This window comes from Myxine glutinosa, chromosome 11 (genome assembly GCF_964187855.1).
Source record: "Myxine glutinosa chromosome 11, kmMyxGlut1.1, whole genome shotgun sequence".
In the NCBI taxonomy this organism is placed as follows: Eukaryota; Metazoa; Chordata; class Myxini; order Myxiniformes; family Myxinidae; genus Myxine; species Myxine glutinosa.
Window position 1 is genome coordinate 132,331,157 of NC_136271.1, and position 72,089 is coordinate 132,403,245.

The 72,089-nt window shown below is 48.2% G+C and overlaps 1 protein-coding gene across 1 annotated transcript; it reads left to right on the top strand.

The window, feature by feature from the left end:
- The first annotated feature begins 24,194 nt into the window (after nt 1–24,194).
- On the top strand, nt 24,195–42,269 carry LOC144894213 (uncharacterized). The gene is made up of 3 exons (XM_078786316.1): nt 24,195–24,206; nt 37,827–40,670; nt 41,297–42,269. Exons 1-3 carry the CDS (start codon nt 24,195–24,197, stop codon nt 42,152–42,154), a joined length of 3,714 nt encoding a protein of 1,237 aa, XP_078642442.1. The 3' UTR covers nt 42,155–42,269.
- Nucleotides 42,270–72,089: the final 29,820 nt, after the last annotated feature.

The window sequence follows — 72,089 nt, forward strand, 5'->3', positions numbered from 1 at the left end:
TGTATGGTTCATGAATCAATGATAAGCGGTGCATGGTTCATGAATCAATGATAAGCGATGTATGGTTCATGAATCAATGATAAGCGGTGTATGTTTCATGAATCAGTGATAAGCGGTGTATGGTTCATGAATCAATGATAAGCGGTGCATGGTTCATGAATCAATGATAAGCGGTGCCTGGTTCATGAATCAATGATAAGCGGTGTATGTTTCATGAATCAGTGATAAGCGGTGCATGGTTCATGAATCAATGATAAGCGGTGTATGGTTCATGAATCAGTGATAAGCAGTGTATGGTTCATGAATCAATGATAAGCGGTGTATGGTTCATGAATCAATGATAAGCGGTGTATGGTTCATGAATCAATGATAAGCGGTGCATGGTTCATGAATCAATGATAAGCGGTGTATGGTTCATGAATCAATGATAAGCGGTGTATGGTTCATGAATCAATGATAAGCGGTGTATGGTTCATGAATCAATGATAAGCGGTGTATGGTTCATGAATCAATGATAAGCGGTGTATGGTTCATGAATCAATGATAAGCGGTCTATGGTTCATGAATCAATGATAAGCGGTCTATGGTTCAGGAATCAATGATAAGCGGTGTATGGTTCATGAATCAATGATAAGCGGTGTACGGTACAAATCACGTGGAAGTAAGGAATTCGCCTCGGGTTTTTTTTAGTAATATCATTTTCGTAATAATGATAACGTAACGTTAATATTAAAGGAAATCTAATCGTAACACTAATCCCGTCGTAGTGACGGCAAAGTTACTCGAGGTTAAAATATATCATCTTCGATATATAATTATATATATACAGTCACGTGAAAAAGCAAGTACACCCCATGTAAAGTTTTGACTTTTTCAACATATTTCAACATGCAGCTATTTGATCTTCATTTCAACAATATTGATAGATAAAGGTGATATTGAAGGAGCTGTGCTCCTACGCGAGTCGAAAGGATTGACGCGACAAAAGACGGGAATTCTTCCGAGTTTCTTTATTGAACAACACCAAAACTCGGGTACTCTGAAAAGCCCGTTTATCGGGCAGCAATATATATATATGCACTCAAACACGTCATGCCGGAGCGTTTGCCCGGGAAAGGCGAGACTGGGCGTGCCCGGGCGGCCTGGGCGAGCCCGGGAAAGGCGAGTCTGGGCATGCCCGGGAAAGGCGAGACCTGGCGTCCCCGGGCGGCCTGGGTGAGCCCGGGAAAGGCGAGTCTGGACATGCCCGGGAAAGGCGAGACCGGGTGTGCCCGGGCGGCCTGGACGAGCCCGGGAAAGGCGAGTCCGGGCATGCCCGGGAAAGGCGCGTCTGGGCATGTCCGGGCGGCCTGGGCGAGCCCGGTACAGTGATCGCTCCCTGGTTGCGTCTTCGGCAGGTGTAAGGCGATTGTGTATGTTCAGCGGCAACCGCTACACGCACCCCCCCAGAATTGACTTGCACCGGCAGGGTCAATTTAAGGGGGGTCCTGATGACCCGGCCGAAGCGACCCCTGGAGGGTCGTGGGGGGTGGGGGGGTCCGGTGTGGTGGTGGGTGGTCGAGCGGGGGGCACCGTGTACGGGGGGGGGGGGGGTGGCCTCGCCACGGAGGAAGGGCCAACCGTGGTGGTTGGTCGACATCCACATGCGCCGGCTTGAGGCAGTCCACCAAAATCCGGTCCGACCTGCCGCCGACGTCGATGACGAAAGACTTGTCGTCCCGTCGCAGGACCCGGAAGGACCCGCCATACGGCGGCCGGAGAGGCCCCCGGTGTGCGTCATGACACACAAAAACGTACTCCGCTGTGTGAAGCGCTGGGGGGATGTAGGACTGGGGGCCACCGTGGTGGGACGTTGGCAAGGGGGAAAACCGTCAGGCGGCCTCCTGGAGGTCCGAGCGCTGGCGAGCTGCGGACCAGGGACTGGTAGCGTCGGGCACGAACTCGCCCGGGACGCGTAGCGGCTGGCCGTAGACGAGCTCGGCGGTGGACGCCTGTAGGTCCTCCTTGGGGGCCGTGCGGAGGCCCAAAAGGAACCACGGCAGCCGGTCGGCCCAACCGCCGTCCTGAAGGCCGGCCATGAGCGCGGCCTTCATGGAGCGGTGAAAACGCTCGCACAACCCATTGGCTTGGGGGTGGTAGGCCGTGGTATGGTGGAGCTTGACCCCCAGGTTGCGGGCGACCGCGCCCCACAGCTCGGAGGTGAACTGCGGACCGCAGTCCGAAGAGATGTCCGCCGGTGCGCCGAAACGGGCGACCCAGGTGGCGATGAAAGCCTGCGCCACGTCGGCGGTGGTGGTGGAAATGAGGGGAACGGCCTCCGGCCACCTGGTGGTCCTGTCCACCATGGTGAGCAGGTGTGTGAAACCTCGTGATGCGGGAAGGGGGCCCACCAGGTCCACGTTGACGTGGTCGAAACGCCGTTCGGGCACGGTGAAAGGTGCCAGCGGGACCTGGGTGTGGCGTTGGACCTTGGCCCGCTGGCAAGCCGTGCAGGCATTGGCCCAATCGCGGACGTCCCGTTGAAGTCCGTGCCAGACGAAACGCGCCGACACCAGCTTCTGGGAAGCTTTCCGGCCCGGGTGGGAAAGGCCATGGAGGGAGGCGAAAACGCGGCGCTGCCAGGTAACGGGCACGACGGGGCGAGGCTGGCCTTGGGAGACATCGCAGAGCAGGACAGTGTCCGCGAAGCGGATGTCGGCCAGGCGGAGGCCCGTGTCCGCCGCCCAGAGGGGCTGCACCGTGGTGTCGGTGGTCTGGTCGGCCGCCATAAGCGCGAAATCCACGCCGAGGTGGACCGCGTTCGCGCTAGCCCGAGAAAGACAGGCGGCAACGGCGTTGTATTTTCCGGCGACGTGCCGGATGTCCGTGGTAAACTCCGAAACGGCGGAGAGGTGGCACTGCTGGCGGGCCGACCACGCCTCCGTGACTTTGGCCATCGCGTAAACCAATGGCTTGTGGTCGACGAAAGCCGTGAACGGGCGGCCCTCCAGGAGGTGGCGGAAATGGCGAACGGCCAGGTATAGACCGAGGAGCTCGCGGTCAAACGTGCTATATTTTAGCTCGTTCGACCGGAGTTGCCGGCTAAAAAAAGCGAGTGGCTGCCAAACCCCGTTCACCCATTGTTCATGTACGGCGCCCACCGCGTAGTCGGAGGCGTCCGTAGTGAGGGCGATGGGAGCGTCGAGCACCGGGTGAGCAAGCAGCGTTGCGTTGACGAGGGCCAGCTTTGCGCCTGTGAATGCCGCGTCCATGGCTGCGGACCAGACGACGTCATGCTTGGCCGGCTTGCCCCGGAGGGCTTCGTAAAGGGGCCGCATGAACTGAGCAGCGCGGGGCACGAAACGGTGGTAGAAATTCACCATGCCGAGGAACTCCTGCAGGGCCTTGATGGAGCGGGGACGCGGGAACCCTGTGATGGCCTCGACCTTGGTTGGCAGCGGCACGACCCCATTCCTGGTGATATGGTGGCCCAAAAAGTCAACGGCCGTCGTGCCGAAGTGGCATTTGGCCGGGTTGACGATTAAGCCATGCTCGCTGAGGCGCCCGAACAGTGTTCGGAGGTGGAGGAGGTGTTCGGCCCGGGGCGCGCTGGCGACGAGGATGTCGTCCAGGTAGACGAAGAGGAACGGCAGGTCGCGCAACACGCCATCCATCAAGCGCTGGAACGCCTGGGCCGCGTTCTTAAGGCCAAACGGCATTCTTAGGAATTCGAACAGCCCGAACGGCATGATGACGGCCGTTTTCGGGACGTCGGCCGGCCTGACAGGTACCTGGTGGTATCCCCGTATTAGGTCAATTTTCGAGAAAATGACCCGCCCCGCCAAACGGGCGGAAAAGTCCTGGATGTGCGGGACCGGATACCTGTCGGGGGTGGTAACGTCGTTGAGGCAGCGGTAGTCGCCACATCGGCGCCAGCCGCCCCCCGGCTTCGGTACGATGTGCAGTGGCGAGGCCCCATCGCTATCGGAGCGCCGCACGATGCCGAGGTGCTCCAACGCGTCGAACTCGGCCTTCGCCATGGCGAGCTTGGCCGGGTCGAGGCGGCGGGCTCTGGTGTAGACCGGCGGACCCGTAGTTGGTATGTGGTGCTCGATACCATGTCTCACTGCGACGGCCGAAAACGTCGGCCGCGTGAGGGCCGGGAACTCTGCGAGCAGGTGAGCGAACTCGTTCGCCGCCGGGAGGGCGCATGCTAGTTCGGTCGGCACGGAGCTGCTCATCGTGCATGCCAGGGAGCTGAAAGCTCGGCGTTGACAAGGCGCGCCGTTTGACGTCGACCAGCAGCCCGTGCGCGCAGAGGAAGTCGGCGCCTAGTAAAGCCATGGGCACGCTCGCCATCACAAAGGTCCAATTAAAGTGCTGGCTGCCGAAGCAGAGGGTGACTTTGCGCGGGCCGAAGGTGCGGATGGCCGATCCGTTGGTGGCGACCAAGGAGGGGCCGCAAACGGCGGTCTGCCTGTCCTGCTCGGAGGCGGGTATGACGCTCAGTTGGGCGCCGGTGTCACAAAGGAAACGCCGCCCGGACGCTTTGTCCTTGATGAAAAGCAAGTTGCCTGAGTGGCCGGCGCTCATGGCTGGTAATGAACGCCGGCCCGGCCGTTTCCCGACTTGCCGAAAGTGCACGGGGGTCGGCATGTCCGAGCCTTGTGTCCGAACCTGGCGTGGTAATAACACCACGCCTGGTCAGGTGGAGGCCCCGGCCGTCGTGTTGGAAGCGGTCGGCGTGGCGGCCGCCAGTTGCGCCGGCAGTTCGGCCTCCAACCGCACCGGGCGCTCGGGCACCATGGGCGTCGCCTCGGATGGCGGCGGGCTCCAGGTAGCCGCCCCGATGTGCTGGCCTGCCGAGGAGATCTTGTCGGCTTCCCTGGTGAGGGCGCTGGGATCCATGATCTGCGTGCCTGCCAGGGCGAAGCGTACCTGGCTAGGCAGCTGGCGGAGGAACAGCTCTCGGAAAAGAAAATCCGGGGCGTGCTCACCGAGCAGCGAGAGCATGTAGTCCATTCGCTCGGACGGGTGCGTGTCGCCGAGCTCGGGCAGGTCGAGCAGGCGTCGTGCGCGTTCTGCCGGTGAGAGGGTGAATGCGTCGAGGAGGAGCGTCTTGATCGCACCATACTTGTCAGCGGCTGGCGGGTGCTGGAGGAGGCCCAGGGCGCGGGCCGCGGTGGCGGAGCCGAGTGCCGCTACCACATGGTGGAAGCGGGTGTCGTCGGCGGTGATGCCTCGCAGGGCAAACTGGGAGTCCGCCTGTGCGAACCAAACTGCCGCGTGAGCCTCCCAGAAGGTAGGCAGTTTAAGGGCAACTGCCGTGTCCATGCCGGGGGTCACCAATGAAGGAGCTGCGCTCCTACGCGAGTCGAAAGGATTGACGCGACAAAAGATGGGAATTCGTCCGAGTTTCTTTGTTGAACAACACCAAAACTCGGGTACTCTGAAAAGCCCGTTTATCGGGCAGCAATAGAAAATGCACTCAAACACGTCATGCCAGAGCGTTTGCCCGGGAAAGGCGAGACTGGGCATGCCCGGGCGGCCTGGGCGAGCCCGGGAAAGGCAAGTCTGGACATGCCCGGGAAAGGCGAGACCGGGCGTGCCCGGGCGGCCTGGGCGAGTCCGGGAAAGGCGAGTCTGGGCATGCCCGGGAAAGGCGAGACGAGGCGAGAAAGGGCGTCCCCGGGCGGCCTGGGCGAGCCCGGGAAAGGCGAGTCTGGACATGCCCGGGAAAGGCGAGACCGGGCGTGCCCGGGCGGCCTGGGCGAGCCCGGGAAAGGCGAGTCTGGACATGCCCGGGAAAGGCGCGCCTGGGCATGTCCGGGCGGCCTGGGCGAGCCCGGTACAGTGATCGCTCCCTGGTTGCGTCTTCGGCAGGTGTAAGGCGATTGTGTATGTTCAGCGGCAACCGCTACAATATAATATAACAAATATCGTGAAACATTTACATTTTGTTGTCCACTGTATAATTTAAATAAAGATAAATGCAAATTTTGCATGTGGAAAAAGTAAGTACACACTTGGCTCAAAAAGGTGGTTTTGCCCCCTTTGACAGAAACAACCTCATGTAGGCATTTCTTATAACTATCTACCAGTCTCTGACATCGACTGGGAGAAATTTTTGCCCACTCCTCCATGCAGAATTATTTCAGCTGTGCGATGTTTGAGGGGTTTCTTGCATGCACAGCTCGTTTCAAATCCCCCCACAACATATCGATGGGATTTAGATCCGGGCTTTGACTTGGCCGTTCCAGAACCCTTCATTTCTTTCATTTCAGCCATTCCTTGGTGGATTTACTGGTATGTTTAGGGTCGTTGTCATGTTGCAAGGTCCACCTTCGGTTGAGCTACAACTTTCCGACAGATGACCTCACATTATCCTCAAGCACCCTCTGGTACAATGAAGAATTCATAGTGGATTCTATGATGGTGAGCTGCCCAGGCCCTGATGCAGCAAAGCTGCCCCAAACCATAATATTTCCACCACCATGCTTTACAGTTGGTATCAGGTTCTTGTGGTCAAATGCTGTCTTTTGTTTTCGCCAAACATGTCTTCTGGTACTGTGGCCAAATAGCTCTACCTTTGACTCATCTGTCCAGGGCACATTGTTCCAGAAGTGCTGGTCTTTGCCGAGGTGTTCATTGGCAAACTTTAGTCTTGCCCTGATGTTCTTTCTGGACAGCAAAGGTTTCCTCCTGGCACACCTCCCATGTAGATCAAATTTGTGCAGCCTCTTTCTAATGGTAGACTTGTGCACTTTGACATCAACAGTGGCAAGAGCTCCGGTGATGACATTCTGGGGTTCTTAGAGACTTCTTTCAGCATCTTGCGGTCTGCTCTCAGGCTGAACTTGCTGGGGCGGCCTGGCCTGAACAAGTTGGCAGTTGTTTGGAATCTTCTCCACTTGTAGATGATCTTCTGGACAGTCAAATGATTGATTTCAAATTGTTTGGAGATCTTTTTAAATCCCTTCCCAGACTCAGAGGCATCTATAACCTTCTTTCTGAAGGCCGCAGAGAGCTCTTTTGATCTAGGCATGGTGACGCCGCACACTTCAACAACAAAGAGTGAACCAAACTAAATGTCTGAGGTTTAAATAAGACAGGTTCCTCCAAGATCCTCTCTAACGATGTTCTAATCATTTGCACCTGAGCTGGTGCACCTGATTCTAATTTTAGGTATTTGAAGTAATGATAAATGTAGGGGTGTACTTACTTTTTCCACATGCGAAATTTGCATTTATGTTTATTTAAATTATACAATGGACTACAAAATGTAAATGTTTCATGATATTTGTTTCATGTCCCAACTGTACTGTCTTTCCCTCGCGGTCCCTTTGTGCTGTCTTTTCCTCGCTGTCCCTCTGTACTGTCTTTCCCTCGTGGTCCCCCTGTGCTGTCTTTCCCTCACGGTCCCCCTGTGCTGTCTTTTCCTCGCGGTCCCTCTGTGCTGTCTTTCCCTCGTGGTCCCCCTGTGCTGTCTTTCCCTCGTGGTCCCCCTGTGCTGTCTTTCCCTCACGGTCCCCCTGTGCTGTCTTTTCCTGGCGGTCCCTCTGTGCTGTCTTTCCCTCGTGGTCCCCCTGTGCTGTCTTTCCCTCGCGGTCCCTCTGTACTGTCTTTCCCTCGCGGTCCCACTGCACTGTCTTTCCCTCGCGGTCCCTCTGTGCTGTCTTTCCATCGCGGTCCCACTGTACTGTCTTTCCCTCATGGTCCCACTGTGCTGTCTTTCCCTCGCGGGCCCCCTGTGCTGTCTTTCCCTCGCGGTGCCCCTGTACTGTCTTTCCTTCGCGGTCCCTTTGCGCTGTCTTTCCCTCGCGGTGCCCCTGTGCTGTCTTTCCCTCGTGGTCCCCCTGTACTGTCTTTCCCTCGCGGTCCCCCTGTGCTGTCTTTCCCTCGTGGGCTCCCCTGTACTGTCTTTCCCTCACGGTCCCACTGTGCTGTCTTTCCCTCTTGGTGCCCCTGTGCTGTCTTTTCCTCGTGGTCCCTCTGTGCTGTCTTTCCCTCGTGGTCCCTCTGTGCTGTCTTTCCCTCGCGGTCCCACTGTGCTGTCTTTCCCTCGCGGTCCCACTGTACTGTCTTTCCCTCGCGGTCCCTCTGTGCTGTCTTTCCCTCGTGGTCCCTCTGTGCTGTCTTTCCCTCGTGGTCCCCCTGTGCTGTTTTTCCCTCGTGGTCCCCCGTGCTGTCTTTCCCTCGTGGTCCCTCTGTGCTGTCTTTCCCTCGCGGTCCCTCTGTGCTGTCTTTCCCTCGCGGTGCCCCTGTGCTGTCTTTCCCTCGTGGTCCCCCTGTACTGTCTTTCCCTCGCGGTCCCACTGTGCTGTCTTTCCCTCTTGGTGCCCCTGTGCTGTCTTTTCCTCGTGGTCCCTCTGTGCTGTCTTTCCCTCGTGGTCCCTCTGTGCTGTCTTTCCCTCGCGGTCCCACTGTGCTGTCTTTCCCTCGCGGTCCCACTGTACTGTCTTTCCCTCGCGGTCCCTCTGTGCTGTCTTTCCCTCGTGGTCCCTCTGTGCTGTCTTTCCCTCGTGGTCCCCCTGTGCTGTCTTTCCCTCGTGGGTCCCCTGTGCTGTCTTTCCCTCGTGGTCCCTCTGTGCTGTCTTTCCCTCGCGGTCCCTCTGTGCTGTCTTTCCCTCGCGGTCCCCCTGTGCTGTCTTTCCCTCGCGGTCCCTCTGTGCTGTCTTTCCCTCACGGTCCCTCTGTGCTGTCTTTCCCTCGCGGTCCCTCTGTGCTGTCTTTCCCTCGCGGTCCCACTGTGCTGTCTTTCCCTCGCGGTCCCCCTGTGCTGTCTTTCCCTCGTGGTCCCTCTGTGCTGTCTTTCCCTCGCGGCCCCTCTGTGCTGTCTTTCCCTCGCGGCCCCTCTGTGCTGTCTTTCCCTCGCGGTCCCTCTGTGCTGTCTTTCCCTCGCGGTCCCTCTGTGCTGTCTTTCCCTCGCGGTCCCTCTGTACTGTCTTTCCCTCGCGGTCCCAACTGTACTGTCTTTCCCTCGCTGTCCCTCTGTGCTGTCTTTCCCTTGCGGTCCCTCTGTGCTGTCTTTCCCTCATGGTCCCTCTGTACTGTCTTTCCCTCGCGGTCCCAACTGTACTGTCTTTCCCTCGCGGTCCCTTTGTGCTGTCTTTTCCTTGCGGTCCCTCTGTGCTGTCTTTCCCTCGTGGTCCCCCTGTGCTGTCTTTCCCTCACGGTCCCTCTGTGCTGTCTTTTCCTCGCGGTCCCTCTGTACTGTCTTTCCCTCGTGGTCCCTTTGTGCTGTCTTTCCCTCGCGGTCCCACTGTGCTGTCTTTCCCTCGCGGTCCCACTGTACTGTCTTTTCCTCGCGGTCCCTCTGTGCTGTCTTTCCCTCATGGTCCCTCTGTGCTGTCTTTCCCTCGTGGTCCCCCTGTGCTGTCTTTCCCTCGTGGGCCCCCGTGCTGTCTTTCCCTCGTGGTCCCACTGTGCTGTCTTTCCCTCGCGGTCCCTCTGTGCTGTCTTTCCCCCGCGGTCCCCCTGTGCTGTCTTTCCCTCACGGCCCCCCTGTGCTGTCTTTCCCTCGTGGTGCCTCTGTGCTGTCTTTCCCTCGCGGTCCCTCTGTGCTGTCTTTCCCTCGCGGTCCCTCTGTGCTGTCTTTCCCTCGCGGTCCCACTGTGCTGTCTTTCCCTCGCGGTCCCCCTGTGCTGTCTTTCCCTCGCGGTCCCTCTGTGCTGTCTTTCCCTCGCGGCCCCTCTGTGCTGTCTTTCCCTCGCGGCCCCTCTGTGCTGTCTTTCCCTCGCGGTCCCTCTGTGCTGTCTTTCCCTCGCGGTCCCTCTGTGCTGTCTTTCCCTCGTGGTCCCTCTGTACTGTCTTTCCTTCGCGGTCCCAACTGTACTGTCTTTCCCTCGCGGTCCCTCTGTGCTGTCTTTCCCTCACGGTCCCTCTGTACTGTCTTTCCCTTGCGGTCCCAACTGTACTGTCTTTCCCTCGCGGTCCCTTTGTGCTGTCTTTTCCTCACGGTCCCTCTGTGCTGTCTTTCCCTTGTGGTCCCCCTGTGCTGTCTTTCCCTCGCGGTCCCTCTGTACTGTCTTTCCCTTGTGGTCCCTCTGTGCTGTCTTTCCCTCGCGGTCCCCCTGTGCTGTCTTTCCCTCATGGTCCCCCTGTGCTGTCTTTCCCTCACGGTCCCTCTGTGCTGTCTTTCCCTCGTGGTCCCTCTGTGCTGTCTTTCCCTCGCGGTCCCACTGTGCTGTCTTTCCCTCGCGGTCCCCCTGTGCTGTCTTTCCCTCGCGGTCCCTCTGTGCTGTCTTTCCCTCGCGGTCCCTCTGTGCTGTCTTTCCCTCGCGGTCCCTCTGTGCTGTCTTTCCCTCGCAGTCCCTCTGTGCTGTCTTTCCCTCGCGGTCCCTCTGTGCTGTCTTTCCCCTCGCGGTCCCTCTGTACTGTCTTTCCCTCGCGGTCCCTCTGTGCTGTCTTTCCCTCGTGGTCCCTCTGTGCTGTCTTTCCCTCGTGGTCCCTCTGTGCTGTCTTTCCCTCGCGGTCCCACTGTGCTGTCTTTCCCTCGCGGTCCCCCTGTGCTGTCTTTCCCTCGCGGTCCCTCTGTGCTGTCTTTCCCTCGTGGTCCCTCTGTGCTGTCTTTCCCTCGCGGTCCCACTGTGCTGTCTTTCCCTCGTGGTCCCCCTGTGCTGTCTTTCCCTCGTGGTCCCTCTGTGCTGTCTTTCCCTCGCGGTCCCTCTGTGCTGTCTTTCCCTCGCGGTCCCCCTGTCTGTCCCCCTGTCTGTCCCCCTGTCTGCTGTCTCCCTCCCGGTCCCCCTGTGCTGTCTTTCTCTCGCGGTCCCCCTGTGCTGTCTTTCTCTTGCGGTCCCCCTGTGCTGTCTTTCCCTCGCGGTCCCTCTGTGCTGTCTTTCCCTCGCGGTCCCACTGTGCTGTCTTTCCCTCGTGGTCCCCCTGTGCTGTCTTTCCCTCGCGGTCCCTCTGTGCTGTCTTTCCCTCGCAGTCCCTCTGTGCTGTCTTTCCCTCGCGGTCCCTCTGTGCTGTCTTTCCCCTCGCGGTCCCTCTGTACTGTCTTTCCCTTGTGGTCCCTCTGTGCTGTCTTTCCCTCGCGGTCCCCCTGTGCTGTCTTTCCCTCATGGTCCCCCTGTGCTGTCTTTCCCTCACGGTCCCTCTGTGCTGTCTTTCCCTCGTGGTCCCTCTGTGCTGTCTTTCCCTCGCGGTCCCACTGTGCTGTCTTTCCCTCGCGGTCCCCCTGTGCTGTCTTTCCCTCGCGGTCCCTCTGTGCTGTCTTTCCCTCGCGGTCCCTCTGTGCTGTCTTTCCCTCGCGGTCCCTCTGTGCTGTCTTTCCCTCGTGGTCCCTCTGTGCTGTCTTTCCCTCGTGGTCCCCCTGTGCTGTCTTTCCCTCGTGGTCCCCCTGTGCTGTCTTTCCCTCGTGGGCCCCCTGTGCTGTCTTTCCCTCGCGGTCCCCCTGTACTGTCTTTCCCTCGCGGTCCCCCTGTGCTGTCTTTCCCTCGCGGTCCCCCTGTACTGTCTTTCACTCGCGGTTGTCAGCTCTTTCACGAGCCTCGATTCAGTATTAAAAAAAAACAAAAAAAAAACAATTGTTTTATTATATCACCTTTATCTTTCTAACTAACTAACTTTAGTTATCTAACTAACTAACTAACCGCTCTAGCGGGGAAAAAATGGCCTTAAAAACGATCATTCATTCATTCAATCATTCATTCATTCATTCTTTATCTATCAATATCTATCTATAATTCCAGCAATCTCTGTGTGTGTGTGTGTCTGTATGCGACCGCTGTTTCTCGACAACTACCGGTCCGATATACTTGAAACTTGCCAGGTATATTGCTGGGGACCCGAGGATGTGCCTTTTCAAGGTTTGAAATTAATCGGACAAGTGGTTCCCAAGGTATGGTCACCGTACTCGCAAGCCGTTCGCTTTGGCTTTGCGAATGGACCAAACCATTTCATGTAAATAGAGGGGGGGGGGGGGGGTTTGCGAATGGACCAAACCATTTCATGTAAATAGAGGGGGGGGGGGTTCTGTGGTCGTTACTGCCACGTGGTTTCAAAGTTGTTTTTTTGTTGTTGTTGTTTGCACGCATGTTTTTTTGCACGCACGTACGGGCAAGCACGTACGGCCAAGCACGTACGTGCGGGCACGCCCTAGTTGTTGAAATGAAGATCAAATAGCTGTATGTTGAAATATGTTGAAAAGGTCAAAACTTTACATGGGGTGTACTTACTTTTTCACCTGACTGTATATGCATCAAGAAATAGATAATTAATTTCGGATCATTTATGAATACAATTAGGTTACTCACAATCACTTGAGAGTGGCAATTCCACGTAACTTACACGGGATATACGTCTCGTGATATTGTGAATATTGACCTGAAGGTATGGCTAGAAGGGTAAAAGGGGAAGGTGAGGCGGTGATAAAGCAGGCTTTAAGAAGGTAGGAGTCAATGAAGTTGCTAATGGCACAATATTAAGGTGGTTGTAGGGGAGTGGAAAGAGTTAAATACTCTACCATTATATGGAGGTAATGAAGAAATAACATGTGATGATGTAAGAATGCTGTCTTGCTTTGAAGAATGAGTATAAAGGGGAGGGGAGTCCCTGGTTGCAGCAAATTTTCAAACCTATGTGAACACATCTTATTTCTCAACCTCAACCCCGGACCTTCACAAAGCCTCAACCACCATTTCACAACACTATCCCTTCTCTCACCCCCATCCCAACTCCAACCTTTCTGCCCTCCACTCCCCCATTCTTCTGTTAAAATTGCTAAGGTTTCTCGGTGAAGATAATTGATGAAAGGTAATTATACGCTCGACAGTATTATCTGATTAGTTTGTGGTTATATATATTTTTTACTTCCAGTAGGTTGTGAACCAGCGAATCTGAGCCTATACACTGCCCACATGCAACCTAGGAACAACAATGCACATAACTAAAAATTGCGTGTGTATCAATATTTGTAAACCTCCACATGTACTGTCCGGACCGAAGAGCTCTTATATGAGGTATCATTCAGCACTATATTTGCGGTGGTTATGACGTTTATCCTGTTCAGACACAATCACACAACTTGCATTTATGTAGGTACTTGACATTTTTCCACGTCTCTGGACTGACAGGTTTAATCAAAAGATGGCATGTTGTACCGTACTTCACAAACATTCCGCTCTATTCACACCATAATTTGTCTGAGGTCATCTTCCATCATGCTTGGAAGTCAGCTAATATCAACTATCCATGCTGTCAACTATCCATGCTGCTAAAATATGGCATGGGCAAAAATCAGTTTCATTTCACTGTGAAGCTCAGTGTTGGAAGCTTTGGTTTGAAGATGCGTAAAGTGAGTGAAATTAAACATTTTGAAAGTTTCTAATTATTCTCACTCAGATTTCAACATCACCGTAATGCATATTGTTAAGTTGGTTCAACTTTATTTATATAAGAAGATGATTTTTTAACACTGGATACCACCGGGTGGCGCTATATGATAAGCATTTACATGAAGAGACTTGTGTCTTTCCTGCACAAAGAACCCCCTCCTCCAGATAGGCTACACAGACAGAAACCATACTTGGGGTAATGGGGTACCCTTAGGCAACATGCGAAACATGGTTGGATTTTGTTCAGTAGTTTTTACCCCACGGATGTGAAGCAAAAAGCAGGGTCCAGCAATTGGTTCACATCTGTCTGTTTGTCCTTCCATCTATAAACGTTCGTTTATAATCGAGGAATAACTGAATTTCAACTGAATGTTATATTTTGATCACAAATCGGAACATGCATTGGAAAACAAACATGTAGTTTAGCAGTGCAGGGAGGCATCACTTAACGTCGTCCCAGTTAACGTTGCTTCATTATAATGTCTATAATAATTAGATGCTAAGGCTTCAAAGAACGCTGTCGTAATTATTGTCCCCCGTCGCACCGCGGAGCGAAAGGGGGACTATGGTTTTCCCCTCCGTCCGTGTGTCCGTCCGTCCGTCCGTCCGTCCGTGCATGCGTGCGGGCGTGCGTGCGGGCATGCGTGCGTAAGCGAAGGACCGCATTCAAATTTGGTATGTGGGTCCAACCCACGTCAAAATCCAAGATGGCCGTCGCCATGTATGTCTGATGCCATGTATGTCTGAACCTTGTGAGATGAATATCTTGAAAAATAAGCGAAGTACCAACTTCTAATTTGGCGTGTGGGTGTATCTCGGCATAAGGAAGAACGCTATTGAAAATTGGGTCGTCACGCCAAAATCCAAGATGGCCGCCACCATATATATGTCTGAACCTTGTGAGCGAAATATCTTGAAAAATAAGCGAAGTACCAACTTAGAATCTGGTGTGTGGGTGTATCTAAGCAAAAGGAAGAACCCTATTGAAAATTGGGTCGCCACGTCAAAATCCAAGATGGCCGCCGCCATGTATGTCTGAACCTTCTGAGCGGAATATCTTGTAAAATAAGCGAAGTACCAACTTCTAATCTGGTGTGTGGGTGTATCTATGCATAAGGGAGAACGCTATTGAAAATTGGGTCGCCACGTCAAAATCCAAGATGGCCGCCTTGCGTCTTCCACTTTGTCAACTCGCATCACTTCACCGACGGGGGACCTAGGCGTAATTTACCCATAACTTGCTATTATGTTGTCCACCACTCTCCATTCTCCAACATCCACCAGTAGATTTTTTTTTTTTAACTGTGGGGTGATTAAACATTTTTGGAGTTTATTGTCCCCCGTCGCACCGCGGAGCGAAAGGGGGACTATGGTTTTCCCCTCCGTCCGTGTGTCCGTCCGTGCGTGCGTGCATGCGTGCGGGCATGCGTGCGTGTGCAAGCGAAGGACCGCATTCGAATTTGGTGTGTGGGTGCAACCCACGTCATAATCCAAGATGGCCGCCGCCATGTATGTCTGATGCCATGTATGTCTGAACCTTGTGAGCTGAATATCTTGAAATATAAGCGAAGTACCAACTTCTAATCTGGTGTGTGGGTGTACCTCGGCAAAAGGAAGAACGCTGTTGAAAATTGGGTCGCCACGTCAAAATCCAAGATGGCCGCCGCCATGTATGTCTGAACCTTGTGAGATGAATATCTTGAAAAATAAGCGAAGTACCAACTTCTAATTTGGTGTGTGGGTGTATTTCGGCCTAAGGAAGAAGGATATTGAAAATTGGGTCGCCACGTCCAAATCCAAGATGGCCGCCACCATATATATGTCTGAACCTTGTGAGCGAAATATCTTGAAAAATAAGCGAAGTACCAACTTCTAATCTGGTGTGTGGGTGTATCTCGGCACAAGGAAGAAGGCTGTTGAAAATTGGGTCGCCCCGTCAAAATTCAAGATGGCCGCCGCCATGTATGTCTGAACCTTGTGAGCGAAATATCTTCAAAAATAAGCGAAGTACCAACTTCTAATCTGGTGTGTGGGTGTATCCAGGCACAAGGAAGAACGCTATTGAAAATTGGGTCGCCACGTCAAAATCCAAGATGGCCGCCGCCATGTATGTCTGAACCTTGTGAGATGAATATCTTGAAAAATAAGCGAAGTACCAACTTCTAATTTGGTGTGTGGGTGTATCTCGGCATAAGGAAGAACGCTATTGAAAAATGGGGCGCCACGTCAAAATCCAAGATGGCCGCCACCATATATAAGTCTGAACCTTGTGAGCGGAATATCTTGAAAAATAAGCGAAGTACCAACTTCTAATCTGGTGTGTGGGTGTATCTACGCATAAGGGAAAACGCTCTTGAAAATTGGGTCGCCATGTCAAAATCCAAGATGGCCGCCTTGCGTCTTCCACTTTGTCAACTCGCATCACTTCACCGAGGGGGACCTATAGTCCTGCAGCGTAGTCTGATATTTCAGATCAATTGTTCAAATTTGCATAAAAGCACCAAAATCGGCACACATGTAGAATAATGTATTCCGAACAATTCTAGATATGGAGCCACCCGAGATTCTGCCTTGGACAGCTACGGCGGCCATTTTCCAAAATGGCCGCCATTCTACTTTAGCGAAATGGGCTATATACTCTTATTTTCTTATTGTAATGGTGGTAGATATAAGGAACGTGTAAAATTCAGTAAACTGACCATGAAAAAGGCATATTCAAATATTATGAGCCAGTATTTTCGATAAAAAAAGCCATTATTTGATTTGTAAATGGCTGCTTTCCTGAAACTTTTCGCTGAAAAGTACCCATTATTGGAGAACATGAGTCAAATGATATTCATCACATTCAATGGGTTTGGAGTCAACAAAAATTGCATTATAGATTACATACTTTACTCTATTTTTAAAAGGGAACTGATAATCGTGATAATGACAAACTCAGAAAATGTAGTCAAATTATTGCACACTTACTTGACTTTGAAGCGGCTACGGTCTGTGTCTACTGGCATTCTCCTTCACCAGCACACAGTCCAGTGCATTGCAGATTAGCCTTCTTGCTTTTGCAGCGGTTTCTACAGCCTTTTTTGCAGCCGCACGACACCAGCTCGAAGCAGCTTTTTGAAGCCTCAGGGGGTGTGGTCCAGAGCGGTTCGTAGGACCCATCCTCTGTTTCCCGCCAGCCCCAGCTTGTTGGTGATGGAAGCACGGGTTGAGGGACCAAGACCTGCCCCCAGACATAGCCACCCTGGAAGACTGATCTCTTCACATGCTGTTCCAAAGCATCGTAGGTAGGTGGGATGCGCTGGAAGGAGTTCCTCTTGGCGAAGAGTTTCTTTCTGGCCTCGTTGACGTCCGTATATGGACTGGTGCGGTCATAGAGGAGCACCACAAACCTTTCAATGCAGTGCATTGTGTCATCCTGGATGTTGACTGGTGTGGTGGTCAGGGTGAGCAGGGAATCTGTCAGTTCTGGAAACGAGTTCCATGTGGCCCAGGCAGATTTCTTCCCATGCCCCACGAATGCTGATACCGTGTCACATCCGGTCATGGCGTGGAAGACAGGGAGGGCACGTGCCTTCTGTGGGCCGAGGGAGGCAGCTATTTCATGGGCAGGGATGTAGCGGTAGTTCTTGCCCGTCCCAAAGGCAATCCAGAGTTCATCCACGCATGTTAGTGCTTGGGCTACCATCACCGCCAAGACGACGACGTCGGTGTCTACAGTTCGAACTTGAATCCGACGGTGGTCATGTTCTGCAGCATGGGCCACATGCAGCATGATGCGAGTGTCCGCCTCTTCTTGACTGCATGGAGCCAGTGAGCTTTCATCTTCCTGCCTTGGAAGGCAGATCACTGCTTCACCATCAGTAACTACCAGCTCCTTTGCCTCGTCATGGAAGGACTGCACCAGCACATCGGACAGGAAGGTGAAGAGCTCCACCTTGTTTGCATCGACACGTAGGAAACTCTGCCAGTTTCCTGGTATGGCTGCGGTGCTCACCACGTGCCATCGCACCCCTTTTCCTCGTTTCTCCCTTGTCGCCGACTTCAAGGAGCCATCTTTGTAGCTATCCCAAATGAGGTCGAGACGTGAAGCACCACGCAGCTGCCCTTCGACGTATGGGATGAAGACTTGGTGGGCATATTCTTCAAATGTCTTGGCAGTGCCAGGCTTCAACATCTGCACGATGACGGCACCGTCAAGGACAACAGAAGTGACAGCAGGTGCATCAGACTGAGCTTCAGCAACGCCTTCAAGGCACACCAGCAAGTCGCTTTTGCTACCCAGGTGTAGCTTGCCTGCATCAGATAACGCGGGAGGACATGCTTGATGTTCATGACGGAAGAACTCGTCCAGGTTCCCATCGCGGTTCTGGCTGCCTATGTAGAGCCTTGCAAATAAGGCCATATCATTCTTCATAGATGCTTCCTTTCCTTTGGGTGCTTTTGGTCTTCTGTCTGTTCCGAAGAGGGGGAGCTTGTTCCTCTTTATAGGTTCGTCAATAGTCTTGGTTCTGTCTATGAGGCAATCATTTGAGTATGCCTGAAACTGTTCTTGTCCAATCTGCTTGGCAGTGTGAACTGTTTCAATCACTGCAGGATCGGCAATCTCCTTGGTGTCTAGGACCAGCAAATCTGGACTATCCTCCTCGAAGGGATTCCCCAGCTCTTCAATGACAGCCACAAGTGATTGTACATCTTTGGCAAATGCTTTCTGTGCACTTGGTGTTTCTTCATGGTGACGTGTCTCCTCCTTGGCGTTTGGATGCATGTTCGCCTCCTCAAACTCCATGATCACTCTGGCCACCTCGGGTCCGGCGACCATCCAGCGCCTCAGAGCACTAGGATTGTCCGTCAGGCCAACGGCACCTCCGTCAGACTTGACACGGGCATTGTTCTGTTCATGCGCTTGGTCAAGAGGAATTGCTGAGAATGCCCTCTTGGTCTTTTGCACTGTGAAGTGGCCTGCCTTGAACTCATTGTAGATCTCTGGGTGCTGTTGTGGAAATTCTGCCATGTCACGCAGATGGACCGGTATCCACCAGGCATAGTTTATATGGTCCAGCGCGAAGAACCATGGGACTATCTCAGTTAGAGCATCCAGGTACATGCTGAAATCTGCCTCTCTCAGAGATCGCACGCAGATTAGGATGGAGAGCTCCAGATCCAGGACTGTTGCCCAGTACAAAAACTGGGGAGAGCTGTTCTCTTTCTCATGGCACCAGTCTTCGAAGTCCTCGGGAGGCTGGTCATCTTCTGCACTGGCGCTGTGCTGATCGTATGCACATCGTTGGAGTATGTACAAGGCAGCCGCTGTGACCTGGTGTGCCATTCTTGTGCGTGTGACATGCGAGGCCCAAAGAAAGGAGTCAGCGGTTCCTGCAGTAGCAATATGTGCCTGTGCGAGTGCATGTGTCCACCCGCTTCCCTGCAACCAGTCACCTAGTGTCTTCAGTGCTGCCATCTCGACATGCAGGCCTCCGAACATCACCACCAGTTTGTCTTCCCCATGTGTTTTCGGCCACTTCCACTGTATCTGCTTCGCAAGAGCAAACAGTGGCTGGTCGAAAGCCAGAACAGGCGTTTGGCCCGGGTTGAGATGCTCAATGGCATTTCTGACCACATCCATGGAGTGTCTGATCATTGCGACAGTGTGTGCACTCTCATGGAACAGAGGAAGCAGTGAAGTTGGCGTGATGATAGCTTGGCCTGGCTCCTGGTGGCTGGTGTGGTATGCAGCCCATGATGTCTTCTGATAGACTCCGTCTGTGGTCACATCTTGAACTTCGAGCGCACTTCTCAGGTTCTCCAACCACCCATACTCTTTCTCCTTATGCTCTGCAAAGCTGTCCCGTTTCAGAGAAGTCATGGAGGTGACCGGTACTGTTGAGCCCTTGACAGTGGAAGCAACGGGTGTTACCTCAGTGTAGTACTTAGGTAGATGGTCAACAGTCCTTGATACAGCAGGCCCGCCAGTGATGACAATCCCACGCTCCACTCCTCCATCTGCACACATTGGGTGTTGCAAGATAGAGATCCCTGTTCCATGGAACGAATCCTTTGCTGTTGTGGAACTAGGATTGTGGTCGATGTTGTCCACAGCTGCGGTCGTGAACACACTACCATGCAGGGTTGGCGGGCAGACCACTTGTTCTGTTTGGAACATCTGACACGCCCGGTTTCCCATCTCTGCAGAAACGCGCAGGACACGGTCGTATGAGATGCTGAGACCCAGGCTGAAGAGCTTGTCCACTAGTCCCCTCTTGCGAGTCTCCGCGTGCAGCATCAGGCCAATGTACATTGGCAGAGGAGTTTCTTGAGATGTGGCATGTCTGACAGCTGGATGTTCTTGTGTCTTTGTACCAACAGGAGAGGTGCTTCTTTTCTGCTTCTGCTGATGCTTGACACCATTGAATTTCAGGAGCTGTGCAATGGACAAAGCTGCCTGTGTTGAAGGAGGACCAATTTGATTCTTGATGTTGGGTCCATGCAGCACCATATTTACCAGTGCAAGTAGCACAGGTGGCACAGCCTCCTGCTGGCAGCCTTCCTTCAATGATCCAGTGAATGAGTTGGCTTCCTCAAACATGTATCGACGAACTATCTGTGCAGCTCGAGCGAGGTGAACTACTTCACTGTCACAGCCCTGCTCGCAGGCTTTGCCAAGTGCCTCGCCAATGTCCTCATCAAAAGCCAACAGGACATCTCGTCCTTTGCTCTGTGCCCGTAGGCCTGGGAGCTGGGCTAGTAGGCGTTCTTTCAGCCTTGTCGTATTCACTCTCGTGTCCAAGGGAACTCCAAGATGCTCCATTCTGGTCGCGTACAGGTTTGCTAGGTCGGCAAGTCTGAATACAGGAGATGTGTCCTCTTCCAGGTGAGTATCTTCAATGTAAAGGGCAAGTTCTGCCAGCACAATTCCGGAGACCACACTTTCATGTCCAGTTTTGTCTTCAGCATTGACAGATGCCTTTGCGCGATTGTAGAGAGACATTAAACACTTGGAATGATACTTGGCATCAAGAGCCCGCATATCACCCATGCTGAGCCGTGCCAGCAGTTCGTGGTCTCCAATTTGTGTTGCACACTGCCGGACACGCTGATCAATCTTGAAGGTGGTGGCTTCATGTAAGTCCACACCAGACAGTCTGCAGAAGAAGCATGAGGGTTGACTAGAGGTACTTGATTCTGCACTGCGTGACCTGGCGCGCTTTCCTGGCACGGCATTGCCTTCACCAGATGAGCTGCCTCCTGCTGGCCTCTTCTGTGCTCTTTGCAACTTTGTAGTATTAAAACGAAGCATGCATCGTTTATGATAGACAGCTTTGTGGGCAACCAATGCGGCCTCGATGCCCTCTCCTTCATCAAGTCTAGCAAACTGCAGCGTTCTGGGTAGTAAGCCCAGCTCTCCAAACTGCATCAGATTCCCGGCCAGTGTCTTGTACCCACTCCCTGTGTTTGGGCGTTTTGAATTTGCTGGGCAAACAAGGGACTCTGCTGTATCGTCCTGGCATATAGCACACAGTTCCCAGTTTGTGTTGGACGGGCCAACAGACGCACGGTCCATGCAAGAATGCGCTAGCTGGATCTTCTTTGACATGGTCATGATTATCACTCAATATTCTGCAAAGACACAAAACACCTTGTTACCACACGAATACTACTACTACTACACCACTATTACCAATTACAACACCACTTCCACCACTACCACCACCACAACAAAATACTTCTGAACCTGTCACCGATGCTGTGTGCGAAAATGGATTTTCCCATAAAAATGACCATTTTTTCCCCCAATACAATGGTTGGAACTATATTAAATCAACACAAATGACATGTGTATTGTTTTTATTTGTAATTGCACATCACATGGAGTATTTATCACCTCTAAGAAACCTGCAAAGCGAATAACAATGACAGATATCCCATGTTCTTAAAGTAGAATGGCGGCCATTTTGAAAAATGGCCGCCAAAGCTGACCAAGGCACAATCTCGAGTGGCTCCATATCCAGAATTGTTCAGAATACCTTAGTCAACATGTGTACCAGTTTTGGTGCTTTTATGAAAAGTTGAACAATTGGTTCGCTATGCTGCAGTACTACTAGGCGTAACGCTTGTTTTACATTTATTTACAGCATTACAATGTACAATACACAATATAAAAACAATAAAAAGTGTGTGAATTTACTTAAATATGATGGATTTAATGGGGGAGAAGGAACCTAACATATCTATTTCTTCTATTCCTTATGGGATAAATTGATCCATTTAACCTCATTTCACTTAACATCGTGGTTTTCAAGAATTTAACCACAACATTAACCGAGGACTTAGTGTACTTTGGCTCTGAATTCATCCCGATCGCGCATGCTCAGAGAGGAGTGAGATCATTTTAAACAGTGAAGAGCTGCTTCAATATTTGGCGATGTCCATCCTTCCTTCCATCCATCCAGTGTTTAATTCTAAAGCGATTAAAGTGTAATTCTAAAGGATTCTAAAGGGTAATTCTAATGGTTTCTAAAGGGTAATTCTAATGGGTTCTAAAGGGTTCTAAAGGGTAATTCTACTGGTTTCTAAAGAGTAATTTTAATGGTTTCTAAAGGGTTCTAAAGGGTAATTCTACTGGTTTCTAAAGAGTAATTTTAATGGTTTCTAAAGAGTAATTTTAATGGTTTCTAAAGGGTAATTCTAATGGGTTCTAAATGGTAATTCTACTGGTTTCTAAAGAGTAATTCTAATGGGTTCTAAAGGGTAATTCTGATGTGTTCTAATGGGTAATTCTAATGGTTTCTAAAGGGTAATTCTTATGGGTTCTAAAGGGTAATTCTAATGGTTTCTAAAGGGTAATTCTTCTGGGTTCTAAAGGGTAATTCTAATGGTTTCTAAAGGGTAATTCTAATGGTTTCTAAAGGGTAATTCTAATGGTTTCTAAAGGGTAATTCTAATGGTTTCTAAAGGGTAATTCTAATGGTTTCTAAAGGGTAATTCTAATGGTTTCTAAAGGGTAATTCTAATGGGTTCTAAAGGGTAATTCTAATGGGTTCTAAAGGGTAATTCTGGTTTCTAAAGAGTAATTCTAATGGGTTCTAAAGGGTAATTCTGATGGGTTCTAAAGGGTAATTCTGATGGGTTCTAAAGGGTAATTCTAATGGTTTCTGAAGAGTAATTCTAATGGGTTCTAAAGGGTAATTCTGATGGGTTCTAAAGGGTAATTCTGATGGGTTCTAAAGGGTAATTCTAATGGTTTCTGAAGAGTAATTCTAATGGGTTCTAAAGGGTAATTCTGATGGGTTCTAAATGGTAATTTTAATGGTTTCTAAAGGGTAATTCTAATGTGTTCTAAAGGGTAATTCTAAAAGATTCCAAACGGTAATTCTAATGGTTTCTAAAGGGTAATTGTAATGAGTTCTAAATGGTAATTTTAATGGTTTCTAAAGGGTAATTCTAATGTGTTCTAAAGGGTAATTCTAAAAGATTCCAAACGGTAATTCTAATGGGTTCTAGAGGGTAAGTAATTCTAAAGTGTAATTCTAAAGGTAATTATAAGGGGCTCTAAAAGGTAATTCGAATGGGTTTCGTTCTTTTATAGGATTTGCCTATTTCATATTAAGAATCACACCAGCACTTTGACCTTTTGACCTCAAAATAGTTGGTTTCGTGGCTGCGAGTATCATCATTGGTTGAGAGGGGTGCAACTGCGCCATTGGTGCAGTGAGCCCTGTAGGCGAGGACAGGAATTTGTAATTTGTTCAGGGTGCCGGCGATAGCTCGACTCCTCTTCGTGAATGACACCGTGTGGTCTGTAACATTCACCAACTAATGCCAGCAGACGGAAGACAGGACACACGGTTTAACGTCCATAGAGGGACAGCACACACATTGACGCCTCACCCTGTCTGCCAGACACCAGGCTGGCAGTTTACAGCTTGGCCAACAATCGAACCCAGGCAGAGACAGCTCAGGGGTGAGTGTGCATACCTGTTGGCCATCTTGCCAGCCCCACCCTTCTTTGTAACTAGTTTATATGCCAGCCCCAATTCCGACCGACCGATTATCTGACCATGTACCTTTGTGTCTGCAATATTTAAAAAAACCTTGAACATTTTGTTTTCATATTGCAGATATCTATTCGTCCTGATATTATCTCAACCTCATTAAATCACGGCTTTGATTGGCTGAATTATGTGCCCTGACAACCATCATGGCAACTTGGCTTGTGCACACGATTTCGCTTTCATATTACACAGGTCTATTCCTCATACCATCCAGAAGGCGGAGGACCTGGAGTATCAGCTGCTTGTTGTTATTGTTGTTGTTATATGCAGGTATTGTCTCGGCTCGGCCACATTATACCTTTTGTATATATTCTGACGCAGGTTATTTTATAGCATGGGGTACAGTCTGGGGTAGCCAATACAATGCCCCCCTTCTCTGGTCTCCGACGGTCCAGATTGGGGATCAAGCTAACAGGATGAGTGTTGGAGTTAGTACAATATGCAAAATATACCCAAGGTATAATGTGGCCTAGTCTATATAAACTAGTTATGGAGAAGCTAGGATTTGATTGTTAGACCTGTGTGTGTATAAGTCAGTGTTCGACTTGGATATGCAAAGGATTTCAGTGTAAAAATGATTTAAGGTTATTAAATGAGAGAACATGGTTGGTTCTTGCTTCAATAACAAAGTTTAAAATTCCAGAGCAATATGACCAACCTTCTCAGTCTCCAGCGAATCATCTTTGGCTCGCTCTTCCAACTCGTTGAGCACAGCTGGGGAATCTGTAAATGGGGATCTTGTTTCCATCTCCCCTTTAAGTAATTGCTTTCAGTGAAAGAATGTGAAGAATTTAATGTTTCCTCCATTTTTCTGATATATGCAGTAATGGTGATCATCGTTTGCAAGAGGAGCTGAGAATGTGCTTTTGGTGCCCAGCTTGAAGCTCTTCCATCTTCCATAACTATGTATGTATACAGTCATGTGAAAAAGTAAGTACACCCCATGTAAAGTTTTGACTTTTTCAGCATATTTCAACATACAGCTATTTGATCTTCATTTCAACAATATTGATAGATAAAGGTGATATAATACAACAAATATCATGAAACATTTACATTTTGTAGTCCATTGTATAATTTAAATTAACATAAATGCAAATTTCGCATGTGGAAAAAGTAAGTACACGTCGACATTTATCATTACTTCAAATACCTAAAATTAGAATCAGGTGCACGAGCTCAGGTGAAAATGATTAGAACATCGTTAGAGAGGATCTTGGAGGAACCTGTCGTATTTAAACCTCAGACATTTAGTTTGGTTTGCTCTTTGTTGTTGAAGTGTGCGGCGTCACCATGCCTAGATCAAAAGAGCTCTCTGAGGCCTTCAGAAAGAAGGTTATAGATGCCTACGAGTCTGCGAAGGGATTTAAAAAGATCTCCAAACAAATTGAAAGCAATCATTCGACTGTCCAGAAGATCATCTACAAGTGGAGAAGATTCCAAACAACTGCCAACTTGTTCAGGCCAGGCCGCCCCAGCAAGTTCAGCCCGAGAGCAGACCGCAAGATGCTGAAAGAAGTCTCTAAGAACCCCAGAATGTCACCACGGGACCTACAGGTAGCTCTTGCCACTGTTGATGTCAAAGTGCACGAGTCTACCATTAGACAGAGGCTGCACAAATTTGATCTACATGGGAGGTGTGCCAGGAGGAAACCTTTGCTGTCCAGAAAGAACATCAGGGTTAGACTAAAGTTTGCCAATGAACACCTCGGCAAAGACCACAACTTCTGGAACAATGTGCTCTGGACAGATGAGTCAACGGTAGAGCTATTTGGCCACAGTACCAGAAGACATGTTTGGCGAAAACCAAAGACAGCATTTGACCACAAGAACCTGATACCAACTGTAAAGCATGGTGGTGGAAATATTATGGTTTGGGGCAGATTTGCTGCATCAGGGCCTGGGCAGCTCACCATCATAGAATCCACTATGAATTCTTCATTGTACCAGAGGGTGCTTGAGGATAATGTGAGGCCATCTGTCGGGAAGTTGACGCTCAACCGAAGGTGGACCTTGCAACATGACAATGACCCTAAACATACCAGTAAATCCACCAAGGAATGGCTGAAAAGAAAGAAATGGAGGTTTCTGGAATGGCCAAGTCAAAGCCCGGATCTAAATCCCATCGAGATGTTGTGGGGGGATTTGAAACGAGCTGTACATGCAAGAAACCCCTCAAACATCGCACAGCTGAAAGAATTCTGCTTGGAGGAGTGGGCAAAAATTTCTCCAAGTCAATGTCAGAGACTAGTAGACAGTTATATTATAAGAAACGCCTACTTGAGGTTGTTTCTGCCAAAGGGGGCAATACCATCTATTAGAGCCAAGGGTGTACTTACTTTTTCCACATGCGAAATTTGCATTTATGTTTATTTAAATTATACAATGGACTACAAAATGTAAATGTTTCATGATATTTGTTATATTATATCACCTTTATCTATCAATATTGTTGAAATGAAGATCAAATAGCTGTATGTTGAAATATGTTGAAAAAGTCAAAACTTTACATGGGGTGTACACCTCCCCATGGGGTGCTTCCATGGGGTGCTTCCTCCTGGCACACCTCCCATGTAGATAAAATTTGTGCAGCCTCTTTCTCATGGTAGACTCGTGCACTTTGACATCAACAGTGGCAAGAGCTACCTGTAGGTCCCGTGATGACATTCTGGGGTTCTTAGAGACTTCTTTCAGCATCTTGCGGTCTGCTCTCGGGCTGAACTTGCTGGGGCAGCCAGGCCTGAACAAGTTGGCAGTTGTTTGGAATCTTCTCCACTTGTAGATGATCTTCCGGACAGTCGAATGATTGATTTCAAATTGTTTGGAGATCTTTTAAAATCCTTTCCCAGACTCGTAGGCATCTATAACCTTCTTTCTGAAGGCCTCAGAGAGCTCTTTTGATCTAGGCATGGTGACGCCGTACACTTCAACAACAAAGAGCAAACCAAACTAAATGTCTGAGGTTTAAATAAGACAGGTTCCTCCAAGATCCTCTCTAACGATGTTCTAATCATTTGCACCTGAGCTGGTTTCACCTGTTTCTAATTTTAGGTATTTGAAGTGGTGATAAATGTAGGGGTGTACTTACTTTTTCCACATGCAAAATTTGCATTTATGTTTATTTAAATTATACAATGGACTACAAAATGTAAATGTTTCATGATATTTGTTATATTATATCACCTTTCGCTGTCAATATTGTTGAAATGAAGATCAAATAGCTGTATGTTGAAATACGTTGAAAAAGTCAAAACTTTACACGGGGTGTACTTACTTTTTCACGTGACTGTATGTCTACTTACGTACTATGAACCACTGAACCAGCCTCGCTGATCAGCGCAAGATTTACACCATATCCCCAACAATTTATTTACACCATATCCCCAACGTATCCCATAATGGCCAACAATTTATGGTAGCCATAGGCCTCACATAATGTATTATACTATGGTGGCTATGAGGCTGCATCTTGTATAATAATGTGATCAAACCTCATGTATTAATGGACAGCACCTGGCTATTGAGGTTGTGTCGTTACGATGAGTGTGCGCAGTATTCCCTGTATTTTAAGGGCAGGAACTTGGGAAGAACATGGTAATTTCTCCAATAATTTACCACAAATAAGTCCTAGCCGAGGTTGCTTGCATAAGATAATTCGAGTTTTGAGTCGTCTCAATTTTATTGAACTTACACATACAATAGGTTCGCATAAAGGTCGGATTTGAATCACATTTTCAACTTGGCATTCTTGGCAATATTGTGATGGTGGACAACTCACGTGCATTCGCAATAATTACTTGGAATTGTTCAAATCCTTACACGCATGATCAAGTCGTCAAGTCAAATGGTTTGTGTTGGATTTATGTTTTATTGGTTTAAGGTGTTAAACGCTTGGGTCAAAACATGCTTTTGGCACTGACCACTGCATGCCTGACAAATTCCCTGGTGAGGGATTAGTGAAGCATTGACCTCTCACCTACAATCCGAGGGATCCAAGGTATGCAAAGTCCTCATACCTTAGATATTGCACGAGTTTCTACCTCGGGGCCTCGGACCGTTTGGATGGAATGTCTCTTCGCCGGGAAATTGTTTGAAAGGCTGTTGTTGTCCTGATAAGAAGTGAATTGCTTCCTTAGCTTATCGTTACCATCCCGATTGTAAAAATAGCGGCAATACCTCTGGCGCTCACCTGGTAGAATAAACAGTATACTGCACTGAATGAAGGTATCTTAAACCAATTTCAATGGTTGCTAGAAGGCAGAGGAGCATGTCGAATCATACTAACATAATCAAAAGACTTTAAACAAAAATAGAAAAAATACCTATTTTGGGGGGCAACCCCCCTCCACCCCCAACCCCATTGACCACCTTAGACCCCAATTTTTCTAATGCCTTGAACAAACACTGGTACAACACGGGTTATGAAGGTTGTGGTGAATTTTCATTGAAATTGCGTGTGTAGTTTCTGAAAAGAAAGCGAATACCTATTTTTGGGGAGTCAAACCTGGATCCACTTTGACCCCGGTAAACCCCTTAATTCCGTGAACAAACTATCGTCAAAACAAAACAAATAATATTTGTGCCAAGTTTGGTCACAATCCCTTCAGCGGTTTCGGAGAAGAAGTTGCAAGTGTTTACGGACGGACGACGCGCCATCGCATAAGCTCACCTGAACTTCGTTCCAGGTGAGCTAAAAATTAAAAAAAAGAGTTGTAAAAATTAAAATAGAGAAATGGAAGACAAGGGATAATGAAGTGAGGTGAGCAAGATATTAGCTTTCTTCGCTGTATAATATCCTCGGTCCTGGTTCTGTTCCATATTCAGTATCTTGAACAACCAACCACACCATCGTGCTCTCGGCTGATGGTGTATTGTGGGTACTAAAACTAAAACGATCCAATGATAAAATAAAAACTAAATCGGCACTCGGTAGAGCGCACACCTCCACCAGGAGGAAGAAGTGTACGTTTTTGATCCTACTGATGGGCCGGAGCTGCCTCCGAATCTTCACCAAAATCAGATCGATTTGACCTTGTCACACATCAAACCTGTCCACCAGGTTTCGTCCGAATCTGATCAAAAGTTTTTTTTTTTTTTAGATATCCTGCTCACCGACAGACAAACAAACAGGGGTGAATACATAACCTACGTCCACGTGAATACATAACGATTTAACATTGAGAACCAGAGCCTGATTTGACATCGAGAGCCTGATTTGATAAGGAGTATATTTTGATAAGGAGTATATTTTATAAGATAATTTGATTTGACATCGAGAGCTTGATTTGACATCGAGAATCTGATTTGACATAGAGTCTGATTTGACATCGAGAGTCTGATTTGACATCGAGAGCCTGATTTGACATCGAGAGTCTGATTTGACATCGAGAGCCTGATTTGACATCGAGAGTCTGATTTGACATCGAGAGCCTGATTTGACATAGAGAGTCTGATTTGACATAGAGAGTCTGCTTTGACATAGAGAGTCTGATTTGACATCGAGAGCCTGATTTGACATAGAGTCGGATTTGACATAAAGAGTCTGATTTGACGTAAAGTCTGATTTGACATTGTGCATCTGATTCGACATCAAGAGTCTGATTTGACATTGAGAGCCTGATTTGACATAAAGAGTCTGATTTTACACAAAGAGTCTGATTTGACATCAAGAGTCTGATTTGACATCGAGAGCCTGATTTGACATAAAGAGTCTGATTTGACATAGTCTGATTTGATATCAAGAGTCTGATTTGACATTGAGAGCCTGATTTGACATTGAGAGTCTGAATTGGCAAGGAGCCTGATTTGACATAAAGTCTAATTTTTTTTATTTTTTTTTTGTATACAAGATCGAGGCTCGTGAAAGAGCTATCATTAATCACACAAAAAGTCAACCGACACATAAAACACAAAATAATGGGAGCGGAACACAAGATGGGGAGAGAGGGGGAAGGACACAAACACAACATTTGAGAGCAAGGACATCGAGAGAAATGTGGGACGGGGAGGGCTTGGGGGGGGGGGGGGGGGAGATTGGAGATGTATAAAACATATCAACACTGCAAGGACTTCCAGGAAAGAAGTTGGAATTTCAAAAAAGTGTATATGGGGTGAATTAGCGGGGGTCGAAAAGATCAAGGTTTTGGATGGGGGAAGACAGCTGTTTTAAAGACCTAGATTGAGGAGTGGGATTGAAGGGAGTGGGGGAGTTTGTTCCAGAGGCGGGAGAAAAGGGGAATGAAAGAGTGAAGGTGAGCAGAGAGACTAGATTTTGGCAGTTTAACCATGAGAGGGTTGCTGGCAGATCTTGTGCGACTTGTAGGAATATTAGGGGGACAGAGCACAGAGAGAGCTGGGGGAGGAAGGCCGGAGAGGAGTCGGTAAAAGACAGAAAGACCACCAACCTGCCTGCGGTGAGTGAGTGAAAGGCCCTCGGAGTTGACTACATCGCAGGAGATTCCAATGATTCTGAAAGCTTTGGTTTCAACAGCGTGAAGCTGAGCTAGGTGTGAGGCAGGAGCACCGGCCCAGAGGGGGGAACAGTATTCCATTGAGCTGCGGATGAAAGCCTTGTATGTGGTGAGGAGTTCAGGTGTGCCAAGGAAGGACTTCGCACGACGGAGGATGCCCAGTCGGCGACTGGCTTTGGAGGCCAGCTTGGAAATGTGGTTATCCCAAGAAAGACCATGGCAGATAGTGAGACCCAAAAGCTTTAGCGACAGAACTTCTTGGAGAGGGTTGTTGAGAAAGTAGATGGGAGGGTTTTCCAGTCGGTTTTTTCGGAGAGACATAGTAAGAGTGTGGGATTTGTCAGTATTGAAAGACATGTTCCACTTGTTTGACCAGTCTGTGATTTTGTCCAGGCCTGCAGAGAGTGAGGAGGCTGCAGACTGCCGATCTGAGGGATGAGGAATGGAGCGGAAGATAGTGGAGTCATCAGCAATGAGATGGAGAGGATTTTCCAGAGAGTCGGAGAGATCATTGATGAAGACCAGAAATAGCACAGGGCCCAGAACACTTCCTTGGGGAACTCCAGCCAGAACAGGAAGGGGAGATGAGAGAAATCCATTCAGGGCCACACGTTGCCTACAACCAGAGAGGAAGTCCGCAAGCCATGAGTGGAGATTTCCATGGATACCATAGGAGGAGAGTTTGGTGAGCAGAGCTGGGTGCCAGACCGTATCGAAGGCACGTGATATGTCAAGGGAGACAGCTCTGATTTCCTGTTTGGCATTGAGGACCTCCATCCATTGTTGAGACAGCAGAAGCAGCATGTCCAGAGTAGAATGGCCTGGTCTGAATCCAAATTGATGATCAGAGATCAAGCCATTGGAGAAGAGGAAGGATTTGAGATCCGAAGCAATGATGGATTCCATGACATTGCTGATAATTGGGAGCAGGCTGATTGGTCTGTAGTTGCAAGGATCTGTTTTTGCACATTTTTTGTGTAAAGCAGTAATGTTTGCTGATTTCCAAGATGCTGGCAGATGACCTTGAGCAAAAGAGAGGGTGAAAAGAACAGAGAGAGGGTGAGATAGAGCGGAAGAGCAGGACTTTAGGAGCCGTGGGCTAATGCCGTCTGGTCCAGTTGCAGAATCAGAGTCGATGTTTGACAAAAACTTATCGACCTTGTCAGGAGAGAAGGGCACAGAGTCCAGGAGCAGTTGGGTTCGGCTGGGAAAGGTGGGAACAGAGAGAGATGGGTTTGGGACACAATATTTTGAGGCAAACACAGAGTTGAGGCATTCGGCTTTGTCACGTGCGCTGTCAACTGTGTAGCCATTTGAGGTAAGGGAGGGGATGGAGTGGGAACAAACACCAGAAACGGATTTGACCAGACGCCAACAGGATTTGGAGGAAGGAGACAGGTTTGAGAGTTCTATCTTGTGTGTGGAGAGATAGTGCTTCCTGGCACTCCTGACGGTAGACACACACTTGTTCCGAGCTTGGTGGAAGGAACGGAGATTGCCTTCAGTTGGATTTGCCTTCCAAGAGGCAAAGGCAAGTGGTTTCAGCACAACTGCCTCACCACAAGATTCAGTGTACCATGGACGGGAGGAAGGGTAAGTCAACTGAAGACGAGATGGGATAAATCTGTGCATGAGAGAGAGAGAGCAGTTTGCTTTGGAAGAATTCCCAGGAAGAATTGATGTCAGAGGCAGTAGAGATTGGAGACCAGTCCAGATGATTGATGGCTGCTTGCAGACCATGCCAGTCAGCCTGAGTGAAATGCCAGACTCGTCGGCGCTGAGGAGGCTCTCTGAGAATGGCCAGAGAGATGTCCACATAAACAAGCACATGATCAGAAGAACCGATTGGAGCAGAAGAAGAGCAGCAGACATTTGCAGGGAAGTTCGTCATAACCAAGTCCAGAAGAGAAGATACTCCATTGACTGAGATCCGGGTCGGGAAATTGACAGATTGTGTCAGTCCCAATGAGTCGCAGAAGTCCTTTGCTGAGGTGCCAGGGCTGGTGAGAGAGGAACCCACACCCAGCCAGCTGGCATGATGACAGTTGAAGTCGCCACATATGAGGAAGAGAGCGTTTGGATGAGTTGATAGAAGTTGGTCTATGTTGTCAGACAGCGAAATGTAAATGGAGTCATCACTGTTTGGAGGATGGTACAGAACACATATGAACAAAAGGTGGGAGCGGAGAGGAAGTCGTAGCCAGAGGTACTCCTTGGGGTGGGGTGGAGAGAGGGCAGTGCAAGGAGAGTGAGGAAGAGAGTTTTTGATAAATATGGCAACCTCACCACCAGGACGAGGCTCAGGTCTATCATACCGGAGGAGGGAGTAACCAGAAAGAGATATTAAGGAATCAGAGACATCTTGAAGGAGGAAAGTTTCTGTTGAGCAGATCAAGTCTGTCAGATCAAGTCTGTCAGATCAAGTCTCTCAATCAGACTCTTTATTTGACATAAAGAGTCTGATTTGACATTGATAGCCTGAATTGACATTGAGAGCCTGAATTGATAAGGAGAATGATTTGACATCGAGAGTCTGATTGAACATATAGAGTCTGATTTGACATAAAGAGTCTGATTTGACACAGAGAGTCTGATTTGACATTAAGAGTCTGATTTGACATGAAGAGTCTTTAACCCTCTGGAGTCTACAAGCCGATTCTATCGGCTTCACGCCATGCGTCGAAATGGCTACAAGCCGATAGTAGACTCCAGAGGGTTAAAAAAGACCCCCTAGAGTAAAATAGGCTTTATTGTTTTTCCAATTTCACCTTTGGTCCCCAGCATTTTCAGGTTTGGACTCCCCCATAACGTTATTTTCTCGGGTACCGCACAAACGGCTGCACCGATCGCAACCTGACGAATGAAAACACACAGTTAAAAACAATGACCTCAGTCAAAGACCTTTTATAAGGACATGGGTTGAATCCCTGCTTGAGAGAATGCCAACCCTCTCCCCACCATCACGGTCATCTCTCCAACTCACAATCCCACGAGATATGCGGAAAGGACGACCCAAAACCAATTATCTTCTTTTTGATTCGTATGTAAACATCATTAAAAGTAAATAATAACCTCGGCCAAAGTTCAAACAACGTGGGTGTAATCTCTACATGAGAGAATTCCACATAGCTATTTGGGCGGTGTATAAGCTAACAGATCGCTGGCTCCATCGATCTTGCCAAGGCCGTAACACCTATCGGCTCAAAATCCTTTTAACTGTTGACTTGATAGTTTTTACAATGAAAGAAACATTAACATTGTTGTTAAAAGTTTATTTTTTTTAGATTAATGCTGTTTCATTTGTGATTGGAGTTATGCTGTTTGGAATGAAAAAAGAGATATCGAGTTCAAGTGAATGACGACATGCCGTGATGGTTTCTACTTTCTAAACGTGTAATGCGCGAATCGTCATATGCAGATTCGCCACGGTCCCACGATCGATGTTTCTATATGTGAACGTACCCGTTTGTTTGCGAAGGGGTACGTTTTTCATGGAAGTCCTTCACGAACTTGATGTCCATGTCTGACGTGCGACTGAAGGTGCTACATGAATGTGGAATTTATTGGTTTTATGCTTTAGCATTCGCAGTATCTGCATTGCCAGTTTGCCTCAGGCCTCCCACCCGTGTGTAGCACGGGTAACTCATTAGCACGTGCGTAGCACGGGTACCTCATTGGTAATCAAAATCCAATGATCGTGCTCTCAACTGCCTGGAGGTAAATGCGAAGACTTTATCAAGGCAGGTGTTAGTTAGTCTTTGTCTGTGAACGATAACCTTTATGAACTCGGGGTATACACAGGTGTGCTAATCACCGTCCGACGCGCAGCGCATTACAGTACAGGTAATATTTCTGGCATTAGCCCTTCGTGGAATCAAGAGAGAGTTAATACCTAAACGGGCAGGTTTATTTCCTTCCCAAGGCAGGTTGCACACCTTTGTCCATCTTTAGTCGTTAAACCTTACATTGGACTCCCATATACACCTTGACTACCTGGGATTTCCGTGTCAATTGTACGTTCTCATTATGGGGTGATTGTCATCCCCAAGGTAACATGAACAGCTCCGTCGGTCGTGCCTGAATGTTTCGTTCTCGACAAGATGAAATGAGATCAAAACAAAAAAAAACGCCATTCTGGTGCGGCGCCAGCAGGGGGCGCTGCATCATGGTGCATGCGATCCTCAAACGATAGGTTCGGTTGTTTTGCGCTTTACCTGGATGATAAAAGGCTTCGTGATATCTTTCATACAGTGAGAACTATGGCCGTTACCATCCAGGACATTATATCATGACAGGTCAACGAGACAAAACCATTTTATATTGTAATTGGTGAATGGAAGCAAATGTGCATACAACACATGTTTATGGGACAATTGTCCTTTCCCTTTGTGCAAGTTATCAGCCCCCGTTGGACTTATTCTGAAGAAGTGGCTTATGGATTGTATCTCGTTTGTCCGTGCCTTTGTCTGTAGCCACATCTCGGAGATGTATGAAGCGATTTTGTTCAAAATTGGCACAAAGACAATGCATAATGGTGTACAATATACATCTGCACACTATTTTGTTACCTGCGCCACCAAAGGTGGATGGAGGTTATGTTTTCACCCCCCCTGTCTGTCTGTTTGTTTGTCTGTCCATTTGTCCGTTTGTGAACAAGATGTCTCAAAATGTTGTGGACGGATTCGGACGAAATTTGGCAAACAGGTAGCATGTGTGATGAAGACGAAATGATTAGGTTTTGGTGAAGATCCGGAATCGGATCCGGCTAGTATAATTTTTAAAGTGATTCTTCACCATTGGGAGATATGGCCTTAAAACGATACATAGTAGGATATCTCAAAAAGTTATGGAAGGATTTGGACGAAACTTGGTGGACTGGTTGTGTGTGTGAAAAGGACTAATCGTTTCGATTTTGGTGAAGATCTGAATATGGATTCGGATATGAGAATAATTTAATATTTAAGTGATTCTTCACCATTGAGAGATCAGGTGAAAAGCAATATATAACATGATATTTAAAAAAGGTGTGGACGAATTATGAATAAACTTCAAAGCTGCCCATGCGCGCACGCTTTCGAAGTTAAGTAATTTTTCCACAATTGTGTTTTTGTCGAAACTGTATCTTTCTTTCGGTGTGTGTAACTATTGGTGTGTCTTTAATAGGATTCTCGGTGTTGGTTTTTCATACCTGTGTACAGAATCGTCGGTTAGTTCGTGTCGCGTATTCTGAGGCCTTGTGTAGTCGGCTACCGTGTCTGACCTTGGCTCGAGGCTTTGTTTTTGTCTCAGCGGTTCTTCGATTGCGCTGCAATTACTTTTGGTCTCTGTTTTTCACGGTCTTTTCACCCCATACTTCCTTGTTTTAAAATCTCAACTCAAAAAAAAAAAACCCCAAAAAATATTTCCTTTTCTGTTCTTATCCGTTTGTTCATTCTTATTTGTTCCTTCGTTCTTCGACCACGTTGTTCGTGATCACGTGATCACGTTGTTAAAAAATGTTTAAACTGTCACCTGAAGAACTGTATTCTGTCGTATACTATAACACCTTTTTCTTCTTCTTCTATAAAAGGATGCTTTCGACTTGCTCACCAAATCTATTCATTCCAAAAAAAAATTCCATCTCTTACAGTGCCTCTTTCATACATTCCCTAAACTCTCCAGCACTCCACCCATCCTTCAGCGTCCTCAAACGTATTTTTGACTCGAAGGTCTCAAGAAACTCATTTTGCAATAAATGTTCGTTTCCCATTAATCGTACTTTTCAAAATCCAATCTCACCCCTCCCCTCCAAATCTTCCCCATCACCCTTTCCCTCCAAAACTTCCCCATCACCCCTTCCCTCCAAAACTTCCCCATCACCGCTCCCCTTCAAAACTTCCCCATCACCCCTCCCCTCCAAATCTACCCCCTTGCCCCTCCCCTCCAAATCTTCCCCATCACCCATCTCTTTCAAATATTCCCCCTTGCCCCTCCCCTCCAAATCTTCCCCAACACCCATCCCTTTCAAATCTTCCCCCTTGCCCCTCCCCTCCAAATCTTCCCCATCACCCCTTCCCTCCAAAACTTCCCCATCACCCCTCCCCTCCAAAACTTCCCCATCACCCCTCCCCTCTAAATCTACCCCCTTGCCCCTCCCCTCCAAATCATCCCCATCACCCATCTCTTTCAAATCTTCCCCCTTGCCCCTCCCCTCCAAATCTACCCCATCACCCATCCCTTTCAAATCTCCCCCTTGCCCCTTCCCTCCTAAACTCCCCCCACACCCCTCCCCTCCGAGACTCTCCCTCACTCCTCCCCTCCTAGACTCCCCTCTCACCCCTCCTCCTCAAAGCGTCCTCCCCGCTTCTTCCCCCTTCCAACTTTCACCTTCATCTCCCTCAACCTTCTGCCTCACTCTTCCCCCTCCTCAAATAACACCTCACTGCACCTCACCCAATCACCATCAAACCTTTTGTCCGCCCCATTCTTCCCTTTCTCCAAGCTATTCTGAAATCTCTGACACACCTTCAACAGCTCTCCCTACCTCTTCCTCCTCTTCCACATCTTACCCCACCGCTCCCCCTCCCCCCCTGTTCTGTATCCGATGCTCCCCCTTCCGCTTCTTTAACAGTATGGACCTCAAACATCCAGTAGTGCAGCGGCATAGCAAAAATTTAAGAAGAATTGTGCATTTTGTGATGGAAGCACCAAATTTGGCACAATGATAGAATGTTATATTTAGAACATTTTCAGATATGGAACCACTTTGAAATTGACCCAAGGTCGCCGCCATATTGGATTTCAAAATGGCGGCTTTAAAAATCTGTAACCCTTAGGGGGGGTGGCGGAAACAAATCCTACAGGCACAATTATTGCCCCATTCACCCTATATCTTTTCTAACATCAGTAGACACATTACAGCGGCGATTCTGAGCTCAAGGGAACATCTAGGGGTCTGGGGAGTGAAAAATTTGAAAATTTCGGCCAAAAATACCCCTAAAAGAGGTCATTTGGTGTCAAATTTCAGGGGGGGTCGTGTATTGTCCTGTAGATAAAACATGCTGGTCCGTTGATTAACCCCTAATTAAACGACTTTTTTGTTTGTTTGCTCCATCCAGGTTTCAATCATGTCGAAGCAGTTCAAGTTAGTTCATGTTACCAAGCATGTAACTTCAACGCCAAAGACGCCACTGGACTGGGAACTCTGTGTTCTGTGTCAAGTTGATATAGGAGAGTCCCTACAGTGTCCTGCTGTCACGAAAAGAACTGATGCAGGTGCTGGATACAAGACACTTGAAGACAATCTATCAGCATTCAATAAACTAGGCAAGCTGCCACAAGACGTGGACTTGCAACGACTGGATGAAGGCCAAGGGATAGCTGCCACTCTAGCTGCCCACCAAGCCAAGTGGCACAAGTCATGCAGGGTGAAATATAACACTACCAAGCTACAGCGGGTACAGAAGAGAAGTCATTCAGAGGGAAGCCCTATCCCCAGTACAATCACAGATAAGTACAAGCTTACTAGGTCTCAGGCAGCTTGTGTTGATAGCATATGCGACAATTTGTGCTTCTTCTGCCAGCAAGAGCTTGGTTTGGAGTTTCATCAAGCAGCGACATTGGAACTAGATAAACACGTTCGCAAGGCTGCAGAGTTTCTTCAGGATACCACTTTGTTAGCCCAACTGAGTGCTGGGGACATGGTCGCAAGAGAGGCCAAGTACCATAAGAAATGTTTGACATCCCTATACAACCGCGTGAGCGCAGCAAAAAAGCTTGCTGAGCAAAGCCAGAGCACGGTAGATGTCATTTCAGCAATAGTCCTTGCTGAACTGGTAACGTACATAGAGGAAACTGCTAAAGAAGAAGACACTGCTCCTGTATTCAAGATGGCAGACCTCACCAAGCTCTACACAATGAGAATGGAACAGTTCGGAGTTGTGCTGGAAACACGAGTCCATACAACCAGACTCAAGGAGCGTATCCTGGCACACTTCCCTGATCTGCAGGAGCACAGGCAGGGAAGAGATGTCCTGCTGGTGTTTCAGGAAGACATTGGCAGTGCATTAGCCAAGGCATGTCAACATGATATTGACAGTGATGTTGTGCACCTGGCACGAGCTGCAGGGATTATAAGGAAGGATATGTTCCAGTCATCTCAGCCTTTCAATGGGTCCTTCTCAAACAAATGTCAAGAAGAGTCTGTGCCACAACTGCTGCTGACAATGGTCTCCATGATTTTAGAGGGCGCAGGCATCAAAGATCAGGCATGTCAGTCATCGGCATCGGCGTCTGTGACAATAGCTCAACTTCTCAAATACAACAGTGTGAAGCATGAGAGGAGAGGTGCAGGCACAGACGTACGACACAGCATTAGTCAAGAGACTCCTTTGCCAATATATCTTGGCTTGATGCTTCAAGCCCATACGAGAAAGAGGGAACTGGTTGACACATTATCTGGACTAGGGATCAGCATTGCCTATGATAGAGTGCTACGGATCTCTGCAGAGCTGGGGAACGGGGTCTGTCAGCGCTTTCGGGCGGAGAAGGTGGTCTGTCCCCCAAAGCTCCGCGGTGGAGTGTTCACCACATCAGCTGTGGATAATATAGACCACAATCCCAGTTCCACGACAGCACACGACTCCTTCCACGGAACTGGTATTTCATTGATACAACATCCAGACTATGACAATCAAGGCACAGACCGAGGTATTGTCATCATCGGGGGTGTCTCAAATGTCAAAACTGTGGAGGACCTTCCACGGTATTACACAGATGTACAACCAGTTAGTTCACTTGCCAAAAGCCACCCTGTACCAGCTGGAACCCAGGCGTCGCTGCAGAGGAATCCTGCACAAGCTGAACTGGATAAAGAGAAGAGGTGGCTCCAGACTGTGAAGGATGCATGTGACAGTGGTGACACACAGAATCCAGGAAACATTTCTTGGGCTGCACATCACGCAGAGAACCAATCGGCCAAGGATACTAGTATCACAGTCACACCCACTGCCTTGCTTCCCCTCTTCCATGACCAAGCCCACTCAGTGCCAATGATCCGCCATGCCATGGATGTCGTGAAAGCAGCGATCAATGAGCTAAACCCTGGACAGATACCCGTCGTCACACTGGACCAACCACTTTATGCGATCGCCAAGCAGGTGCAATGGAACTGGCCAGACACACATGGTGAAGATCTCTTTGTGGTCATGATGGGTGGTCTACACACAGAGATGGCAGCTTTGAAGACAGCAGGAGACTGGCTGCAAGACAGCGGTTGGACACAGGCATTGGTTCAGGCAGAGATAGCAACAGCTGGCACAGCAGACTCCTTCTTGCGTGCAGCTCACGTCAGCCGTACAAGACGCGCCCACCAAGTAACTGTTGCTGCCCTACACATACTGCAGCATCGTGCATATGACATATACAACGAAAGAGCAACTGCAAGAGATGAGGAACCATTGGAGTTCGAGGCATGGTGTGACCAGAGAGCAGCGGCATGTCCACAGTTTCAGTACTGGGCCACTGTACTTAACCTGGAGCTCTGTATACTCCTCTACATACGTTCACTGAGAGAGTCCAACTTCACGCTGTACATGGACACCCTACCAGAGCTAGCTACATGGTTCGCTGCATTGGACCATATCCACTATGCTCGCTGGTTACCAGTCCACATCAGGGACATGGTTGGCATTGCAGAGAAACACCCAGATGTTGCTGCCAAGTTCCATGCGGGGCACTTCACATCCAAGAAGACTAGGCATGCTTTCTCCGCCATCTCCCTAGACCAGGCTCATGAACAAAACAATGCCACGGTCAAAGGCGATGGCGGGGCAGTGGGCCTAACTGAAAATCCAAGTGCCCTTCGACGGTGGATGGTGGCTGGCCCCGAAGTTGCTCGGGTCATCACAGAATTTGAGACCTCACAGCAACTGCGCCAAAGGGGAGAGCACACCCACCACCATGAGCAAACCGACAGTGTGCAGAAGAAGTTCGTCCAAGATGTCCGTGCACTGACAACAGTCATCGAAGAGATGGGCAGCCCCTTTGAAGAAGAAAGCACAGATTTGCTGGTCCTGGGCACACTGGAGATCTTGGGCCCAGCTGTTGTAGATACTGTGCGTACAGCTGTACAGATTGGGAGAGATCAGTTCCATTCATTTGAGAAGGAACGTCTGGCAGACAGATCCAAGCCACTCAATGATGTCATCAAACGCAACAAACTCCCGTTGTTTTCATCCATCAAGGTCAAAGCTGCCCAGAAGAGCAAACAACAAGTAGCCTCTGCAAAGAGTGATTCAGAGCTCTTCTCCAGACTATACATCGCATGCCAAACCAGAGATGGGGGTCTCGAGCAGTTCTTCAAACATGAGAACAGCGCACATCCGCCAGCACTCTCGCAAAATGGACAGCGCCGCTTTGGTTCCAAAGCTGACTTGTTGCAGCCCTTAGAACAGCTTGTCGAAACAAAGTCGGACCCACCACAAGTATCTTCTGTGATCCTCGATGGAGCTGTAATAGTTCAAATGCTGAGCCCAGGCCAGACCAAAACATTTCTTGACTATGCCACAAAAGTATTCGTTCCATACATTATGTCACAGCTTCAACATCGATCTCGTCTCGATCTAGTGTGGGACCGCTATGCAAAGTCAGGCAGCCTGAAGGCAACTGCAAGGACCAACAGAGGCAAGGGAATACGCAGACGTGTCACTGGCTCTGCCCTCCTACCAGGCAACTGGCACAGTTTCCTCCGTGTCGACGAGAACAAGGAGGAACTCTTCAGCTTTCTGTCTAAGCAGGTCACGGAGTCCATCGATGTGCCAGACAAACAGCTGATTGCTACTGACGGTGAACAGGTAATGTGCATGATGTATGTTAGTGTGTGTTAGTGAAAGTGTGTGTATGTGTCTGGGTGGTGAGAGTGGGTGCGTGCCTGCTTGTGTGTTTGAGAGTGTGTGTACAATCTTCTGTGGTTTCAGTACATATTATACAATGTATTATTGATTTATGCTGTTGTAGAGTAAATTCTTACCCACATATGTGTATTCTTTTCATATAATTTAATTTTGATTATATAATCCCGATTTGTATTATCTATTCGGAATAATATTTTGTATTGTATATATAATCTTTAGCTGTCCACGGTACACTCCCTCAAATTGTTAAGAAAGGCCTATTGGCCATAGTGTTCTTGAATTGCTTTTTTCTTTCCTGGCATCTTGGGGGAGTGTACATGAACAGGCTACTGTTATATGTGCAATGTCATATTGTATGATTTCATGTGTTTGATGCCAAGTAAATAACAATAATAATAATAATAATAATAATAATAATTGCCCTGTATTTATGTACTTGAAATAATGTACTGAAATAAATTAATAAATGTTATGCAGATTCATGTCAGGTTTTATTCGTGACCACCTACACCAAAGGAATTCACATTTAATTTACATCACGGTATTGTTCATGCTTACACCAACAGGTCATTGCTGTACCACCATGTGCAGACACAGCCGCTTTGGCCCCGTGCAATCACGAGGAAGCAGACACGCGCATGATGCTCCACGCAGCAGCTGCTATGAAATCTGGACACCGCAGAGTACTCATCCGCACCGTGGACACAGATGTGGTGGTTCTCGCTGTGTGGATGGCCCAGGAGCTTAATGAGGTAGTGGACGAACTCTGGTTAGCGCTTGGAACCGGAAAGAACTTCCGCTACATAGCAGCACACGAGCTGTCTGCTACCCTGGGACCAGACAAAGCCAAGGCACTGCCAATCTTCCATGCAATCACAGGGTGTGATACCGTCTCGAGCTTTGCAGGTCGTGGCAAGAAAACAGCATGGGCAGTATGGGAAACTTTTCCAGAAGTGACCAATGCATTCCTGGACCTGGCATCTGCACCAAGTGAGATCCCTGAGGATACACTGGCAACCCTGGAGAGATACGTAGTGCTTCTGTACGACCGCACATGCACATGTTCTGAGGTGAATCTGGCAAGAAAGAAACTCTTTGCAAAGAAATCTCGATCCATTGAAGCAATACCTCCAACACAGGCCGCCCTTGTACAACACGTGAAGAGAGCAACTTACCAGGGTGGACATTGTTGGGGACAGTCTCTTGTCCCACACTGCTATCTCCCATCACCATGCGACTGGGGGTGGGTGGACAATGACGGACAGTTCGATCCTCTGTGGACAACACTACCAGAAGCTGCCAAATCCTGCTATGAACTCATCTGTTGTGGGTGCGAAAACGGTTGCAGTGGGAGATGCAAGTGCAAGAAAGCGGCTCTGAAATGCACAGCACTGTGTGCCTGTGATGGTGACTGCTCACATTGAGTTGGAACTGTGACACTTGGCATGACTTGATGCAATACGCTCGCTAGTTCTCTTGCTGAACGTGTGTATACAATGTACGTAATATGGGATTATCAGTTGCTTATGTGCATTAAAACATATTTCAATACAACCATTCAATTCATTGACCTCAGAAATGTACATCTAGACACCAGAATCAAGTATCTAGCTGGCATAGAACCAGAGATATCGGTCAGCAGATTTTCGGAAGCCACCATCTTGGAATCCAATATGGCGTCAGTAAATCAACTTCTAAGTAGAACCATTCAATTCCTTGACCTCAAGTTTGTACATCCAGACACTAAAATCAAGGCTGTAGCTGGTATAGAACCAGAAATATTTGTAATTAAAGATTTTTAAGCCGCCATTTTGAAATCCAATATGGCGGCCACATTGGGGTGAATTCCAAAGTGGTTCCATATCTGAAAATGTTCTCCATATAATATTCTATCATTCTGCCAAATTTGGTGCTTCCATCACAAAATGCACAATTGGTTTGCTATGCCGCTGCACTACAGGGCCTTCGCTCAAACTTGACTGATCTCTCCATACAGGTTGCTTCTGACAAACCAGACGTGATCTGCTTAACAGAAACTTTCCTCCTTCATGATGTCTCTGATTCCTTGGTATCTCTCCCAGGTTACTCCCTCATCCGGTATGATAGACCTGAGCCTCGTCCTGGAGGTGGGGTTGCTATCTTTATTTAAAAAATCTCTTCCTCACTGGCCCTGCACTGCCCTCTCTCCACCTCACCCCCAGGAATCCCTTTGGCTACGGCTTCCCCTTCGCTCCCACCTTTTGTTCACATGTGTGTTGTACCGTCCACCAAACAGTGATGACTCCATCTACATCTCGCTGTCTGATAATATGGACCAACTTCTATCTACCCATCCCAACTCTCTCTTCCTCATATGTGGTGATTTCAGTTGTCACCATGCCAGTTGGCTGGGTGTGGGTACCTCTCTCACCAGCCATGGTTCTTCAGCAAAGGACTTCTGTGACTCACTGGGACTGACACAATCTGTCAATTTCCCGACCCGGATCTCAGTCAACGGAGCATCTTCTCTTCTGGACTTGGTTATGACTATCTTCCCTGAAAATGTCTGCTGCTCTTCTTCTGCTCCAATCGGCTCATCTGATCATGTGCTTGTTAAAGTGGACATCTCTCTGACCATTCTCAGAGAGCCTCCTCAGCGTCGACGAGTCTGGCATTTCACTCAGGCCAACTTGCACGGTCTTCAAGCAGCCATCCATCATCTGGACTGGTCTCCCATCTCTACCGCCTCTGACATCAACTCATCCTGGGAATTCTTCCAAAGTAAATTGCTCTCTCTCATGCACAGATTTATCCCATCTCGTCTTCAGTTGTCATACCCTTCCTCCCGTCTATGGTACACGGAATCTTGTGGTGAGGCTATTGCCCAGAAACAACTTGCTTTCGTCTCCTGGAAAGCAAATCCAACGGAAGGAAATCTCATTTCCTTTCACAAAGCCCGAAACAAGTGTGTGTCCACCCTCAGGAGAGCCAGGAAACAATTTCTCTTCGTTCTCAGGACCGAACTTTCTTATCTGTCTCCCTCTTCATATCTGAAACCTTTCCTCTTCTCCAATGGCTTGATCTCTGATCATCAATTTGGTTTCAGACCTGGTCACTCTACTCTGGACATGCTGCTTCTACTTTCTCAAAAGTGGATGGAGGTCCTCAATACCAAACAGGAAATTAGACCTGTCTCCCTTGACATATCACGTGCCTTCGACACGGTCTGGCACCCCGCTCTGCTCACCAAACTGTCCTCTTTTGGTATCCATGGAAATCTCCATGCATGGCTGGCGGACTTCCTCTCTAGTCGTAGTCACCGTGTGGCCCTGAATGGGTTTCTCTCATCTCCTCTTCCTGTTCAGGCTGGAGTTCCCCAAGGCAGTGTTCTGGGCCCTGTGCTTTTTCTGGTCTTCATCAATGATCTCTCTGACTCTCTTGAAAATCCTCTCTATCTCTTTGCTGATGACTCTACTCTCTGTCACTCCATTCTTCATCCCTCAGATCGGCAGTCTGCAGCCTCCTCACTCTTTGCAGACCTGGACAAAATCACAGACTGGGCAAACAAGTGGAACATGTCTTTCAATCCTGACAAATCTCACACTCTTACGATGTCTCTCCGAAAAGACCGACTGGACAACCCTCCCATCCACTTTCTGAATAATCCTCTCCAAGAAGTTCTGTCACTCAAGCTTTTGGGGGCTCACTATCTGCCATGATCTTTCCTGGGAAAACCACATTTCAAATCTGGCCTCCAAAGCCAGTCGCCGACTGGGCATCCTCCATCGTGCGAAGGCCTTCCTTGTGTTACGTGGTCCCCTCGGTGAATACCTGGTCTCGGTGACCCCCGGACCGTGAGAGGAACTTCGCCAGAAAGTTGTATTATATATGCGCTTTCGCCACGCAATCCATAGGAATTCCACCCAAGAGAAAACTGATGTTCAAGGATATATTTCAATGGTAGTGATACCATACAATTTCAATGATACAACCACGGAGATTTTCCCCGAGCAATCAACAACAAACAACCATCAACAATTCCCAATCCACAATCAATTCCCTATATGATTAAGATGGCCATCTTATATATGTGTGTCCCCGTTGGTACTCACGACCCCCTTTTGGTCTCGGTCCCGCACAATGTCTCTGGGCCCCTCCTGACCAAGATGATGGTCGGCGTCGCCGCACTCGGGCGGTTGAACGAACCCCGGGTGGACGTGTTTCTACCGGGCAGGTATCGTACCAGGCACCACGGCTGCAGCCCCTCGTGGCCACGCGAAGCGGGTACGGGAAAGCAAGCCAAAAGCCCAACGCCGCTTGCAAGGCGTGTTAGGCCCCAACGTGCGACCCGTACGCGTCTTTTTAGACGGTGTCGCGAACGGTGCCAAACGCTGGGTCGGTGCACGGCCACACGACAGTTTGACGTCCACCGGGCAGGTATCCGTCCCGGTAACTCCTCTCGCCAGACGGGCTCGGGAACGCCGCTTTTCCACACGGCTCAATATCAAATTCCCCCTTTCGTCGGAGCGGGGCGAGGAAGAAGAATACTCGTCGCTTTTCTTCCTCGTGTCTTTCCTCTTCCGTTTCCGGTTTCTTTTTCAGAAGGGCTCCTGACCCTCCAACCACAACAACCCTTAATCTACTACACATGGATAAGCAAAGACCTGAATGGTAATTCACATACATTCACATAAATATGTAACACTCCCCCCCTTCAAGAAAGAAAGTTTGAACCCAGCGAAAACTTTCTTTGCCGGCCAATTTGGAGAAACAAACCAGATAACTCAACCCCCCCACCTTATCAGTTCCCCCCGGGCACAGTTATCACTTAAAAATAAAGCAACCAAAATTTCACCACAACCCCTCCAGATTACTCACTCTGGACTAAGCACCAGCAACAACATTGTCCCTGCCAAATCAAACTCCATCTCATGACCCTCTGACTTTGACCGTCAGTTTCTTGTGAATGAAGGTTAAGGGGTTGATCAAAGATCCAAAGTTAAGCAACTCGATAGCACTTTTTCCGGGAGGCCAAGCCGAGTATTCACTACATGGATGCCTTTAGGAACGTGGAGTTCACGGTTAGTCCGTGCAGGAAAGTTCTCTACATGGGCGCCTTGAGGAACGTGGAGTTCACGGTTAGTCCGTGCATGAAAGTTCACTACATGGACGCCTTTAGGAACGGCGTTCACGGTTAATCCGTGTAGGAATCTTGGCTCGGCGGCTCCGCCGCATTCAGTGCTTCAACTTCTCAGAACTTCCCGAATAATTATGGTGGGACCACTTGTCCCTGTAGTCCCATGAATAGCGGTCTCCTTCTCGGCCACTACTTTGCCAATCCTTCCTTCGGGAGCTGCCGTAACTCAGGGAGCCTCCATAATAATATTGATTGCGGCCACCACCAAAACTACCGCCCAGTTGTCCTCTCCTGTAGACCTCTCGACGCCTACGAAATGCCTTCCCTACTGTTATGGTCCGACCCTCCAAATCCTTGCCATTCCAATTCTTCTCTGCCTCTCTGGCGTCTTTTGTGCTGGCAAACGTGACAAAGCCGAACCCTCTTGACTGTTGCGTTTCCCAGTCTCTTACCAACCGCACTTCCACCAGCGGCCCATATCTGTTGAAGACAGAGGTCAGAACTTCTTCCTCTGTTTTGAAGTTCAGTCCCCCTACAAATAACTTGGCACTTTCGTCGCCATCCCGAGCTGGTGTGGTGTTATTTTCCCTGCTGGGCTCTTTACCAACCCTCAGGTTACCATAAACTTGACCCCCGGCCAAATCATTCCCGATAACCATAAAAACACCCTCTACAGGAAGCGTGGCTTGTAAACCGACGGTGACCGGTCCTGACACCAAATCGGACTCCCAATGGATGACATGAAGTGGAGCACTAACACCGCCCCCGATCCCCTGTAAACGAACACTATCCCCCGTTGCCGTCTCCTCGGACCATGGCAAAATGCCTTCAAGCATTAAAGATTGATGTGCCCCTGTGTCCCTCAATATCCTAACCGGTTTCCGGTTAGTCGAGGCTCCATCCCGTGACACAAACCCCTCTGAAATAAATGGTTGGTAACCCTTTTGATGGCGCTTTCTCACAATGGCCATTGCATTTGGAGTCGTAATAGTCGGACTCCGCTCTGGGTCTTCCCTTTTCATGCGGTAACAACTGGACATCAAGTGTCCAGGTTTCTTGCAAAAAGCGCAAGTAGGCCCGTAGGAAAAACTCGTGGTCTGCCTCGGGCCCCCCGAACTATAAGTTTGTCTTGGGCCCGCATCCCTCTGATTTCGAACAGGTGGGGTATCCGCGTTGTCCCCATAATCCTCTCGAGGCCGCCGCCATGTATGGTCGTTCTCCGCACCTGCTGTTCCCCACCTCCCCTGCGGAGATCTAGGCGAGGAGTTAGGTTCGTGGACCCCTATTCGGTGGGTTAAGGCATAATCATCTGCCATGGTGGCTGCGTCCCACAACTTTGGTACTTTCTTTTCCTGCAGGTACACTTTGATGTCCTCGTGGACACACTGCTGAAATTCCTCCACCAGGATCAAGTCACGCAATGTTTCGAAGTCTTTCCCGACTCCTTTTGACTCACACCACCGATCAAACATGTTTTCTTTCACTCTGGCAAATTCCACATGGGTCTCACTCTCCCTCTTCCTGGCATTCCTGAATTTTTGCCTGTAAGCTTCCGGAACCAACTCATAGGCTTTGAGGATGTGTTTCTTCAGTACCTCATAATCTGCACATTGGTCCATTGGTAGCGCCGAATAAATCTCTTGAGCTTTTCCCACCAGCACACTTTGCACTAGTATGGTCCAGGCCTCCTCCGGCCAGTTTAATTGTCGAGCCACTTTCTCAAAGTGTGGAAAAAATTTCGCGACTTCCTTTTCCCTGAACGGTGGAACCAGCCTCACATGTCTGCCCACATCCCAGATTTTCTGGTTAGGTGTCGACCCCGTCAGCAAGGGTGGTACCTCTCCCCGTTCTCTCATTAACTCCAGCTCCTTGAATTTAATTTCCTGCTGAAGCTCCATGTCACGTTCCTTTAATTCCCTTTCCGCTTTTCTCTCCTCTGCTTCGAGGTCCCTTGCAGCTCTCCTCTCCTCTGCTTTTCTCCCTTCTAACCTTTCCTGGAGTTCTCGTTCCACTCTCCTTTCCTCTGCTTGTTTCTCTTCTCTCCTCTCTTCTGCTTTCCTTTCTTCTTCTGCTCTTTCCTTTTCTGCTTTCCTTTCTTCTTCTGCTCTTTCCTTTTCTGCTTTCCTTTCTTCTTCTTTAATCCGTTCCTGGCTCCGTAATTGCAACTCCAGTTTCCGGAGCTCAACGTCTTCTGGTTCTTCGGGTAGCCACTCCCAGGCTAACTCGTCCCATGTTCCTAATCCCACCATAGACTGTATCACCGTGGTCTGCAACTCTGCCTTCCTCAAATTAGTTCGGACCTCCAAGTTAAAATGTTTGGCCAATTTCAAGAGGTCCGACTTTAGTAACGCTCGGAACTGTGCCTCACTCGGGGTTACCACAAAGTTCTGTGCCACAAACGCCATGGTGCCTATCGTTAACACCTGTTAACCTTCACCCAAGACTTTACCCCAATTTCTCAAAAAATTTACCAATTAATAATTAATTAATTAATTTTTATTAATAAAAAACTATTATTTTATTATGTTATACAATTTTAAATCCCGGACGTAGACCCAATTGCGTTACGTGGTCCCCTCGGTGAATACCTGGTCTCGGTGACCCCCGGACCGTGAGAGGAACTTCGCCAGAAAGTTGTATTATATATGCGCTTTCGCCACGCAATCCATAGGAATTCCACCCAAGAGAAAACTGATGTTCAAGGATATATTTCAATGGTAGTGATACCATACAATTTCAATGATACAACCACGGAGATTTTCCCCGAGCAATCAACAACAAACAACCATCAACAATTCCCAATCCACAATCAAATCCCTATATGATTAAGATGGCCATCTTATATATGTGTGTCCCCGTTGGTACTCACGACCCCCTTTTGGTCTCGGTCCCGCACAATGTCTCTGGGCCCCTCCTGACCAAGATGATGGTCGGCGTCGCCGCACTCGGGCGGTTGAACGAACCCCGGGTGGACGTGTTTCCACCGGGCAGGTATCGTACCAGGCACCACGGCTGCAGCCCCTCGTGGCCACGCGAAGCGGGTACGGGAAAGCAAGCCAAAAGCCCCACGCCGCTTGCAAGGCGTGTTAGGCCCCAACGTGCGACCCGTACGCGTCTTTTTAGACGGTGTCGCGAACGGTGCCAAACGCTGGGTCGGTGCATGGCCACACGACAGTTTGACGTCCACCGGGCAGGTATCCGTCCCGGTAACTCCTCTCGCCAGACGGGCTCGGGAACGCCGCTTTTCCACACGGCTCAATATCAAATTCCCCCTTTCGTCGGAGCGGGGCGAGGAAGAAGAATACTCGTCGCTTTTCTTCCTCGTGTCTTTCCTCTTCCGTTTCCGGTTTCTTTTTCAGAAGGGCTCCTGACCCTCCAACCACAACAACCCTTAATCTACTACACATGGATAAGCAAAGACCTGAATGGTAATTCACATACATTCACATAAATATGTAACACTTGGCACACCTGAGCTCCTCACCACATACAAGGCTTTCATCCGCAGCTCAATGGAATACTGCTCTCCCCTCTGGGCTGGTGCTCCTGCCTCACACCTAGCTCGTCTTCACGCTGTTGAAACCAAAGCATTCAGAATCATTGGAATCTCCCGCGATGAAGCTAACTCCAAGGGCCTCTCACTCACTCACCGCAGGCAGGTTGGTGGACTTTCTGTCTTCTACCGACTCCTCTCTGGCCTTGCCCCCCCCCCCCCCCAGCTCTCTCTGGGCTCTGTCCCGCAAATATTCCTACAGGTCGCACAAGATCTGCCTGCAACCCTCTTGTGGTTAAACTGACAAAATCAAGACTCTCTGCTCACCTTCACTCCTTCATTCCTCTTTTCTCCCGCCTCTGGAACAAACTCCCTCACTCTCTTCAATCCCACTCCACCCTCCAGGTCTTTAAAACAGCTGTTCACCACCATCTCTTATCTTCCCCCATCCAAAACCTTGATCTTTTCTACCCCCGCTAATTTCACCCCAATTCCACTTTTTTGAAATACCAACTTCTGTCCTGGAAGTCCTTGGTGTCCTTGTTGTTTTATACTTCTCCCACCCTCCCCCCCCCCCACCCCCCCATTCCCACGCCTCCTCCCCCCAAGCCCTCTCTCTCCCACACATCTCCCTGCTCTCAAATGTTGTGTTTGTGTGCTTATCCTTCTCTCCCCATCTTGTCCTCCGCTCCCTCTTTTTATATATTTTGTTTGTGTGGTTGATTTGTTTGTGAAGTAAATGTTAGCTCTTTCACGAGCCTCGATTCAGTATACAAAAAAAAACAAAAAAAAACTTGGTGAACGAGTTGGTTAGGTGACAAGAACAAGCCAATTAGATTTTGGTTTAGGTCCAAATCCAGATCCGGCCTGCCATTGGGATACAAAACTTCAACTGTTCACAAGGCGAAAGGTAATGCTCTCCACTGAGTGCCGTTCTAGTTTGACGATCTGATCAAAGATGGCCGACTGGTAGACTGGCGGCCATTTTAGTTGTGCAAACCCAATGTTGAACATGTCCTCAACCATTTATCGGACGGACATGCATTTACCGATCTTGTTCAAATGTGGCATACAGATAAAGAATGACGGCTAACATATGCATGTCATTTATTTTTCCGAAATGGTTGACTGGCGTCCATTTTGTTATTTTAAACATATCCACACTCACCATTTCTCAGACATGCAGGGACCAGTTTTGTTCAGATTTGGCACAAAGACCATACATGAGAGTATACATATGCAGAATATTTCGTTTTGTAATCTGACCAAAGATGGCCGACTGGCGGCCATTGCAGCTCATTTCTGTTCGCATTCTGATCAAAGATGGCTGACTGGTGGCCATTGTTCAATTTTTCTCGTGATCTGATCAAAGATGGCTGACTGGTGGCCATTGTTCACTTTTTTTTCTCGCGATCTGATCAAAGATGGCTGACTGGTGGCCATTGTTCATTTTTTCTCACGATCTGATCAAAGATGGCTGACTGGTGGCCATTGTTCATTTTTTCTCGCGATCTGATCAAAGATGGCTGACTGGTGGCCATTGTTTATTTTTTCTTGCAATCTGATCAAAGATGGCTGACTGGTGGTTATTCTGTTGATGTGTATAAATATTTATTGGACAACATAATGGTAGGTAAAATTCCATTTTAAAGCTATAAAGGTATTTTTAAAACCACGGAGGCTACAACATTTTCAGTCTTTTTCTCCTTTTTATTATCGCTATAATAAGTGTTATCTTATTATAATAGAGCAAACGTATATGGTTATGTCGCTTTGTATGTATGTTTATATGCGACGAAAACGTCTTCTTCTTCAAATAAAATTAACACCCTCTTAATTAACCGTCTTAATTGCGTTAAGACTGCTGAGACCCCTCAGACCTTTGATGACCCTTTAATTCCCCCAAGACCCTTCAGACCACCAATACCCCTGAAGACCCAAAATACCCCAAAGACCCCCAAAGACCCAAAATACCCTTCAAGGCCCTGAGGCTCAAAAAGACCCTGAATACCCAAAGACCCTGAATACCCGAAGACCCAAAACACCCCGAAGACCGAAAACATCCCGAAGACCCAAAACACCCCGAAGACCCAAAACACCCAAAAGACCCCGAATACCCAAAAGACCCCAAATACCCAAAAGACCCAAAAGACCCCGAACACCCAAAAGACCCCGAAGACCCAAAACACCCCGAAGACCCAAAACACCCCGAAGACCCAAAACACCCCGAAGACCCAAAACACCCCGAAGACCCAAAACACCTCGAAGACCCAAAACACCCCGAAGACCTAAAATACCCTTCAAGGCCCTTCAGAGGCTCAAAAAGACCCTGAATACCCAAAGACCCTGAATACCCAAAGACCCTGAATACCCGAAGACCCAAAACACCCCGAAGACCCCAAACACCCCGAATACCCAATAGACCCAAAAGACCCCGAACACCCAAAAGACCGCGAAGACCCAAAACACCCCAAAGACCCAAAACACCCCAAAGACCCAAAACACCCCGAAGACCCAAAACACCCCAAAGACCCAAAACACCCCGAAGACCCAAAACACCCCGAAGACCCAAAAACACCCCGAAGACCCAAAAACACCCCGAAGACCCAAAGCACCCTGAAGACCCAAATGGCCCTGAAGACCCAAAACACCATGAAACCCAAAAGACACCGAAATGGTCAAATATACCTACCTCTCTGAAACGACGTGTGGTGACGCGCGCGAAGCGCGCCGAGTCACGCTAGTATACACAATGGTTGAGTTTGTGATATCAAAGTGTTAATCCATGAAATGGGGTCCTATTATTGGATTGCTATAATAGAGATGTCCGAAGCACCCAAGCTCGTGCTGGAAGATTTTAGTATTCGTAACAGACTTTACCAATAAGATCCCACAGGTATTGTTTAATTTCAAGTGTATTCTGTGAGATTTGCTACCTGCAGCTCAATTCCCAAGGTCGTTGAGTATAATTTCTTCATATAAGAAAGTCTAGCTCACACAGGGTTGCTCATGGAATCCATTTGGATGTGCACTCTCGGAATAATGAGCCTCAGAGTCTGACTTTGTCAAACTTTCTTCATCGTTTTCATCACACATCTTAATTAGAATGGCACTCGGTAGACAGCATACCTCCACCTGAATGAAAAGTTTACGTTGTGTATCCACTGATAGGTCAGATCTGGATCTGCACCTGAACCGAAATCTAATCGCTGGTTCTCGTCTCCGAACCAACTCATTCACCAAGTTTTGTCATCTGTCCACAACGTTTTGAAATATTGAAGGAGCTGCGCTCCAACGCGAGTCGAAAGAATTGACGCGACCAAAGACGGAATTCGTCCGAGTTGCTTTATTGAAACAAAACAGCTCAGGTATTCTGAAAAGCCCGTTTATCGGGCAGCAATATATATTGTTACGGACACGACTTATTAAGATGTTATGCTGGGCCGAGCGGAATGGCCGCCATGTTCGCACAAGTTACCCGATTATACTCGAACGTTGGCCGAATCGCGCTACGCTAGATCAATGAAGGAAAGGACACAACGGCTGGGTTAAATGACACGACACTAGGGGTACAGTTCTCAAGACCTCCGGAGGAGGATATAATATGGGGTATGCAGAACGTTTAGATTACACGGCACAAGAGGTACAGCACAGAAAGGTGGGCACTTATACACGGTCTTATCTAAATCCCGACAGACCACAGACAAACGGGACAAGACTGACTCACACAGGGATTGATGGCAGGGGAGGGCAGGCAGTCGATGGCTCAAGGTGCACCTTGGCTCAGGGGCAGAATCGACCCGGTCCGGTCCAGAGATGCGGGGAGGTGTCGTCGCGCTGGAGGTGGCGTCCTTTTCTCTCCAAGCTGAGGCGCATCTGACGTCACCTCCGTCTTCACGCGCATGTCCAGCGGGGAGTGACACGCCCTCGGCTCGTTAGCTCCGCCCCAGATGGAATCGGTCCGCCGCTTCTTATTGGGTGCGGGGGGTTACCGGGCTCCGCCCTTGACGAGGAGCTGACAGTGAGCCCCTGCGTGGTAACCCCGTCGGAGCACATGGTCAATGGCGGCTAACCAAGCCGGAGTGAGGACGCGCACTCCCCGCGCCGCTGTTGTTGTTGTTGGTGTTGTTGTTTCATGAGGAAGAGATGCGGGGAGGTATTGGGAGGTCCTAAACTCACTACTGGTGCCATACAATCACATTCTGGTGCAACGAAGAGTCAGAATTAATGGAAACGAGTCCTTAACTGACATAGACTAAGAATAACTAGCAAGATGTCCTATAGTTGTCTACGTGAGATGCGGTGAACCTGGGCACGACATTTAATGGGGGAAAAAGGGGAAGGTCGGGGCTACAGAGTGTTGTTTACAGACAATGGGACTAGGGAATGGGGGATTGGGGATCGTTGGGGAGTATTGGGGAAATAGGGGAATATTTACAAGCGGATATGGATGGAGGCCAAATCCCATATCCGCAACATTGCACCCTTCTCTACCTCGGGGCATCCCGACCCGATAAATTTTTACCTACTTTACTACTGTGTTCAAAAAGTATCCGACCTTTATTTTTCGTGCGTAAAAAAAAAGAAGCTAGGGAGGCGTTGATTGGTGCACGTATGTAGGCGATCCTAATGCACACGCGTGAATTTTTTCCCACCTGCAGAAGCTGTCATTCGATGGCAGACCGCCGATGAGTGAGGACATGTAAGTGAGCGCCGTCGGATTTTCGTTTTTGACAAAATGACGGAAAAACTTGAACAACGCTACTGCATCAAATTTTGTGTAAAGCTTGGCGATTCCCAAGTGGAAACGATCCGCAAGATTCAACACCGTTCATTCCATTATGAAGGAGGATTTGGGCTTCAGGAGAATCTCAGCGAAGTTCGTACCAAAGCTGCTAACGATTGAGCAGAAGCAACTCCGTTTGGAGATCGCACAGGACATGCTGGAGACGGTGAACAGCGATCCCAGCTTCCTCAACACATTGATCACTGGCGATGAGTCCTGGGTTTATGGGTACGACCCAGAAACCAAGTTGCAGTCATCACAATGGAAGCATCCAACATCCCCGAGGCCAAAAAACACAAAATTTGATGCAGTAGCGTTCAAGTTTTTCCGTCATTTTGTCAAAAACGAAAATCCGACGGCGCTCACTTACATGTCCTCACTCATCGGCGGTCTGCCGTCGAATGACAGCTTCTGCAGGTGGGAAAAAATTCACGCGTGTGCATTAGGATCGCCTACATACGTGCACCAATCAACGCCTCCCTAGCTTCTTTTTTTTTACGCACGAAAAATAAAGGTCGGATACTTTTTGAACACACTACGTAGTGTGGCACTCAGATGTAGTTCCCGCTACTATTAACTCTACCCTGAGTGCGACAGTTTTACAGATGTTCACAAATGAGTAAATATGTCCCCCTGCGACGTTGCACCCTTCTCCTCACAGAAACACACCCACAGGATAACCGAATCGCGGAAAGAATCCTCAAACTAAACATACAGCCGGTAGGGAGCATTATTTACAAGACTACACTGATATTTACACTACGATCCAGGACCTGTTTTTGGAGGAACACATGCAGATGTTATGCATAGAGAGAGAGCACGCATGCCAGCATCGATACACCAACCCACGAGTGCTCTGTGGCCTTACGGCCTTTAATAATGTGCAGAGCACCCCATCCAAGCACCAAAAGCACCACCCCATAACACAGTCAGCACCATCCGGTGCACCAATAAAATGTTCATAGTCACCGGTGGTGTCGCAGCCGGCCGATGTTCTGCCGCTGGTCTTGCCTTCATGTGGTACTTGGCCTTCTAGCTTCCTTAAAAAATAAAGAAAGGCGCCAACTGCGTCCATTTCTAAATTGTGGCCGTCAGGGGCCAACTATTAGTGGTTCACCTGTATGGCATAGGTGCCACGTTGACCCATAGGTCCATCCACGGGTGGTGCTTGGCCGCAAAAGAACTGCGGTCCATGGTGGGTGGCCACAAACATTGCGGTCCATATGGTGTATCGATCCAGGCAGCAAGCAGCGAAAGTACAGGCCCACAACTGCGGAGCCAGCACCTCTCTCTCCTCTCTCTCTGCCCCAAAGCCAGATCCTCGGAGGTGGGAGACAAAAGAAGAAGACAAGTGAGTAAGGTGGTAAGGGCGCAAAAGTGCACGCAATACAAGGTGATGCACACTGGGGGCACATGGGAACCAGGTGAGACAGGTACGTTCCTACCGTACGCCCCCCCCCCCACCAGGTAACCTACATTGCCCCTCCCTTACCCCTTACTGTACCCACAAAACACAACACTACCTATAAACATCTACTTTACAAATCAACAAACGTCCCGACTGTCTTCCCCGTTCCTCCCATAAACCAAATTCGTCCTCTCTCCCTCCTAACCAATCAAATTTGCCATTTCCAACTCTCATCAAAATTTGCCATCTCCAATTCAACATCAAAATTTGCCATCACCAATTCATCATCAGTCCCTCCTAAGGAGGGAGAGATGGAATCACCCCAATGTCTCATCCACGTCGTGATGCGTCTCACTAATCCACACAGCAATTCTCATTTCCTGCACACAGAACAAAGAAAACACAGGTGTGGAGTCATCATCATCACCTCAGGTAAGTGGCTGCGTATGGTGCGACAGGTTCATCAATCCTAACTATTTCCTAAATGACTTTAACAACTTTACATTACCCGGGGTCTTTCTCCTGCCAAACCATTGGCCCTCTTACACTATGGGTTCTAAAAACCAATTCCCATTGACCAAACTGTGGTGCTTTTCAATTTGGGGTCTCACTCCCCCGATTCATCTCCCGGTGCCTTCGCACAATTTCTGGGCTGTGACGTGTAGCTCTCCCAGCAGGTCTACCCACCTGCACACCTCCACCACTGTAGTTGCCACCCGAGCTTACCTGCTCCTCACCCTAACCTATCTACCTGGGGAAGGCCCTCTGGCGCTCTCCCCACTCGGTGCCCTCTCTGGCACTGGGCTACCCGGGTCCGTCCTCCGGATCCTCGGGCCCCATCCACAACTCTACCGGCTCCCAGAGCCCACCTGCGGCCTCACCTGGCCGACATCCTCACAGTGGTGGAGTGCCCAAACCAACTACACACACTAACAGGCTACACGCCCAGCCATTTCCACAACACTAATGCACCCATCCAATTACCATTCTGCAACCGCACCACAAATGCCAATATCCAACCACAATTTACCTATACCCTCTACCTAACACTTACACTACCCGCCCCGGGTATCCGTGATGGGGGTCCACTCTTCCCCCATTCACACCTTCGCACCATGCACACCACTCCGTACCACTTACTCCATATATTCCACACACCTGTACTTGCACACCTGTGCTCTCACACCTGGTGCCACCTGCACCCTTCTCTCCCCAAGCGCATTCGCGCTGATCCACAACACTCACTGCTCCACACTGCTCCACACACCTGTCCAGTTCTCACACAGCATCATCTCATCTAACTACTCCCTTCTGAAACTTGCGCTTCCCAGTCGTCCCTTTAAACTATTGCGCTCCCTCGTCATTATAATCCACACTAATCTACCTGCGTCCCCACTACAGGTATCAGTCACTAACTAACCTTAACGTCACCTAATGTCATCTTCGCTAGATCCCTACACACAATATAACCTAACCCACCCGGGCTAGTTTTCACTGCCATCAACCCCATAAGCTATTGCGCATTTGCCCCCCCTATATGGGAAGGGTGGCAGGGATGCCACCCTTACCCACCGGGCCCATCGCTCACTACCAATTTTGCACATCAAATTTCAACAAATCAAAAATTTTGCCAATCACTACTCATCATCCGCCAATCATTACTGCCAATCCTTTGCCAATCATCAAATTTTGTTTTTTTTCTAATTTTGGGTCCAAAACACTAACCTCATCACACAGTCTACTCACTAATGCCTCTCGGTGCGCCAATTTACTTCTAAAGCTCGGCTTCGTACAGCCAAGCCATGAATGCCGGTTGTTTGGTGCCAGCGGCTGGATACGTCCCGCATTCGGTGCAGGGAAGGAGGTTTACCCGGGCCGAGATCCCACGCACCACCTCGGCGTGGAGCCATCCCATGGCCCGATCTCGACCTGCCGGAATGCCTCAACAAAAAGTGGTCGCCATGACGACCCTTCCTATCGGGCTGCCAGCTCCGCCTAGTGGAGCACGGACGCGGCCGTTCAAAGCGAGGCCCGGCACGCACCGAGGGCCCGCTTCGGCTATAAGTCGTTCTAAACTCTACCCCGGTTACCGTCGATGCTTCACCTGCATGGTTACAAGCATACGCTACCCCTTTCTTGCTCATACCTCCAGCTGTTCCCATGCTCCTCGTCGTACCTTTTCTTACACACCTCGGTACACTCATTCCGCTCACCGACTTGGTCACACACCTGACCACCGAACACCTTGGCACACATTCGTCGCTCGCACACCTCACCAACACACCTCTTCGCGCCCCTTCCTCGGTCACCTCCTCTGTGACAATCACAGGTGTGCTCTCACTCGCACACCCAACCACGTGCCTCACTACCAATTCCAGCGTGCATTCCCACTCACGCTCTACCATTCCAGGTGTGCATCCTTCCATTCCAGGTGTACATCCTTTCTCACCTGTCACAACCAACTCACGCTCCGTGTCACTCTTACTACTCTCACCTCCACTCTTGACAACGCACTCACCCTTACTCCCGACAGCACACTCTTTCCCCATGCACCTGTCCGTTACACACCTTTCTCGCGCATCCTCTCGCGCACACTCTTTCGTTACACCCTCTGTAACACTCACCACAGGCGTGCATTCTTCCTTGCCTTTGACAGCGCACTCTTTCCCCATGCACCTGTCCGTCACACACCTTTCTCGCGCACACTCTTGCGCACACTCTCCCGTCACACCCTCTGTAACACTTACCACACCGCGCTTCCATGTGCTTCCTCGCACACGCGCTACGACCGACTCACTCTCGCCAGCACCCTCACTCCTTGGCACGCACTTTTTCCTCACACACCCCAGAGTCGGACTTTCTCGCACACCTCCTTTTTCGCACACCAGACCTGTCGCACACTTCACCAACGGCCTCTCACGAACACCCGGGTCCATCTCGACCCCCAAGCCGACTGAAGCTTTCCTCACATCATGTACATTTCCGAACCCTCTCGCTCGCACCCTCGTTCCATACCCTCCGGACCAGCCATACACCTCACTCTTGGCCTCTCACGAACATCCGGGTCTATCTCGACCCCCAAGCTTATTAAATCACCTGGCGCATCATACGCACGACCATATTGGTCACCACTTACACCGGGTCCTCTTCCTCTTCGCTTCTCCTCCATCACCTGCGAATCCCTCATCCGGTTAATGAGCACATCATCACGATCCGAACACAGACTTCGGACCAATTCTTTTATCTCCTCTTTTATCTCTTTCTTATCCCCTCTCCGTCGCTTCTTAATTTCGCTCACCCCTTCTTCCACTTCTTCTAATTTCTGCTTCACCTCTTTTATTCCCCGGTACGTCTCCTCAAGCTCGTCCTCCAAGGCTACCTTGACCGTTTCCATTTGTGTCCTCACCTGCCGGTCCTTCGTCTCCATTACCTCTGTCACCTCGTCCAACCTCGTTGTCTGTCCCTCACGTACCATCTGACATTGCCTCTTCGTCGCTGTCAAGTCGTCTTTTAGTTCTTTCTGTGTCACTTTTAACCCTCCTAGTACCGCAGTGTTCCTTTGTACCTGCTCCACTAACTCCGTCTGTCCCACCGTCAGCTGCTCCACCTCCTGCGTCAGGTCCTCTATGCCCCCTTGTAACTTTACAGTCCCCTTTCTCACCTCCTTCTCCATGTGCTCCTGACAGTGCCTCACCTCCTCGCGCACTCCTCCGACCTCCTCACTCACACCTCTTCTGATCTCTTCTCCCATCACTTGCATCTCCTGCCCAGATGCCACCCTCATCTGCTCCATTTCCTCCCTGTGAGCATCCAGTTTGGTTTCTACCCCCATTCTGACCCCCTCTATCTGCTGCCCCATTTGTTTAACTTCCCTTTCCGCTTGGTCCCTCATGTCCCTCAATTTGCCTTCCATACTGTTTTCTAACCCCTCTAACCCATTTTTCACTCCCTCTATCTGATTCTCCTGGGCAGCCATTCTATTTTCTACCCCCGTTAACCCCTCCTGTATTTCCCCTAATCTATTGTCTAATTTCCCAAATTTCTTGTCTAATCCCTTAAAATTATTGTCTAACCCCTCACCGGTACCCCTCGCTTCGTCCCTCATTACCCCCATTTGGTTTCCCATTACCCCCAATTGCTCACTCTGAGCATCCATCCGGTTCCCCATTACCCCCATTTGGCCCTCCAATCGCTCACCCAATCGCTCACTATCAGCCCTCATTTCCTCCCTCATTTTCTCGCTATTCTGGGCCATAAGGGCTTTCATTTGTATGAAAAAAAGGTCCAACTACCAGCGGCGCTACTACTGTCGCGGGCGTGGTCGCCGTGGCCATGTGCGAGGCGCCATTTTGCGCGCCCGTAACCTCGTGCGCGACGACGCTATTTTGCGAACCTGCCACCCTCACTGCTTCGCTCTCCTCATGTCCCTCATTTTGGTCCTGGATCGACCCTGCCTCACTCTCCTCTACCGGAACCCAGCCGTCTTGGTCTGCCATAGCGCGACTTTCAAAATTCGGGTTTTTATTTTTTTTTGTAAAACACAATTAAATTTCGCTGTTATAATTTCGAGCGCGTGAAACGCGCTCCGGGACCGATCCCACTTCCCGACACCAATTGTTACTCTAATAGTACAATTGGTGTTCCAAAATTTGGGCCTAACAAATTTAGTCCCAGGTCCGAATCCAACTCCTGACAACCAATTGTTACGGACACGACTTATTAAGATGTTATGCTGGGCCGAGCAGAATGGCCGCCGTGTTCGCACAAGTTACCCGATTATACTCGAACGTTGGCCGAATCGCGCTACGCTAGATCAATGAAGGAAAGGACACAACGGCTGGGTTAAATGACACGACACCAGGGGTACAGTTCTCAAGACCTCCGGAGGAGGATATAATATGGGGTATGCAGAACGTTTAGATTACACGGCACAAGAGGTACAGCACAGAAAGGTGGGCACTTATACACGGTCTTATCTAAATCCCGACAGACCACAGACAAACGGGACAAGACTGACTCACACAGGGATTGATGGCAGGGGAGGGCAGGCAGTCGATGGCTCAAGGTGCACCTTGGCTCAGGGGCAGAATCGACCCGGTCCGGTCCAGAGATGCGGCGAGGTGTCGTCGCGCTGGAGGTGGCGTCCTTTTCTCTCCAAGCTGAGGCGCATCTGACGTCACTTCCGTCTTCATGCGCATGTCCAGCGGGGAGTGACACGCCCTCGGCTCGTTAGCTCCGCCCCAGATGGAATCGGTCCGCCGCTTCTTATTGGGTGCGGGGGGTTACCGGGCTCCGCCCTTGACGAGGAGCTGACAGTGAGCCCCTGCGTGGTAACCCCGTCGGAGCACATGGTCAATGGCGGCTAACCAAGCCGGAGTGAGGACGCGCACTCCCCGCGCCGCTGTTGTTGTTGTTGGTGTTGTTGTTTCATGAGGAAGAGATGCGGGGAGGTATTGGGAGGTCCTAAACTCACTACTGGTGCCATACAATCACATTCTGGTGCAACGAAGAGTCAGAATTAATGGAAACGAGTCCTTAACTGACATAGACTAAGAATAACTAGCAAGATGTCCTATAGTTGTCTACGTGAGATGCGGTGAACCTGGGCACGACATTTAATGGGGGAAAAAGGGGAAGGTCGGGGCTACAGAGTGTTGTTTACAGACAATGGGACTAGGGAATGGGGGATTGGGGATCGTTGGGGAGTATTGGGGGAAATAGGGGAATATTTACAAGTGGATATGGATGGAGGCCAAATCCCATATCCGCAACAATATACACATTTATGCCGGGCGTTTGCCCGGGAAAACCGAGACCGGGCATGCCCGGGTGTCAAGGGCGAGTCCTGGAAAGGCGAGTCTGGACATGCCCGGGCGTCCTGGACGCGGCCTGGCAAGTCGAGGCTGGGCGTGCCCGAGCGCTCTGGGCGAGCCCTGGAAAGGCGAGAGCGGGCATGCCCAGGAGAGGCGCGTCTGGGCCCGTCCGGACGAGCCCGGCATAGCGATCGCGCCCTGGCTGCGTCCTGGCAGGTGCAAGGCGATTGTGTACATTCAGCGGGAATCGCTACAATAGCAATATATCATGCTATATATCGTTTTTGACCCCAACGCTTGATGGTAAAGAAACACTTGACAATTTAAAAAATGTGTCGTAAAAAAATAAATGAGTAAATTCGTCCTCGTGACACACTCAACCTCCCCACCAAGTTTCGTTTGAATTCGTCTATATATTTTTGAGATGTCGTGCTATATATCGGTTTTAGCCCTATCAATGGTGAATAATCACTTCAAAAAAAAAAACCCCCCCGAATCCACATCCGGATCCAGATCTTCACCAAAATTAGTCATCTCAAATCCACTTTTTTGAAATTCCGACTTCTTTCCTGGAAGTCCTTGCAGTGTCCATGTGTTTTATACCTCTCCCATCCCCCTTCCCACACCTCTTCCCCAAGCCCTCTCCCTCCCACAGATCTCCCAATGTCCCTGCTCTCAAATGTTGTACTTGTGTGCTTCCCTCTCTCTCCCCATCTTGTCTACCACTCCCTTTATCTCATGTTTGATGTGTCAGTTTGTCTTTTTGTGATTCATGTTAGCTCTTACACGAGCCTCGATCTTGTATACAAAAAAAATCTCATCGGCATCACACACTGAACCTCTCCACCGAGTTTCGGCCAAATCTGTCCATAACTTTTGGAGATATCCCGTTCACAGATAGAGACAGACAGACAAACAGACAGGGGTGAAAATATAAGCTCCATCTACCTTTGGTGGCAGAGATAATTAGGAAGAGCGGTCAAATAGTTAAACAGAAGCGGTATTCACACAAGACAAAAGCTTGTGGGAATCAAGGTAGGAATATAGAGTTTGGCTCGAGTACCGGCACACAATGCCCCACTCTTTTAGACACATGCCGTGAGTTATTTAACGACCACAACCTATAGATAATACTTGCACATGGGACAACCAGTTTAAGATTCCCTCTGAATGACGGATTATTCATTCATGTGAAGCACTAAAACTATCTCCAGGGTTCGAGTCCCGACAACCATTCCACAGGTGGGGTGTTACGTCATTTTTATTCCTTAGGACTGTCCTGTCTGCTCGCATCGGCTTGTCGACAACGATTGCAGTGTCTTTCGAAAGGAGTAGACCCATGTGTGCCGGTACCCTTATAAAATTCCCAGTTCCTGCTCTTGAATTTACATGGAAAGGAAAATAATGGCAAAGTCCGATTAACAAAGTGTGCTCTCCCTCGGATGGACGTTAAACCCGGTGTCCTCCATGGGAGCATTTGCTGGTGGTCGTTGAAGACCCCAATTCTATCCTTCAAAGACTCGGTGAGGTATCGCCGGCACCCCCAACAAATTACAATTTCCTGCCATCATCACTTGAAATTCCTGCAGCTTCACTTGAACGGCAGGCCTGGACAGCCGGTTCGTGAAAAGCTTTGGCCAAATACTTTCTCCAGCCAATCCCACTAAAGGGGGGTATTAATTGAGACTGATAGGTAAGAGTAGTAGTCGCTGGCAGGTAAGAGAAGCAGAGACTTTTTGCTGGAGGGCTGCCCTTTGCTGAGAGAAGTAATGACTCAGAAGATGTTTTGATTATGTACTTGTAGGTTTCTGTGAGAGATCGCCATCAAGGTGAGGTTGTTTTGCAATATACCTGAGCTTTAACTATAAAAATGAAAACGGCACTGGTAAGTTGTTCGACAGTTCCTAGACCACGTTGCCTATTCTTACCGAGGTGGTCATGTTGTAACGGCCATTGCTTTGTGACGCTCGAGGTGGTCATCTCCACAACAGGAGTTGTGGCCATTTTGTTGCCCTGCTGGCACTCGATGCTTTTTTTGATAGAGATTGTTGGGATGGAGATCATGGTGTTTGATGAGCAAGCTTTCACTTAGTGGGTCCAGGGGACAATAATTGCATGGTAGTGGTGTTTGGACGAAGGAGGACTGACCTCCTTTTGAATGGATCCATTTAAGGTGTTTGGAGCATGACGGTGGTATTCCTGCTGTGCATCGGCATTGCTCCTGCTGTTTCATCTCCACGGCTGGTTTCGTTGAATCGAACTTACAGCAGCATCCATTTGCAGCAACCTGAGGCCGAAGGCTGTGGACAATTCATCACCAAGGCCTTGCCTGAAGAGGAGCAACATTATGCTGGGCTACCTACCATCGTGTGATTAAGTTCGAGAAGTACTTGCGCCTATTTTAACATATTTCCTTAGAGATAACTATAAGGGACAGATGTAGTCTCTTAGTGATAAACTGGTTCGAGTATTAATTGCTTCCATTGACTTTCTCTTGTGCTGATCCATGGTGGAATGTGCTCCATCCACATTCCTTGCTGGTACTGCACCAAACGGCCCACAGGATGTTCTGGTTCTATCGTTTGAAGACCACTTGTTCTGTTTCGATGATTGAGTAGTTGGAGTTGCAGGAGGGAGGAATTCCTCACGACACCATATTTGTATTTAAATGTTTGTAGAGATGTAATGTTGCACAATCTGTCATCCCGGCGAGTCTTTCCGGTAAGCGATTGCGAGCACAGGTCTGAGTGTGGTTCTTGCCTAGTGGTATGGACGGCACGTTTCAAATCCCAGTGCCGGGTGAGAAACGGGAATCTTTCAAACGGCACGCAACGTATCAGCGATCGCCATCTCGTGTAAGCTCCCTAGTTCATGGGGGCACGGTGCGGACTTGGAACAGGGTTCAGAGGTCCTTATAAAGAGGTGTCCGTTCTGCCTGGCCTAACTCCCATGTCAGGCCGAGAGCTTTTTGAGTGTGACTGATGGGGCCCCCGGCCGCAGTCGGCATCGGTGTTCGTGCGGGGGTCGATGCAGGGTGTACGTTGGGGGTCCACGAGACCGTGCACACCTGCACATTTTCCAGCAGGAAACCTTGCTCTCCAATGCCCTTTCTTGGCCATTTCCTTCAGTTTTGGCTCATGATGGTAAAACATGAAGCTAGCAACTGTTTCTTTTAAATTATGTAGTTTGGAAGAGAGTGTGAAGCGAAGTGGAGTGCTCATATTGTGTCTCACTCGGGGTGAAAAATATTGATAACAGAAAGCAAAAATCCTTGGGGTCTTCAACCAAACGAGGCACTCGCAATGTCCAAGAAATTCCAAGGATAGTTAAGTAATGTACATTTTTCAATATCCAAGTATCTCTGATTCGTCGAGCTTTCTGATCGCACCTTGTGCACACCTTTGCATCAATTTTCATAAGATCTGATGATTCAGATTTTGATCACAACTCATGAGTGCGCAGCCCATATTAAAAACCTATGAAATGAAAATTCTCGAATGTGCACCCAAGTCTAAGCTACAACTTTTAGCGAAATGTAATGAGGATGACCTCGACCTTTTTTTCTTAACCTACCCGCTCAATTGTTGTCAGTTGAAATCCTGACCCCCTCCTCCGTGATGTTCTTGCCCCTTCTGTTCACTGTACAATTAATATGATGAGCAAGTACTCCAAAGTCCAAATGTTGTTGAAGTTCAAGCAGCAGGCCCATCCTAAGGTCCATATTGTGGCAATTTGTGTGTTAGGCAACTGCTCTTTAAGGTCCAATGTTGTAGCTGCACACATGCCATTTGCTGTAATAAGTCACCAAAAAACTTCTTGGTGAACCACAAGGGCACAACCCATGCCAGCCAGGCAGGAAGGCACCATGTTGTTCCTGCTTGGTTTTACGAGCCACTTAAGGGTTGCTCGACCTTTCCGAGTGCAATTCCCCTAATCGTAACCATGATGCTTGCTGGCCCCAACACAAACGGCCCGGATGGCTTGCAGGCTCCCTGCTGCAGATTAAAGCATTTACCCAGGAGAGGGACCTTTCAGGAGCAATGAGATGCCGTTGCATGATAGATGCAAGCAATATCCAGGACCATGTTGGATTGTTTAAGCGAGCTGACGAGGTCGCTCTTGCCTGCCTCTGCACCTGTGGCAAAGCAGCATCCTGGCCTTTGAAAGCACACTTTTGGAGCAATGAGTTTTTCTCCTTTTTTTATAAAAAAAATTTCCTCTTGTCTTTGATACATTGGCCAATGTGCTGAAGCTACCGGCAGAGCTAGAATGTGCAACCCACTCGCCAGCAACTGTGATGGACTCCTGAACGCTACCCCATGGTCCGTACAACATGCGTATCGCTGTCAAAGCCAAATAATGTCCCTATACAGGGGAAGTGAAGAGTATTTGGCATATCTTCGTATTTGATTTATGTAAGAGCTTTCAACAAGTCTTAACCAACTGCAATTTACAACTTTAGACATTTTTCTATGCATGGATTGAAAGAAACATTTTATTTTGTTTTCTGACAAGTGATTAGTAGGGATAACATTGTGATGAATGTTGTGCAAACAGTAAATCCTGTTAGTAAATTAGGGCATGGAGTCAAATGTCTTCAAAGAAGTATCCACTGATTACCACAAGCTAATGTGATTAAAGTGTTTGAAAGTGACACTTGGTGTTCCATGTCATTAGATAGGTGCTGCAGTGGTTATTTCACAAGACACATGATAGGAACCCGCGGACATCAATGAAGTGGCCGAGCTAATCAGAACCGCCGGATCTACACTACATTTGTGTCAGAAAAAAGCAATTGGGCCCAAAATCCACCAGGAAGTTTAGACATTGGATATCGACAAAAAAAAACACTCCTGATGAAAATCATAGACATGTCCAGTGTTTTATGGGAGAGCTTTTAAAAAATCAGAACTACTCACAGCCTCAAGACCTTTGTCCATACCTTGATGGAGTACTGCTATCCCCTATGGACTGGTGGCCCAGCATCATTCTCCTTTATTCTGATTAAAAATCGCTCAACATTATTGGCATCTTCTGCGATGATGCCGAAGCAGTCTCAAATCTCAGATAGATTAGTGGCCTATCTTATTTTACCACCTACCCTCTGGTATGCCTCTATCAGCTCTCCGACCCTCCCCACACCTCCTCCAGAATGTACATCTTCTTACAATAGGCCCTTTATAGTTATATCCCTAAGATACAGCCATAACGCAAACCTCCAGTCTTGTGTTCCTCTGTATTATTTTTTATTTTTTTCTTTGAATTTGTCGAACCACCATCCTGAGCCTGTCTAATCCCACTCTTCTCTCCAGTCTTCTCTTCCATCAAGCCGACCCAACCCAACCCCTTTTTCTTGAAGGTTGCTGTTTCCTTCCCTCCTCCCTCTCTCTCTCTCTCTCTCTCTTTTAATTGTTAATTCCATTGTTTGGTTTGTTCAACTGTGGGCCCTATTCAGTTCATTCCCTTTTACCCTGTAACTTTGCTCCTCCATGAGCCTCAACTTTATATATTAACGGATTGGAACCATTTGGAAATGTGTAGTTATTAATTCGCAATTCTTTCTTTTGAATGGTGTTGTTATTTCATATGCACCTGTGGCTGCTGATTGCATCATTTTCTTCTGGAAGTATGGCTGTGCCACTGATGCAGTGCCCCTGTTACCAATAAGCTGGTATTCATTTTCCCGACCTCAGAAGGATGACAGGCTGAGTCAACCCACCTGGTGTTATTTCAATGGCACAACAAGGGCTCAAACTGAAGACTCTAAGGTCTCAAGCCAGCCACCTTAACCCTTAAGCCAACACCAGACTTAGTTTGAATGATAATAGAGTATCTTTGTCACTCACATAGTATTGTTCAAATTAACCAATGATCTATATAATATTCTCCGTAGGTGATTCTGTCTGTCTGTTTGTGACCTGTCTGTCTGCCCGGTGGTGTGGCGACACCCAGTCTGGGAGGGGCTTCAAAAACAAATCACCACCATTTTGTTTCCTCGCATAGCTTTGAGGCCTCTTTTGTTAGGCCCATGGTGTCTTGCTCTCTCTCACAGTTTTATTTCAACTCTAATTCGATATCTCATTTCATTTATCACAGTCGCTAACATGGTTTTAGACTCGGTTGCAAATAACGGGAAGGAAATTCAAAGAAAATTAATGTTTATAGAACAAAATGCATTTCAAATGAGAAGGCCTGTAACATAAAGTCCATTCATTAAGACTCCCTCACGGCTTTATCTCGACTCAAATTCACCATCACAGTCACTGGGACAGTTCAAGTCTCAGTTTCAGCTAAAGTTGAGAAAATTGGTGAAATGTATTCCAACAGCCGTTTTGAATGTGTTTGGTCGGTCGAGATGTGGCGAGGAGCGAGGGGGATGCGAGGGGGATGCGAGGGGAGGGGGAGCTTCAGGAGAAGGAGCGAGGGGAATGAGAGAGGGGAATGCGAGAGGGGAATGAGAGAGGGGAATGAGAGAGGGGAAGGAGAGAGGAGAAGGAGAGAGGAGAAGGAGAGAAGAGAAGGAGAGAAGAGAAGGAGAGGGGAAGGAGAGGAGAGAACGTTCCCAGGACTTCGTTATTTATATTATTACTTAGTAAAAGTTCAGCGACTGAATACTGAAGTTCGGGATCGAACCGAAGTCTAATTATATTTACCCATAATCCTGGGGTGTATATACAGAGTTTGTTTAAAGCGAGTCAACTCCTTTCCAACCATGGAATTAAACAATACAGTTCTTCAAAAATGTGCATAATAATGTAAACTAACTATGGAATACAATATTTATTAATAACGTTTGGTTTTAATCTATTTTTACTTTGTAAAGCGAAAAGTTTTCGATACATTCAAGTTTTAAAATGAAGAAGAGTCAGGGGTCCATAGGCCTCTGACAGGCCTCTGATGTGCATTTTAAGACTGAATGCAATGAAAGTCTGTCTGTCAGACTGTCTATCAGAATGAAATCTGTCAATCAATCGATGTCTTCGATCATAAGTTGCTTTTTTTGTTTTCGCACGAGTTTTCAAGGGTGAATCGTGTTCACGTCCAGGATTAATAAACAAACTCCATTTCACGTGTGCATGGACATGCAATTCACAGATGTGAAATAAATAAATAAACACAGACAGGAAATAATCTGGTCCGGTAATTACGATTATAATCGCTGCGGAAGTGGCCGCTGCCATTCGTCGTGATCCCATGCTGTCATGTGTTGCACACATTGTTTTGTCAGGTTCTTGGTGCGAGTTGCTCTCGACGTCAGAATATGCTCCATATGCGTCGTCGCGTGTGTCCGAGCTGTCTTTTTTTAGCTCAAGGTTACGTAATGTGGGGCATGTGGGTGGACATTCCTGCTTCTTTATGTCAGCGCTAGTTGTACCTATATAAATGGAAGTTGTGCAATTGTGTCTGAACAGGGTAACGTCATAATCACAGCACATATAATGCTGAAATTATACCTAATTTAAGTGTCTTGGATCCTGGCATGTGGAATCTATAAGTATAATATTATAAAACAGGAGTGTCTGTCTGTCCATCCTCAAACGACTCCTTCAGTTTTGGGGCTAGCCCCGCCAAACCTCCTGTGGAACGTTTTGGGGTCCCAGCGGATGTTCTAAGGTAGGCAGGAGGTTTTAAAAATTCCTCGATAAAATTATGATTTTGAAATTAAATTGATATGAAACTGCCGCGAATCCAGAAACCCGATGTGGTGGTGTACAAATATGGCGGCACACACACGCGGCCCGCCATCTTGGTCATCCCACTGCACCTCGCTGTGTTCTTAAGCCGCCATTTTGTTTCGGCCTACTCAAACGTGCCTTGCCTTCGAAACATGATCGATTATCATTACATAATTGAAGCATATCATCAAAATATGGATTCTGATATGGGGATTGGATGGTATAAACGAAATAATTTCCAAATCTGGAGTGAAATCTGACAAAATTGACCATATCTCCGATTTTATCACTAAGTGTATATATTCATTTATTTCAGCGAGGCTGTGATTCTCATTCTGGGGTAGTTTTTTTATTTACTTAATAGACGTTTTTAACTTTATTCTTACTTCCATGGGAACTGATCGGAGACGCCTTTTTGAATGAAACGTTTTTAGCAAAGAACACTTTTTTAGTAGTTGGGACTGCTGTTACTGTTAGTGTTAGTCAATTCTGAAGTTGGAATTTGGAAGATCGCTTCGGATTAAGAGTTTGTAGAGCTTATCTCATTGTGGTTTTTAACCGTGTGCGGAAATGAAATAAAGGGGTGGTGTGGGAGGGGGGTTGGGGATGGTGGGGGTAGGACCAGTTCAACTGCTAAACCAGAAAGCATCTGAAATTGCAAAGCCTGTCCGCATCCGTTTGTAGTCAGACATCTTCTTCTTCTTCTTAAAATTGCTCAAAATAACGAAATAGGTTAAAAATATATATACAACAAGTACAGATATATTCAAAGTACACCGCCCCCATGCCAAATAATTAAATATCCTCCAGCGCCTCTCTGCTCACCTTCACTCCTTCATTCCTCTTTTCTCCCACCTCTGGAACAAACTCCCTCACTCTCTTCAATCCCACTCCACCCTCCAAGTCTTTAAAACAGCTGTTCACCACCATCTCTTATCTTCCCCCATCCAAAACCTTGATCTTTTCTACCCCCGCTAATTTCACCCCAATTCCACTTTTTTGAAATACCAACTTCTGTCCAGGAAGTCCTTGGTGTCCTTGTGTTTTATACTTCTCCCTCCCCCCCCCCCCCTTCCCATGCCTCCTCCCCCCGGGCCCTCTCCCTTCCACACATCTCCCTGCTCTCAGATGTTGTGTTTGTGTGCTTCCCCTTCTCTCCCCATCTTGTCTTCCGCTCCCTCTTTTTGGGTATTTTGTTTGTCTGGTTGATTTGTTTGTGAAGTAAATGTTAGCTCTTTCACGAGCCTCGATTCAGTATACAAAAAAGAAAAAAAAGAAAAAGAAAAAAAAGCACGGCATTGCTGGGGTGCCTCCGGCGCCCGGCAATACCGCCTTGCAGCTCATGGAGACTGTATTTGGAGGGAGAGATGCACAATATTTGATTGATTAATTGCATAATTAAAATCAATAAAACATTGTCATAAAATATTTTATTAATCAATTGGCGAATAGCATAACTAAACCACTAGTTCTTCATCCGAAGATGTAATTTTTAGAAATTCAATTAAATAAGTCATTAATAAAAACTTAAATAATTAATTTATTAATCAATAAATAATTAATTAATCGATTGATTAATTAATCAATAAATCAAAAATATCCTTTACAGACAAATCACTTGGTCATTGTCATGTCCAAATATTAGCTTCCTAGCTCAAAAGTTGCCTGAGATATTGGCCAGATGAAAAAGGAAATAAATAAATGATTAATAATGAAAAGAAAGAAATAATAATCGTAAAAAAATTAAATAATTAATCAATTGCCTAAAAGAACACATAAACCACCGCCATTTCATCCGAATCTGTAATAAATAAAAAACAACACTTTTTAGTCATTAATCGAATAATTAAATAAATTAATCGATTAATTGATTAATCAATAAATCAAAAACAGCCTTGACAGCCAAATCACTTGGTCATTGGCATGTCCAAATATCAGCTTCCTAACTCAAAAGGTGCCTGAGATATTGCCCAGATGAGAAAGGAAATGTATAAGTACTTAATTAATCGCTAATAATTAAATAACTAATCGATTAATCAAAAAACAAAAAATATATGGTTTTTGCCAAATCACTTGCTCACTATTGTGCTGAAATTTCAGCTACCTAGCTCAAAGGATGGCTGAGATGGCCTGGACAAACAAGAAAACAAACAAACAAACAAGAAACCGTAGTGAAAACTGAGTACAGTACTCCCTTTCAGCGTGCGTCATTGCCGGGCCCCCTTCTGTGCCCGGCAATGACGTCATGAAGCGCCCGGGGATGGAGTAGTAAAGAAGCAGTGTGAAACAGGGAACTTGAACAATAACAGTAATTCGAGAGGGTAAGCAATCAAGGTGAGATGATTCTGATCAAAACTCGAGTCACAAAGGGTAATTCTGCCTCAAGGTTTCCATCACTTTTACTTTGGGGGAAGTCATGTGCTGTGCCAGCCATGCTAGACGTCTTAAAGAAATGGCACCATGTTAATCACGTTGTTGTTTGTAAACAATTAGTTTCTTTATCGGACAGCACCGTTGTGCTTTTCCCTTCATTTTATGAAATACCTGATGCAAGGCTTTGGTTTCAGTGGAATTAATAACACTTTGTACTGTTTCCAGTGGTTTATTGTAAATGTTTCCTCATGAAACATTCCTTTTAAATATAACAAAGGTTGTTTGCTTGCATTTTGGCACAAGCAAACGTCCTTGGTTATATTTGCACGAAATCCATGTTTCTGTCGCACATCCTTAGCTTGCACGCAATTTTGGATCGGTGTTAATACATCAACACAAGCTTTCATTCATTCATCTGGTGGCATTGCTTCACATGGCAGAAGGGCATCAATTGGTACTCGATGAATAAATATCTAATCTTTGTAGAAAAGACTGAAGGGTTCAGAGTGGTTGGGGTCTGAAATCAAGCTCTTTCCTTCCAGCCATGAGTCTGCCCAAGAAAACAAATCCCCATCAGATGCCCACGCGTCAAAATGGGCAGTCACCATAGAGGAAACACTATTGTATCTGCGGACCTTTACGCTCATTCCTGCACCCTACACATCTTCTGCCCATTCCTGAAGAAATCTGACAC

Excerpts from the sequence above, each read along its gene's own strand:
- LOC144894213 (XM_078786316.1), top strand. Across the intron at positions 40,671-41,296 it reads TTGCTACTGACGGTGAACAG|GTCATTGCTGTACCACCATG; the intron begins GTAATGTGCATG and ends TTACACCAACAG.